The following is a 69134-nucleotide window of genomic DNA, read 5'->3' on the forward strand; positions in this document are numbered from 1 at the left end:
AAAATTTTCAAGTGTAGCGATATTTAAACTATGCATAAATTTTGTAACAAGTGTTAATGTGATTTCATGTCAACTTTACAAAAAAAGTGAATAAAGGTGGTGCAAAAACACTTAAATTTTAATGCATAATTTGTGAGAGTTGGTGTATGCAACGTTTTCCACCTGATGAGTGGGAATATGGGGGTAGTGCAGTTGAGAGACCTAGATATGGAAAGAAGGAACCCAAGGACAGTGTTGGCAGTTATACTAGGTGGAGGAGCTGGAACCCGTCTCTTCCCTCTCACTAAGCGACGAGCCAAACCTGCTGTAAGTTTCTTTTTCCTTTTATTTTACCATTCTTAGTTATGAACATAATGGTGCCTATAACTTGGTTTCCCTCTTAAATTTACTGTTTACTTTTTAATACCTTGGGCAGTAAGGAAATGAAAAATGTGTCTAGTGGGAGGGATACCATATCATGATCCATGCTATGTATAGTGCACTTCAACTGCATAACGTTATCCTGTTTCATATATGAATTTAGCCATATGAGATTTCCTATGGTAGGTTCCTATTGGAGGTGCATACAGGCTCATTGATGTACCAATGAGTAACTGCATCAACAGTGGTATCAACAAGGTGTACATCCTCACTCAGTTTAACTCAGCCTCTCTCAACAGGCACATTGCTCGCGCTTACAACTCTGGTAATGGAGTCACCTTTGGAGATGGCTACGTAGAGGTATCTCCCATCTTTTACTTGCTTGTATTTTTAGTCAGCTTATGCGTGTGTATGGCTTATAAACAATTATGCGTTTAGTTCTTAATAATCTTCAGAAAATAGGCTACTAAGTAGTAAAAGAAGAACTATACTCCTCTAGGTTATAAAAGAGTGCATGCTCTATTTCAGGTTCTTGCAGCAACCCAAACTCCAGGGGAGGCAGGTAAAAAGTGGTTTCAAGGTACTGCTGATGCAGTGAGGCAGTTTCACTGGCTCTTTGAGGTATTAAGTCACAGTGATTGAAGTTACTACAAAATCTATATGTATAGGATCTCTCTTTTATGATCTAAGTTATGTTATTTTACAAGTTTGGGCTGGGAAGTGGAGATTGGAGATAGATCAGCATTGAGGAAAGATACTTTCCTGTAATATATTGAGCCTATGACAAATTATTAAGTTTTCTATTTCAGATTACCAAAGTTCAATTTCATTTGATTTCTCAAATTTCCCAGACTTTGCGTGGTCAAATCTTAGATTTGCCACCAGCCCACTCCAGAGTCGTAGGAACCTTCTTTGGTTCACATTTTAAGGTGTTGACATGTGACATATACAAATCAATTAAGGAACATTAGATGTATTTTTTTAGGGGAAGAGGTTACAATGCGGAGGGCTAGTTTTCTAATTTGATAGTCAAATGATGATTTTCCAATACTCTGCTGTAAGGGTTAAAAATATTGAGATATATACAAACATGCAAAATTACACCAAATGATTTTCTCGAGACAATATGTATGTCCAGAAGTTTTCATAATACACTGATTTGTTAGCCAATTTACATTGAATATTGAGAATTCCATTTTTAATAACAAGGTTTAACTTATAGACTATTGTTATGCTTTATTTTCCTTTTGTTATTTCTTTCCTCATCATAGCAAAGGCCAAGAAGAATCTAAATGCTAGTTGGATGTTAAATGTGGTAATGTAGAATATGCTTCTATGTTGTAGGATCCAAGAAGTAAGGATATTGAGGATGTCTTGATTCTTTCTGGAGATCACCTCTACCGAATGGACTATATGGACTTTGTTCAAGTAAGGCACTGTGCCATCCAATCAAATAATTCTCTCCCCCTTTCAGTTTAGTTGATACATTCAAATTGTTGACTCTCAGATGTTTTGACTCATTTTCATATCCAGAATCATCGGGAGAGTGGTGCAGATATCACTCTTTCTTGTCTGCCAATGGATGACAGGTAGGTTGCTTGCCACTCATTGTAACTTTTTAATTATTTCAACATACAAAATGGTGCAAATACCCATACAATTCGATATGCATAATAACCAACATGTATAGCTTGAAATCACAATGTCTCATTACTCATTAGCATACAAACATACCCTTGGCACTTGAGAGATCTTTCGTGATTGCTAATATAATCAAATGATCAATGTATGCAAGCTAAATCTGAATAAGAAACATTATTTTAGCTCTGCAAGTACTAAAGCCCCCAAGGAAAAATCAACCTAAAACAATAGCTGACTCAACAATTTGGATATCTAAGCTTAAAAACGTTTATCATATATTACTGATTAAAACTCTATTGTGCAACCATGATAGCCGTGCCTCAGATTTTGGTCTGATGAGGATAGACAACAAGGGAAGGATCCTTTCATTTAGTGAAAAGCCCAAAGGAGAAGAGTTGAAAGCAATGGTAAGCCTCATGTTTATTACACTGTAACACTACAAAATGTTTCAAGAATTACATTCAGTGCTAATACTGCTTTATAATTTAGCAAGTAGATACAACCGTGTTGGGCCTTTCAAAGGATGAGGCTCAGAAGAAACCATACATTGCTTCCATGGGAGTGTACGTCTTCAAGAAGGAGATACTTCTTAATCTATTAAGGTACTGATTATTATCTAGCAAAATGTTAGGCTTTTTCCTGTGGTTCACTTCATCTATTAATATATTCTATACAAATACAGAAATATGCACCGAGAATAAATTGATCTTGTTCCAAAGCTTGTTTTTTAAGTGCTACAAATTAATTTAATTTAGATGGCGATTTCCAACGGCAAATGATTTTGGATCAGAGGTTATTCCTGCGTCGGCTAGAGAATTTTACATGAAGGTATGACTGGAAAAAAGCATTAAGGAGGAATCTTTTTTGCTTATGATTTACCTATGGTGTGACAATTTGTATGCAGGCTTATCTCTTCAATGATTACTGGGAAGACATAGGGACTATCAGATCCTTCTTCGAGGCAAATCTTGCCCTCACTGAGCATGTGAGTGTCAAATCACCTCATTAGTAATTAGTAGAAGGTCGTGCTAGAGGTAAACATAAGAAATGAATTTAATTATTAAGTTCAAAAACTTAGTCAACTATAAGCATGTATCATTTCATCTTTTTCATTTTAAGATCTAAAGTCTTATTTTCCCAGAAAAGCTTACTTCTTTAATTTTTTCAGCCACCAAGGTTTAGCTTTTACGATGCAGCAAAACCAATGTATACATCAAGGAGAAACTTACCACCATCAAAGATTGACAATAGCAAGGTCAGTTCTTCAAACTTGCTCCTGTGAGAAATTTTTTAAGTATTTCACACTAGAAGTACCAAAGCCTTATTGCTTTGGGAAGTGTGAACTTACCTCTTTTCTACTTTCAAATCTCAAACTACAACATTGTTACTTGTCCTTCTTTATGCAGATTGTTGATTCAATCATATCTCATGGAAGCTTCTTGAATAATTCCTTCATAGAGCATAGCGTTGTTGGAATCAGATCCAGAATAAACTCAAATGTTCATTTAAAGGTTTGCTGTACCAATTCTACCATCTAAGCATGTATATTATTATCAACAGTGCCATATTTACCTGATTTGTTGTGTACCATGTATCAAGTTAGGTTAAACATTTCAAAGTTTTTTGTTCAGCAGAAATATAATAATATTCTTGATAGAACATAAATTCGGTATGTTTCTTACGTGTGCCCCCGTCTAGTTCTATAACTTCTAGTGCATTACTCTTCCTATGCAGGATACAGTGATGCTTGGTGCTGATTACTATGAAACCGATGCAGAAGTGGTAGCACTCTTAGCTGAAGGAAGAGTTCCAATAGGAATAGGAGAAAATACAAAAATCAAGTATGAATTGCAATTCTCACTCTCCTAACCATTACTTTCTCTCACTTTGCTCACTTCTCACATTTCTACAGGGACTGTATTATTGACAAAAATGCTAGAATTGGAAAGAATGTTGTCATAGCAAATTCAGAGGTATGCTTTTAAAACTACACTGTAGCATTACAACAGGACTATGTGTGATACGCCTACCGATTGATACCCAGCTTTATTTGGAGTTATGATACTCCTAAATGTGTTTCTCAATTAATCACAAAAAACTGTATAACAACAAAACACCTCACTTAAATGTTCCCTAACGCCCACAATAAGTGTGAGGCAATCATTTTCCTTTTACTGGGATGTCATGAAAATTCAACAATATATTAAACCAAAAAAGAAATTATATAGACACCACAAGCGAAACAAACATTTTTCATATGATGAAATTAGTACTAAATCTTCTTTTTTAATGCATTACAGGGCATACAAGAGGCTGACAGATCTTCAGAAGGGTTTTACATCCGTTCTGGGGTTACCATTGTATTGAAAAACTCAGTAATTGAAGATGGATTCATCATATAATAAATTCGCCCGTGATTTGTTTGCCCCGTTTTACCATGAATTTGAGGATGGGAATGTTTTGATCTTTATGAATTATGTTTTTTTTTTTAAAGAAAAGCATTAAATGACAATGTGTTGCCGAAATGGATATTCCAAATTCAGCACAACTTCTCTGAGCTTGTACTTGTATATCATAATTATTAACTCAAGTACATTTTTTACGCAGTAAAACATCTACACCTTTTTATTTATACTTGAATTATCTGAAGTCTGAACCCAAAGGAAGGAAGTAATGAGCTTTGAGTTTCTAAATTTGAAGTCCGAATAGCTTCAAAGGATTAAACTTCAAGGACTCTTAATGAGTCGAACTCTATCCAGCCTATGTCTCACAGTTCGATTAGCCATACTATGAGGTAGATTCTACTTCCACTCTTTTTTTTTCTCTTAGCATCCCCTTATACGTTTATAATTTGGTTGAGTAAAAAAGGAAAAAGAAAGTTTTTTTTTTAAATGATAAGTTCGTCCACAATTACAACTTTTCTGGTTTCCCCCAAATGACTAATAACATTATACAAAACAAATGGGGTAATAGTGAAAGAAGAGATAAGAACATAGCAGAGAATGATAAAGTGGTCTCTTGTTCAGTTGTTCGAATGCTATCGCAGCGTCAGAGTAAAGAAAATATAAGTGAGTTCCATTTCAACAGTTTCTTCTATTGCTAAAGGGAAGAGTTTGTTTTCCCATTCTTTTCGCCTTAAGGACTTAGAAAAATCCTTCTTCCATAAATCACATTATAAAGTGTTCAATCTTCCTAGAATCAATTCCAGTTCTACATTAAAAGCCAAAATAACAAATAGTTGCTTCAACTTTTTCAATTTTTTACCATGAATTTGGGATCAGAATTGATTCTCCTAGTTATCCATACACACTATTAATGTCCTGTTTTTTTAGAGTTTAATGTTTACACACTAACGGTGTAAAATAATTTTATGTTATCATTTAATTACAAATCGTTGGTTGAATTATTTTAAGATAATTATTTTAAAAATCAACAAACTTATTATACATGATGAATTGTGATTGAATAACGGTAAACTTTTTACACTATCAGTGTATATTTTTTTTTATATATAAATAATATAACTCAATTTAAAAATAAAAATACGATCCTCCTTTCTCCATCTCTCCAAACTCTCACTAACAAACATATCTTAAAAATACTTGTAACAATTATCTTTTCTAAGAATGCAGCTGGAATTCCACGCACCCATTCCATCATGGTATAGTCCAGAATTTTTGCTTTTCTTTAGAAGCTGGTTGGTATTTTAATATTCTATCAGTGTCCACGTGATGAAGATCAAGTAGAATATAAAACGATTTTAACGATGAGGTAACTATGAAAATAGAGTCAATTTGAGGCACATTATATAATAGTCAATCAGATTAAAATATGTGAAAGTTTAGTCAAGGTTTATGGAATAAGCTCTTCACAGTTAAACATAACTCATTTTCATATCTCTGCAGAACAAATCGCTCATCTGGAACTATAATGCTGGTAACAGTACAATTGATGTCAGAAAAGGGTTTTCTACAAGTTCGCCCTGCTCGATGAAGATAATCTATTGCAGTCCTTGGTAGATCAAAGTTGTAAATGTGAGGCATTTCTGGAAGGTCAACTTCCCTAGCAGCTATATCTGTTGCTACAAGAAGATAGCCACCTCCTTTTCTAACCTCCTGAATCAAAGAGAAGACAAAATGTTGTTACCACCCATTTCCCCCTTAATTTAAACTTGCCATTTACTCACAATTAATGCTACAGTCTCCAAGCAAGCAAACTTCTGGCATACGGTGGTGTACTGGCTTAAGAATTTTGATGAGAAGGTTTAATTCCACGACAATAGCAGTCACATTAAGAATTAAAAATCTAGTATATTTTAGGCAAAGGACTGGGGTAACTCTTGAACTGCATTTTCCCACTGGTGATCAATGTCATCATCCTCAGCCAGTAATCATCAGAGCTCCCTTAAATTTTGGTTGACTGATTAATTTCCTAAGGCAGTGATGTCAATTTTGAAGAGTGCTACCAACACACATCCTAACACTGTTTTCAACATTCTTTTCTATTAGTTGAAACTTATGTGGGTCCCACTAGTTTGGAAATGAGACCCACCAAAAGGAGAATGAGAGACACTCAGACACATATTAGTAGGATCCACATGTATTCCATCGAATAGGAAAGGAGAATGTGTTGCTAGTATTTTGTGCCAAGGTTTTATTAAAATATTGACTGTGTTATCTGAACCAATATACTTGCTGGTTCCCAGTTAATCCAGAACCAACCAGTACAATTTGGTTAACAGAAAAAGAGTTTGACTTGTTAATCAAAACTTATTTCGAACCTAGCTACAAGTTATAGATTGAAGGATGACTGTTAAAATGAATTTAGATGCAGAATACAGTGGTCATAATGCATGGAGGACAGACAATTAGTGGGTTACCAAAGAAATCTCCTAATATCAATCCACTGAATGGCACTAACCAACAGTGAAGCTGCTCGTGAATTGAAATTCATTTTGTCTTCAAGGAGGAGAATATCTAAATCACCTTGGTATGATGTCTTCAAAAAGTCAATCAGAAGGGATGTTGATGGAGCCTTTCCAGCCTTTTTTGACTTCTCAGACTGCATAACAGAATATGTAACATTAGATGATAGATAGCATTTCGCATACATGCAATCAGGTCCTATGAATATGGATTTTAAGCAGTGTTACAGGAAAATGATCAATAAAAAATAAGGGTTTATATGACTATATCCTCTAAAATGCAAGTATTAACCTCTCATGAGAAAATCATAGTCATACTAAATCTATAGTTTGTTATCCATGTGCTTGTATTTTGTAAAAAATTAAGCAAAATTGTAATCAATGATCATCAACAATGCAATTAATCTCTAAAGTGCACCTTGTAATTTAGAGGATCTTGATCCAGGAAGCTATTCAACAGCTCAAGCACTAATGACAATTACAACTACTTAAGTATAGATTTCAAATGGTTATACAGGGAAAAGTGATAAAAAAGAAATAACTAATCTAACAGTACTGGCACAAAATAGCAATACAACATAGGAAAGATTCATCACCTTAAATATGCATTGGATAATAGTTATGCTAGACTAGATGGAATTATTTTATCAATCATCAGTTAATGATAACTATGCACTTTATAACTGTTTCTCATGCCAGGGACTACTGCTCTGAAAAATTATAAAGGAAAGTAAGTCATGTACTAATGTAAAATGTTTAAACTTTAAAGTTTTAAGTAAATTTCATCCACTCCCAGGGCATGACCTACTGATTGCATATTGCAATGATGCAAAATGCTTATTGCATAATCTAATTGAAGAAGAAGAAAATTCTTTGCATACCTGCTCAGCAACAAATATAATGCCAAACTCAGGCGCATCAGATTGTATCAAGGATAACAGGGTTTGTAATTTTCTTTTGGTATCAGATATCTGATTATTGAAATCGCATTAGAAATTAGTTAATACAAAAAGATGTAATTGAAGTTTAAACAATTCTATATATATCTTTCCAGGGTCTAAGGGTGGCAGGCAATATAAATTTTGACATGGTAATAAATTAGAAATACACAAGGTTTCTTCAATAATCAATATTGCTTACTATGAATCTATGCTATAGGCGAGATGGCATGGGCTCCACTGCACTGACATGAATATGGACCACATCTCTCTGGAAAACAAATGAAGAAGTAAGACAGAAAGTTTAAGGTACCTCAAAGACAAACATATAATCAGTTCAGCATACCTTTGCCCATTTCTGCTGCACAAAGTCATGAATAAATCGGTTGTGCTGTGGTATGGATGCACTGGCAAAGACTGTCTGACGGTTATGGCAAGATGAATATGAAGTCAAAATCTTTCAAAGAGAACTCACTTGCTTTGAAGAATTGAAAATGCAGTCAACCTAAACAGACAATAATATAAAAGTAATAAGAAAAAAATATTTATGAAGTTGCCTAGGGGCAAAAAGAAAATGAGAAGCTGGCAGGGCTTATATAATTCCAGGTCTTGTAATTTTCATATTTCACGATTTGTAATTTCCTAAAGGTATGAATGCTGCTTTCACTAATGGAAATGTGGAAATAAAAATAATGAAATCAATATTCTAAAAAAACACTTTTAAACTACCTTTGATATATTTCACCTGCCAGAGCCCTGAACTACATAACTTTTTCAAAGCAATTATAGCTGGATGGTGGTGCAGTAAAACAAGACAAATCTGGAAATTTGCTTTCACATTTTACCGAATAATGTATAAAGACTAACTGATTTAAATTTTAAAGATTAAAACTTTTACCTCATCAACAATCAGCACCCGCACAGTTTCAAGTGAAAAAAAATGTCTTTCAAGCATTTGGCATAAAATATGTTTAATTTGTCTTTAAAGTAAATTTTATCACATCACAATTTTTTTTTAAAGAGACATTAAATATAAATTAACTTTTAATGTTAAGTTTTTCAATACCCGTTCTTATAAAATATATATTAATTTATTATTATTATTATTGTATTCTCTAGTCTCTACTGGCCTTAAAAAATTCATGTTTTAAACTTTTAGTGTTATCATGCTCAAACCTATAAATTTTGTATTCTTCAATCTTCATTGAGTTGAGTTCAATGAACTAAATTCCTGGATCAGGGTCGACTAGTTATATTATGTTATATCTCGAGTCTTAAAAAATATAATCTAATCATATTCTAGTTATATTATGATCTAATCATATCTTATGATAAAATAAGACAATGCAGAATTATTATAAAGGTTGATCGATTAGATTCCATGAAAATCAAACCGTCTGAATGGGATCTTTCCTACGTTTTCACTTCGGGCCTTTCTCTTCTTTTCACATTTATTTGTCTTTGACCTTTTTAAACACTCACTAGCTCTCTCTCTCTCTCTACTTTTCTACGCTTCTTTTCTTTATTTTATTCTCTTCTGTTCTCCGCTACCTATGGCGAATTTCACCTCTTCCTCCTCCTCCTCTTGTTCTCCCTTACCTCTATCTCTAACTATGTCACACATTTCACCTCCGTCATCTTCTGCGGCTTTCGACGACAGTTCCGAGGACGCCTGCAGCATATGTCTAGAGCCATTCAGCACCCATGACCCTGCCACCGTATGATCCACCGTCACAATTTTATTACCTCAACTTGTTCTATTTTCACTTTCTGCATCTGGGTTTGTCCAAAAGTTACAGACTTGAATTAATGATCCCGTTCCCTGGGCTTATTGGTTCTGCATTTTTATTTTTCATCAGATGGAACTGAATCATAGGTTTGCTTCGTGCGATTTTTTTTTTTTGGGGGGGGGGGGGGGGGGGGGGGGGGAGTTTAAACATGTTCTGGTACTAGGTTTGTGTGTCTGATAGGTCACTAATCTGTAGGTTTAAAAGATTGATATGGTTGGGAATTTCATATATATATATATATATATATATATATATATATATATATATATATATACTTCATTTAACATTTTATATAGTGGCTCCTTTTTCTTTAATAAAATGTGTGTTTATTTTATTTTACTCTTTTGAGATACATATGTGATATGTGGATCTGTTTTGCCATGCCATGGTGCTTATTTACCCAGCATAAGGAATGATAAACGTTAAACAATGTGCATATTTGCAGTCTGTTATTTTCTCTTATTCTTGCACCAATTAGTTTAACATCCTGATCTAGTTGGGAGTTTGAGGATTAAGATTGTTGTTTAACCTTTGACTGAGTGTTTAACCTTTTTAAATCTAGGAATGCCTTTGGTTTTCATGTGTTGAACATCGTAAGCATCCATACCATGTCTAAGTCTAATAACGGTACCATGCTTGATGTGTGTATGAGTTGTGAGTTGCGAGCTGTAGAATGTCAAAAGGAAGCTTTTACAGTCTGTAGCCTGTAGGTAGTAGTATAAACATCCGAAGATAAACATTGACACGTTTCTTTTTCAACTCCAGATAACCAGTTGCAAACATGAATATCATCTGCACTGTATCCTTGAATGGTAAGCCAAATCGCTCAATGGATGATTTATGTTTGACCTGTTAACTTCTGTTTTTTTGAAGCCTTGGAAAGTGATGTGAATTGTTTGCTTTCATCTATAAATCTTTTATTCTCCCCTTAAGGTTGCAGAGAAGCAAAGAATGCCCAATATGTTGGCAGTTACTTATCTTGAAAGACCCTGCCAGGTATTTATCTTTGTTGGAAATCTCCATTCTTCTTTTTCTTGATACCTTTTCATAGTCTGCCTTGTAGTTTTAACTTTTAATCAACCGCCCATCTTTTTGTAGCCAAGAGCTTCTAAATGCAGTGGAAGCTGAAAAACGCTTAAGTTCAAGAACTGTATATTCACATGCATTCATGGATTCTCGTAGCCCCCTTCAACGGCTTAACAATGACCAAGTGAGTGATATACCTAAGAATTGAAAGTGTTATTCTGTTTTGTTTTGTTAATATTTATTTGTAGAGGTTATGCTGATGTGAATGTCATTTCATTGATTTGAGGAAGGAAAATATATGATCACTCTTTGATGTGAGGCAAACTATTTTGTCGCAGGATGATTCTTGTTCAGATGATTCTGATTTTGATGAACAACTTATGCAGCACCTAGTTTCTGCTGCAAGTAGAGCTCGCTATATCTGCAGAAGCAAAAGGCAGAGATCCCCCGGAGCAGGTCCTTCAGAGGTTCTTGTTTTTAACTCTTCTATACATGCTTCAGGGATGCAACCAACACTTACAACTTCACCGACTTCTGGTGTACCTTCTGCTGCTCACATTCAATCTCCAACATCCACCTTTTCCTGTGTTGGCATGGTTACAACAAATACTTCTTCCGAGAGTGACATGCCTTCCAAACCCAGGTATTAAGCAGTGCATTCGTTTGTTTACAAGGAAGCTTTTGCTGTCCCTAACCCTATTCACTTGTTGATTTCTCATTTATGTTCCTTGGCATGTTCAGAGTCATCTATAGCCAGCCATCACCTGAGAGTGCTAGGAGACTAAACACTTCTGAGATGTTCTCCTTCTCTGAGTCCTTCAAATCCAAACTTTCTGCTGCTTCAGCTAGGTAAACGTGTTTGCGCATATGAATTCTTGCATGCTAGAAGTTTAGAATCCCTTTGGTTATAATATATATGTCTATGAAATATTGTAATAGATGTAAGGAATCAATTTCAAAAAATACTCGTGGTCTTAAGGAGAAGTTGATTGCACGTAATGCTTCGGTGAAAGAGCTGAGTAAAGGTGTTCAGTGTGAGATGAATGCAGGCATAGCTTGCGTTGCAAGAATGATTGAACGCCTTGATCTTACCTCAAAATGGTCCTCATCTGCTCTCATCCCTGTTAAAGGGAAGTCTGTCCAAGAGAATGGAGTTTTGGTTGGCAATGTTACTTCAAATGCTTCCTCACTTGATTCTAGCTTGGTTGCTGTTGGAGTGGAAACTCCTCCTTCATGTGTTCAGGTTTACTTAATACATTTAATCCTTAGTTTTGTACTTTAAAAATTAATTAATTATATTTATATGCCATATTTTTGGGATAGTCCATTATCATGTACATAAGATAAGCAGTAAAAGAAAGAGACTAAAAATAAACAAAACAATTCAGTATGCATGTTTGATAGGAAGAAGTTGGGAATAAAAGGGAGGGATACCATTACCATAGAAATGAAATGAAGAGAAGTTGGGGATTTGTTTTTTTAATCTTAATGAATTTTTTGTTTATAAGTGGCTAATCAATCTATTTTCATGTGTTGCCTTTTTGATTCAGAGTGGACATGATGCGGCGAGGACTTAAGCTCGAATGGTGAAATCTTTCATGTTGTCTCACTAAGGCCTGCAATGCAAGAGACGACTTGATAATAACCAACGTGGCTGTTGGTATGCGTCCTGCATTTGGTCAATAAGTTGTAGAAAAATTTAATTTCAAATAATTAGTTTACTGAGCCAGTCCTTCATCTTCTGTTGAGATAATGCACCTATCTATAAGACTGCTTTCTTCTTGTGGGAGTGGATTCATTACATGTTCTTTTCCTGGCTGAGTTTTCTGGCTCTGTGGTGGAAACTTAGACTCCTTGCTTGCCATTTTTGCTTAATTAGAAACAGATTAAATTGATTGTGAAGAAAACTTTTGGGTGCTACAAGTATATGGTATGAGGATATATATATATATATGTCTAATAATTTGTTTTAGTTTTTATACGAGACTAAAAACTTTCTTTCATACTTCAACATTTACATTTTTGCAACTAATTTGGTTTACGTAAGATTAACAAATAATAACCATTTACAAGTCACCTAGTGGGATAAGGCGTTGTTGTTGTTGTACAAGTCACGTGGAGTAAACTAGTCTAACATCGAAGATAAACCAAATTAATTGCAGATATTGAAATATGTGTGTGTGTAATAGATTAGAGAAAAGCATAACGTGATGAAGCTCGATCTAGGGTCTTCCTAAACAGCAAATCATACCGCCAAGAGTGGGGAATGGATAGAATAATTGATTGACATTCATGACTAAGGCAAATCGCCATGACCCAAAACTTACGAATGCAATTGCAATCATTTAAACCGCTTTACCAGCGACACTGATGGATCAATCAAGTATACATGTAGATGTAGGAAGCGTGCAAGGTATAAGAGATGAGAATATCAGACTAACAAATTTCAATTGATTAAGATTAAAGTTAATTTAAATAGTTTTAATAATTTATACATAGATATTAAGTTAACGTTAATTTCTTATTAGATATATTGTATATATAAAATTTAAATAGATGGTCAAGATTAAAATTTTAATTTTATCTCATAAGAAGTCATTTATTTTTTAACTATGAAAAACAAGAGATATTATTCACTTTTGATTTACGCTTTTAATGGTTTCAATTTCAATGTGTGGTTTAAGTGTTGTTGAGGTTGAGGTGTCAACATAATAATTGTGTGGTTTAGGTGTTGTTTGGCTTTCGCCCCGGTTCTTTTTTGCCAAAAAAAATATCCAATCCTTTTGAAGTTACTTCATTCTTCAGTCTCACGTCAAAAGTTTCTGTTTTTTTTTTTAATGACATGATATGTAGAAATAGATGCTTTTGTGAAAGTGCTTTGATCTATATTTTTTTAACGCTCGAGTATAACTATACTATTTTTTTAGCAAAAGTTCAATAAAAAATGTTCTTTGCAAAGGTCATCAAACTGCCAATATCTTTAAGGCAACTGGCGCAGCTTACTATATTATGTCAAGAACAACCTTGACAAAAGTAGTCAAGTCCAAAAACTTTAAGGAAACAGGAAACAGTGAACAAAACATAAATATCTAGTCATAAGCATAACGTATGATTTTATTTTTTTGTTTCTTTGAATTATTGTCATGCTAGTAAACACATATTGGTTATGACTCGGTCACACACACAGCGAAACAAAAAGAAAATTCGAAAGAAATGATATAGAAAACAAGGATAATCTCATCAAAGCAGATAACAATAATTAATCACGCTTGTGCTTGTGCACGCGGTGAAGGGTTACAAACCTTGCTATAAAGACTAGCAAGTATATATTGGCGATCCCCAAAACTAGTTCACAAGATAGGGGTTATCCCCCACTTAATTTATATACATTAATTTGGTCGCTTCATTAGTCAACGCATATTGACCTATACATGCATGAATCCTTCAAACTATATAACCATAGATTATTGCCTAAAGACTAAAGAATTAGTCCCGTAAGTCATTAAACTTGGCAAAGTAATTAATCAATAGAACTTATGCAGTTTTGTGGGAAGATATATATATCTTCAACCATTTTTGGGTTTGAAAGAACTTGTTATAGGAACTTGAGAAACCGTTCTTGTATCTTGAGACTGCTTTCGATACTTTGCGTTTGAGCTTGATCTTCCTTTCCTGTGCTTCCTTCTAGGCTGTGTGGATTGGGGGATAAACACCCCCGTCCCTTTGCTTTGTCTTATCAAAGCCTGCTCATAGAGGAAAGCAGATTGTGGAGGATGATAGATTGATCCAGAAAAAGTCTGAAAATTAGATAAGAGTGCCATGAACATAATGAGTAAAACCTATGTTCAAAAATGTTATATAATTGTAATAAAAAAAGATTAAGTTCATGTCTCCATAAACTTCTTATAAAATAAAAAGAAACAACAATGGTAAAATGAATTGAGTTTCTCTTTTAAGCTAAAATTAAGTTATACATATTAATCTCTTCGAAAGTTAAGTTGACTTTTAGTATTATTTTTATAAAATATTTATCGAGAAGTTTATTGAAACAGAAGCTAAGTTGAAAGGAAGATGCATGTGGTGTGTAGGAGGAGATGCAAGTGGAAGTAGTGAAAAACCTGAAGAGAGTCAGGAGGACAAGTAGCAAGGGGGTCTTCATCTTCATCCATAATTAGGAGAGAAATTTGCTTGCTCAAGTCTGCAAAAAATAGGTCATTTTCCAGTTCCACAGCAACCTCCATAAGCACGAAAGCAGTTAAATGAAGTATCAAGAGTTGATACTCCCTCTTTGAACTTTGATGTGTCTTTTATTCTGTTGTCCTAAAAGTAAGGGGGTTTAATAGAGGAGAAAAGGGTAAGCATGAAATGTAAAGGATGGGATGGGCATGTGGGTTGGTGGGGTCATGGCCAATCTGGCTAAGGCCCACTAGAATCATGCAAGTCTATTGCCATTTTATCCGATTGATCTTAAAGGAGATGAGGAACAGCAGGAAACAACTATTGCCCAGATATCTAATCCAAAATATGTAGATTCATGATTTATACTTGGTTGTGAATGGTCCACCCTCATATCCTAAAAAGAAGTTATATTATTATGTTATGGCTCATCAGATTTATAATAGATCATAGCTCAGTAAACAATCAATTTTTGCCCCCCCAAAGGTTCTTATCTCTTTCGTATCCTTGTAGCGGTTGCTCTTGGTTAAGATTAAACCACCGAGACAGATCCTGCATGCAACCGTCAGTGGATCTTCATCTTGAACAACTTGCAATTGGACCCAAATAGTATCAAAAGTGTATTTGGTACCTTTTTTTTGGGAGTAATAGTTGGACAAGGATAATGGGGTAGGATTAATCGATTATACTACTATAAAGGGTCACCGTCAGAAGTCGCAACTTAAGCAGCGATATAATAGAGAGGACAAGGCAAGTCAATTTGTTCAGACAGTTGCCTTTTATCCAACCTCGGTTTAACTCTTAAAATTAGAGATTTATTTTTATAAATAAAAATTATTAATAAAAATAAAGAAATCAAATCTAACTTAAAAAAAGTGGAGGCAAGTTCACTTATTTTAAGAAATGAGCAAATAATCTGAACTTATCTTTGAGATGGGTTAATCATTCAATCCACCTAGATTTTTTTTAAAGAAAAAATACATGAGAATGTGCTTAGAATTAAATAAAAATGATGGCGTATGTAGTCAATGCAAGTTAATCTACTTAATTTGTCATACACAAAAAAGGGTTTCAATGGATTTGTTCATTATTTACCCACCCATTTTAAAGATAGGTTAACCTATTCTCCGAAGGTCAAATTAAAAAACAAAAAATCTAACAAATTGACTCATTTCAACTCATCTCAACTCATTTTGTGGGTGAGTTATACAAGAGAGATTATAATGGATTAATGAAACCAGTCAACTTGTTAAACGACTCAACTTAATAGATTAAAGTCATTTTAACATTCCTACTAATCTTACTAAGTCAATTGTTCTATAAAAAGAAACTTCATTTTTTATAACTTATATTCCTTTTTTTTCAGTCACATTAATTAATATTATTTTCTTTATTTTTCCTTCGGTCTCTCTCTTCCCACTTGGATACATCAAGTGATCAAGGGACGTTGGATGATCATTTTTGGTGTTTATAGTACTTAGCTTTTGAAAGTCTTAATCCAGAAAAATACTAAACACGCATCATCTCACGTCTGCATAATTTCTATCATCTGAAAGTTACTTATTCTATCTTATTTTTCGCCCAACTACCCCTGACCAATGGAAATGTGCTTCCTGATTATGTGGAAGAAGCATTATTCTTTGGACCATGTGAGTGTTGTTTTCATAATAGCTATAGTGTTTGTATTTTTATTTTTCGCGTACCCATAGTTTTAAATTACGTCTAAAGTTGCGTTGCACTTATAGAAATTATGAATAATTAAAAATTCAAAACAATCGAAATGATTATTGCCGCAATTCATATTAATTATTATACATTCGGCTCTTGACTTCAATATCTTCTTGCATGGAATCTGCTACCACAACCCGGCAAATGAATCTCTAGTTAATAATCTGACAATAAAACAATTGACATGTAATCATTAGCCATTGGAAAACAATTAACCAAACTATGAACGATTTGATCTTCCCAAATAGACAGATAAATCATTCCATGTGCTATAAATACTTCTCAAAGACTCAAACACAAGTTGAAATTTTTACTGCAATAAAGGTAGTAACTCCAATCGAGTTGCCACCTTTACTGCTACTTGTAACGCATGGCTTAGTAATTAATCTTTTCAAACACGAAATAAGCGAGATATGTGAATATATCCTGAATTTTAGCCTCCCATGGAGATATTCACCCTAAAATACAAGGGTACTAGTTTTATGGTTTCTATTTAGTAATATATAAGAACAAAAAAAAAATAAAGAAAACTAAAAATATAAGGATATGTTTGATTAGTATTTTCATTTTCTGAAAATTGTTTTCATCTTCAAAAGATTAGAATTCTGAAAACATATTTGGTTTAACTTTTTATTTTTTGTTTCATGAAATAAAAATACTGAAAGTTTATGATATATTGACTTCTTGTTTTTTTATATTTTTAGATTTGTTTAAAATTACATTCATTGTTACAGCAATTTCATTTTACTTAAAATGAGATTTTTGTTTTCAATTGAAAACAAAATTTTATTATTTTCATTTTTTGGGTGTTTCTTGTTTTCATTTTCACTGAAAATGTTGTCAGAAATTCAACTAAACAGATTCTCATCACCATTTTCTATTTTCAGTGAAAATGAAAACAGAAAACAACTAAACCAAACACCTCCAAAAAAACAAAAAAAAACAAACACAGCCTCAGGGCATCTTTTTTAGTCTCTTTAAGCTGGGCCATTCTAAAATTCTAATGCATCTCCTATTCATTCCAAAGCCTAAATAGGCGCCTTGACCTCACTTTAATAATAATAATAACAACTAGTAATCAGAATGTTCAAAATTCTCAACCATTCACTGCCAAATGATACTCACGTACACATTTCTCTACCACAATAAATTTACAGTCCATCTCCATCAAGATATTTTAAGTCCGGCTTCAGAATTTCAGAGATGAAATACGGGCACTTAGAAACAATTAAGCAACTTAATTGCATCAGATATCCATAGTCTAACTGTGCTCCATCAATCTAAGCGCATATGATAAAATGGAGTTGCCAAAATTCTACACCCTGTGGGGCAACAAATCCACAGCATCAAGTGTTACAGTTTTGCTCGACTATGAATAACTGACAGAGTAGAAACTGTAAAACCTTACCTGACCAATATTGGAAACAAGCTGTGATATCTAACATTAATTATGCTTATAGAGCCAAAAAAATTCAAGCAGCAAAACATGTTTGGATGTTGTAAGTTATGCTCCTCCAGCTGTATCCATATCTGTAACCCCGTCAACTCCCTTGAAAACAACACGTAATTTTCTCGAACAGGAGAACTTTTGGTCGTTCTTGATTGTTGTACCATTCACATGCACAACATCCTTGGGCAATCTACCCATGAGATTAAAAAGAGAGAGACTCAGGTTTGATCGAGTCATTTCTTCCAATACAGGGGGAGCTTGCATGTACAGATTCTTTCCTTGATGCGTAATACTAGCTTTTGATAATCGCAACTTAGGATGTTCTTCCAGAAGATCCATGAACTGTTAAACACAATTTGAAACGCATCAGAAAGGAATATGCTAAAGATGCATCAAGATATGATTTGCTTAAAAACAGAAATAACAGATCAGTTCACTCATTGAAAAATACATCATAAGCACACTAGCTCTTTACAGTACTAATTCCACTGATATGGAGTCAAGATGCAAAACATTTAATAGGTTACTAAAAGATTATTGAACCTTTCATAATGAATGTGTCATGAAATAAACAGGTCCTGCTGATAAAATAAATAAATAAATAAAAAGCCAGGTCCTGGCAGTAAAAGGAAGGACCGAAGGACTCTTCACACAGTGACCAATAAGGGAAAAAGGGGAAAAGGAAGGGTGAGAACAGGGGTTGAAAATAAACTAACAATGAAACCTTCTAGATTTGACAGAAATTTTAATCTCCCCAAAATACCATTAAATTCTCCACAAGAGCACAAAGTTAATGATAAGTTTTTAAAATGCAATAGAATAGCAGTAGACTATAAAACCAAATGAAGACTAGTGAGAGCTGAAGAAAGTTGTATGCAATAGGCATCCATGGCCATTTTCAAGGTCTGTATGGCTTTAAATTATAAAGAGCTAGCAACCAAAAGAGCTTAAATACAATTCCAATATTCTTTAATCATTATCAAGGAATATTTGGACCCTCAAAAGACAGAAGGAATTGGCATTTGCTGCATAGATAATCAGCAACTGATATATATATATATATATATATATATATATATATATATAGTACATAATTATATGCAAAAACAAAAATTGAGTAAATAATTGGAAAAATAAAACCTTTTGCAATGTGATTGAAGTATCCAATTCAATACGTATACCAGGACCACACACAAGACAGTCCTTGTCCCTTTCAAATCTTGCCACTTCAGTATGGAGGCCTTCTGATCCATTATACCTACAGGTATTAACCAATCAATAATATTTACGGCCAAAAGGCAAATAATAATAAGATAAAGGCCATACGTTAAATAGTTCGACAAAATTTTGCTGCACTCTGTTGCAATCTTTAATGTTTCTAGTGCACATGCAGCCGATATAATTGCATTCGTTGAAGCTATAGCTGGTATGATGTTCTTCACAACACCCTATTTAAATAATTAATTCTTAGTGAAAAAGGAAAAAACGAAAATACAGTTGACCCTCACAAGGGAATACACAATAAACAAGATAAACATCAAACAATTCATAGGAATTCATCATTTAGAGAAAACCAAAGAACAAGCTATACACCCCAAAAAAAAACTCAGAATTTTGCTATGGATTAACTATCATCCCTAATCATCTACCTGGGTAAGAGAATAAGTAACTCCAGGAATGCCAAAAAGCTCAGCCCTCTTGACAGCCTGTAAAACATAAATAGTTAAACTTGTAACTGATCGATGGGCTAAAATCTACATTACACTGTCTAGAAACTCACTATGAAATAGTGGTTACCTCGTCATAAACCCATTTCATATGCTCAGGGTTATCTGGATCAAAAGCCACTCCGCCATGAACCTATACATTAAATTTTGGTTGATATAATGGACATTACAAACTTAACAGAAAGAATGAACGGAGATTTACCTCATTCCACTTAATCAAGTGGGCATATTCAATACAGTGGGCAGCAGTTCTAGGGGTTTCAGCCAGGGTACACAAAGGAAACTTAACTTGAGGTGGAAAAAGCCAGACAGTACATTCAAAGCACGGTGTGATCCCTGGCAAGATAACCCTAGCATGGCCCTTGAAACCTTCAGTCCCACCATCCACCATAGGTTTGATTGTCTCTTCTCGAGGATTATCATCAGAATCATACTCTAGATTTATCCATAAAAAGACAAGAAACTGAAAATTAGCGCCAAATCTTTGGGACTGAATGTAGAGATGGAAATTCTACATATTAGGGGTCAGATAGTGCTAAAAACACCAATGGAGGATAACAGTTCAAGTAATGAAACAAGCATAGGGGATATATAATTATAAAACCAAGGTTGTAAAAAACAATCTGGGGCCACGTTTACGGCCACAACATCAAGGTTTTTGTGGTGTCTGCAATTGCAATGCAACAGCAATTGTGGCCTCATCAACCACATTTAAGCAAAATTTCCTATAACACTAAGGAATGCAATGACACCATGACCGCAGGCAGTTTAAAATGTTAAAAGGCAAAAATGACAAGGAGTATAAGTAAAAGGGATAGAAAAGAAAAGAGACCTAGAAAACTACAGGCAACAGTATTGATATAGCTCCGGGCCTCAATGGAATCAAGACCAAGGGCAATAATGCTAAAATCATTGTAAAATTCTATTTCCTTGTCCTCAATCCTGCAAAAGTGGGGCACAATTTCGACACCAGTAATTCTCTCCATGACACGCTTGGCAGCTACCTCGGCTTTGGGTTTGCCAACATCTTCAAGTCTACAAGCAAAGCAAATCAACAACAACAGCAACAAAAGAGAAGTGTAGAAACGCAATAAAGAAATGTATGAAGTTAACCTGAACAAGAATTGGCGGTTGAGATTAGTAACCTCTATGCGATCCATATCAATGACCTCAAGGTTTCGGAAACCAGAGAGGGCTAAATCCTTCAACAACTCACAACCTAAGCCACCGGCCCCTACCACCAACACTTTGGCGAAGGCCTGAAGGTCATCTCGCAACTGCGACAGAGAAAAGGTATTATATATATATATATATATATATATATATATATATATATATATATATATATATATATATATATATATATATATATATATATATATATATATATATATATATATATATATATATATATATAGAGAGAGAGAGAGAGAGAGAGAGAGAGAGAGAGAGAGTAGTAGCACTGTAACAGGAATAGTAATAGTTATAGAAGAAGAAGAAAGAGTAATAATACCTCAGCGCCTGGTTCGAACCTGGGACCGACGAGATTGCCAGGGCGGAGAAGGAGCTTGTCGAGGTCCCTGGATCGACCTGAGGTATCCGCCATTGGAGCTAAAGATGCTTCCCTTCCCTCGCTGCCTTCACCGCCACTCGCGCCTCTGATTTTCTGTCTACTGTCTACTCCCTATTGCACACTTTTTCCTTTTTTCTTTTTTAGCTTTAATTTTAAGCTAATCTTTTATTCTATTGGATGCGTAGTAGTAGATCATGACTTTTATTTATTTCGATCAAATTACTTTTAAACTCATTAAAATAATTAAGATATATGTGTTTGATTTAAAAGTTAACATTTGTTATTCCAATAATAAAATACAGTACAATATAAAATTTTCTTGATTACAATTGTTGGTATTCACTGTTAAAATTTAGTTAAAAGTTAAAAAAAAACATAAAAAAAATTGGAAAAATGAGAGATGAAAACAAAAAGTTGAGAAATTTATATATTTAGAAGCGTGTGATAAAACTAATTAATAACTATTCAATATATATAAAATAATGTGAAAAAAATTATGTACAGTAATTGAAATTTTTAATAAAATGTATATACACATTTAAATTTTTTATTACTATATAAAGTATAAAGTATATTTTTCGAACAGCAAGATTTTCAGATTCAACAGATCTTGGAAGTGGCTACGTGCAACAAAAGAAAGAGTTTTACTTATTCTTTATCGGCTAAATGACCTGTTTCATCCTTTATTTTATAAAGAAAAGTAGTATGAATTCCTCATTTTGGGGCTTTAAGCAACCAGAAATTGCCATAAAATAGTATTTAAGGCCCAGATCTGAACCAATTCACAAGACAGCATAAACCGAGATTTGAAAAACACAACAAGTGGTCGACGGAGAAACGAGGAAGAAACACAACAAATGGTCGAGGAACTCGAGTTCGTGATCCAAGACGAGGGCCATTTTGCGTTCCTCCTCGAAAGAGGGCTGTGCGATGGGACTCTTCGCGGAGGATCTGAGTCGGAGGTACTTCCATCAATTGATTTTGTCGTCGAGTACTGCCACTCGCGCGACGTCTTCCAGCGCGACCTCAAGCCGGAGATCTCCTCCTCGACGAGAACGGCGATTTGAGTGCGGTTAGGCATCAGAATTCAAAACAGACCCGATGGGATTCTCTACACGCTTTGCGAAACTCCATGGAGGCGGCGTGGTTTGTCCTCCACTGAGACGAGGAGAGAGAGGATGAGCATAAACAAGTTTCAGACAAATTTTGATTTCTGTTGTGATTCTAATTAGGCATGACATTACCATCAATTATACAAAAATGAACCGAAACCCAACGAAAAGAGCCCTAGCTCTAAAGAGCAATTCATGCCTTCTCAAGGAGCACATTTACTCTAGTCGAAGAACAAGAAAGATATCAGATAGAAACTCCTTCGAGATTCCTTTGGTTAAGCTACCAATAACATTATTGAATGGCATTTGTATAAAATATTGAAAACTACAAATTTGATTAATTGTAAAATAGTACCAAGAATGTTTATATAAAATAATTCAACTTGCTTATAAATGGTGTGGAAGCCGAAGAAAGAAAAAATGATGTGGAAGAGCTTCCGCCACAAATATAATTAACTCATAATAAATTAATGGCACTTCAGCATTTAATGGTGACAATTAACAGAAAGGACTTAAAAAAGGTGACGGTTTTGATCAATTTTTTTTTAAAAAAAAAACTAAAAGTAAAAGATCGAAAAAGTTCAGGAAGAAAAAATATACTTACGTTTTTTTTTTTTTACAAGTTTCATCATCATTAACTAAAATTGATTAATTTTTTGTTTAAAAATGAAAGATTGAAAAAGTTCAGGAAGTAAAAATATATTTATTTTTTTTTACAAGTTTCATCACATCTTATGATGGTATTAACAAGTTGCTTTTTTATATGCAAATATGTTTTGCAGTAAAAAAAAACTATATAAAGTATATTTCGTGACAATAAAAATGGATAATTCATTGGAATGAAGAAAATCAATTACGAAAAGGTTTAAAAAACATAATTTTTTATGTACTATTAATATAATTATTATTTTTTCACATTTTACATTATCAATCAATAAAAAAATACTGTTTGTAATTTAATAACAGCATAATAGCAATTTTTATCATAATAACAGGATGTTATTGGATGAAATAGTAAAATTCATTTCTATTTTCGGTACATATTTCAAGGTAAAAGATTGTAAATTCCTTAAAATCAACAGCAACAAAATCAGAAGAAAATTTTGGTAACTCTTAATTTATAAGTCATGCTCTATCAAATCAGAATTTTTAAGCTAACAACTTTTTCAAAATATATTATAAAAAAATCTTAATCAAGTATTATTAATAACTTACTCTTAATCAAATAAATTAATTGATTAACTTACAAACTGCTTCATTCTGCAGTAAAAAAAAATTGCGTCGTTCTCTTTCTAAAATTGGAATTTAATCAGAGTTAGTGTGAATAGTATTCACCAAAAAAAAAAAGATTTATTGTGCATAATTTTATATCAAACAACTACATTAACATATGCAATGTGAGCCGGAAAGGTCAATAGGCATTGGGAGCTCCGAAAACTATGATTTATTAAAATTAAGGGTATAAAAAAAATTAGAGGAAATTAAGGGTATCAATTAAAAAGTGAATATATATTTAATAAAAGTTACATTTTTAAAAATTCACGGGAACAAGATTGAACTTAGCATTTTCCTTAACTAATCTTTGATTTTGTATAAAAAAATGTGTTCATATTACCTTACAAAAGAATTTGATAATTACAGTTGTTCCTTCCCTCATCTAGTCACAAGATAACCAAAAGTGAGAAACTAATGGTTTCTTGCTGCAAGCAGCTTTATATTTCAAAACGAAGTCCATGTTATTGTCCCCAGAACGTTGAGTCTCTTCTGAAGACACATAGTTCTCACAGTCACTGGTGATTGGCAGCAATAAAATATGATGATACCTTTGTCCCTGTCAGCAGATCTCTGATGTAAAATGTCTCCTGTTGTTCTGTGTAACACTTTTCTAGGAAAGATTTGGTGTATTCCTGCCCAAAAAGCTCCATGAATGATGAATCCAGACAACACAATTAGAAGAATTTCTCAGTAAATCATACTGATGCATGTTACAAGTTCCCTCTGTGAGCAGTTTCATGTTTAAGCAACAGTGCATAAAGCAGCTCATTCCATGTATCAGGTACACCAGGCAGACACCAATGGCTGCAATCTTGGCGACGATGATGCACAGGGCCCGCACTACGACCGAGATAATAGATAGACGAGTGCCCATCTTTTCTATGAGCAGTCATCTGGGTTACATTCAACACAACGAACTTCTTTGTTTCAGAAATATTTGCGTGTGCAGCAGATAAGACAACATTGGCTATTTTGAATTGCGACCAGTTGTCATTAGGCACCAATGAAGAGCCAAGCTCTGGTAGTGTTTCCAAATGACAGTTTCCACCGTTTTTCCAATCCCCACCTCTGAAACATATCACACCAATTTAGTTTCTAAAGATACGTAAGCTTGTGGAATGCTTTGTACATCATGTAGTATTGAACAAGATACATGCGAAATATAATTATGGACAAGACCAATGTAGTGGTGCTTCATTGTAAAGTGAGATTAAAGAACAAGTCATATAATTAAAGTGCAGGGAACTCATCATTTGAACTGTCAAACCAACCTGAAGTGTACTGGGGCTAAAGTACGAAAGAAAACCCGCGTCTTGATAGGATTTACCGTATTTTGTATCCAGTTCAACACTGTTTGAATGGACTGTTTGTAAGCATCTTCTACCTGCATTTCCAACTTAACTTCCATTCCTTCTTGGAAATAACAACCCCTGAACAAATATAAACTAAAAGTTTAATCCTTTTTCAAGACCAAAAATTACAGATAAATGACACATACAGTTTAAGAGTGATGCAACCAATATATTACAGTTTTGTATCACTGAAATACTATAGTTAAGAAAGCACACGGTTAGTTTTAATGCCATGGTTTGGTTTGACTCAAATCTGATAAAATATAGACTTAATATCTTACAACAAGATCAGCAGAAAATCAGATTTCTTGGGGATCATAATCCAATTAACAGAACTTTGAATTCAGCACAAAGGGAAGGGTAAGCTGTTGAAAAACAATAGCACAAATGGAAAATAACAAACATAATAGCTTGAAGAAAGGACGGAAAGGAAAAAAGGGAGAGCAAACACAAAACAGAAAAAAAAATAAAAAAAAATCCTCCTATAACCATCAGTTTTAAACTACCATATTCCCAAAATCAATTAATCATCATCCTAATTTCAATTCCCTTTGTCACCATTCTGCAACTGTCTAATTACCACTAAGAGATCATAGATAAGAATTACCACTGGGAAAAGCTGACACCTGATACAGCTAAATTTTTAAATTTCATCCTGTTTGAACTTTTTTTCTATTTGTTTTTTCACATTTTCAAGCTAACCCAGTGACAGGAAATGTTTAAGCAATAAAATTATGGGGAGGATTGAAATACCCTCTTATTGTTTTTTCATAATTCCACCAGTGCCCTGTGTTAAGAACCAGGATATCTGCATCTCTCCACTTCTCAGAGTTCCAATCCATTGTATCCACTTTCAGAGTTGTCCTAATATTTTCAGGAGCTCCAGTAGGAGGCCGGCTCTGCAATACAAGAAATGGAGCTCTATAGTATTCCACTGAACAATTAAAATCCTTGAATTTGAACACCAAGAACCCCTTGTGCTTTGTAATTGGGCATCCGTTCACTTCGTAGATTGATTGCTTGTTAGGAACTCCAGAAGAGAGCATGCATAAGAGTGATTCCCATTGGTTTCTCCCAATTGAGTCCCCAGCAAACACTATGCGTTTGTTTCGTAGTTTTTCCAACATCAATGTTGCATTGAATCTGTTTTTATTAGAGACAAACGAAAGGAGCAACTGAGCTAGTTTACTTCATTTACTTTGCATTTAATCAGAAAAAACAATAGTGCAAATCAAAATAAATGAATACATAGCTACTGAATCTCATCCATGCAACACCATGATTAGTATTTAGTACCAATAACCCCAAAATAGTTCGTTGAGACAAAGTTAGTCTCAAAACACTGCAATTTAGGCTACTGAGTATAAATGAACTTGTTGAAATTCACCAACATTACACACACACACAAACTGGCAGCATTAAAAAAACAAAGGAATTTAATGACGATGGATTGACAGTCTAAAGGCATTTTACATTGACATCCAATCATAGATGGTCATATATGATATATGGTTAGATTATTGACAAAAAGGTTTTGTAATATAGTTGATTTTGTCATCCATTCATAGTTTATATATGGTAAGATTGTTGACTTAGCAATAGAATGGATTGACAGTGTTTTTTTTTTACATTGACAATGTATAAAGATTAAACTTTGAAGAAAAATTAAACACAGCATGTATAAAGGGCACGTAAGGAATATAGTTCAAGACTCCGACTAAAGGCCAACAAAGGAAACGAGGGTTGTGGTTTACTTCCAAACGAAGGAAAAGACAAACCAAAAAAAAAGTAGAAAAAATGAAAATGATGTGGAAAAGGAAAACAAAAGACAATAATAAGTACAAAAGGAATCGAGCATTTCATCATGCTTATCAATATAGACATCCATGAAAGACTAAAGTTTCGGAGTGGAAATTGCGTACAAAAAAAAAATGTTTTCATTTTTACAGAGCTGCATGTCCTAATAGCTGAAATTTACAAAGGAGGGTAATGAGACAACGGATAGCCCAATTGCTACCAAATGTTTGGTCGCTGTCATTCTGTCAAGATGACGGATTAGATGGTTAAAGGCATTCAAAGTCACACACCACGAGTATTCTTTTTTATCTTTTATCATTCCAATTTTCCAAATACTAAAAGTTAAGCATGAACATTGTTTGCCGGCAGCGTGATACCCGATGGTTTTGTTCCTTAAAAATTCAGCTGAAATTATTAGACCAGCATTTGAATTTACCATCTCCATCCTCATTTTCTCAGAAACCAAACGATTAGTGAAAAAAGAACATTAACAACGTAATCAACTTGAAAAGTATTAAAACGAAAGCAATGGAAAACAAACATCAAACGTGTACCTGGGCAAGTTGCAACCTTTGGGCTGCCACCTCCACTTGGTGTAAAACAAATCACGTCGTCCATTCTCAGAACACCGAAAACCTTCATCCAGAAAGCTGCAATCTTTTGATTGATACAAAGGGTAACTCTCATCCCAAACCCATTCCCCATCAAAGAAATCACACCCACCACCCTTTTCTCCAAGAAACTCAACTCTGGGTGGTTCTGTAGACCCTTTTATCCACAACCAAGCAAACCTCTGTGGTTGCTCCAAGAACCCGATTCTTGAAGCAAAGTATCCGTTATCCGAATAGAAGAAGCAGCAAATCACAAAGACAGTTACAACAACAAACCCAAGAACACCCAGAGACGGCTCAAACAACCTTAAGCGCTTAGCCCTCCTAATAGCTTCAAAAACTGGAATGGCTTCAGCTTCATGTTGTGATGAGTTCTTAGGAGAAGACATTAAAATATTCAAATTTAAGATTCTGAGTGTGGCTTTAACGGTCGCAGTGGTGGACACTTATAACGAGACGGAAACTTAAAAGCGCATAGCAGAAGAAGGGTGGCATGCAAGCAAGATGGCATTCATGCCACGCACCACAAATAAACAGAGGAAGCATGTTTTGTTAACTTTGCTTGGTAGGTCAGTTTGGTAAATACCATCAATGAGGAAAAAGGATGGGTGTAGAAGAAGCAAAGGAGCATTTCATTCAATTTATTTTCAACACCACACACTGAGATTTGGTGACGTATTCATTGATTAACACAATCAGGGTCTGCTCTACTGCTTCTAGCAACTGAGGACTTTGCTTCCAAAATCTCTCACCACTATCCTTGAAATTAAAAGGAAAATAGGGTAATGGTAGACAAGACACGGTCCCACGGTCGTTTGAACGTTGAAGAGAGGGTAAAAAACAACTGGCTTCATATTGGACCGTGAACACACGCGCGCAAAAAATGTATAACGTGGCTTCGTTTTAACGGCCGTAATATCCTAGGATTTAATTTGAAAGAAATGCTATCAACAAGCTTTTAAGGTTAGAATTATTGATTATTGATTTCATCTCTGTAGTTGTGTTTATTTTAGATTTTAGTCTTTATACACATCGGATGTTCGCAGATTATATTAGATAAATTTTAAAGAAAAAAAATTGTCTAATTAAATTGTTTTAATTTTTTCATTTGTTATTTAATCAGTTTAGTTTAAAATTTAAATTTAAAGTAATTTAAAACTATTTAGATTGATTTTTTTCTAGCCTTACTCTTTTATTTATAAAAATTGTACACTAAATGGTAAAATATAGCTAATAATAAGTATACATTTTCAAATACTTTTTTAAAGCAAATACTATATACTGTTAAAAATAAATCTACACAAAATAATAATTATATGTATACCTTTAGAAACTATTGTCAACAAATATCGTGCAATCAACCAAATATAACACAAATTCAGGTTTTAGACTGGTTAGATAATTCAGGTTTATGAAATAAATAGACTTTTTTGTAAGGTTCATATTTAGTCTATAAAAATTTGTAGTAGATAAACAGATCGGTCCATAAATCAAAATATTAATTTGAAAAAAAATATAAAAGAATATTTTTTAAAAAAGTGAATAAAGTATAAAATTAAAAGAAAAAAAAATTAACTTCAATTTTTAAGCCAAAACTTATTACACTAAAATATATCAATATTTTAAACATAACAAATTAACAATAATTACATAAAATTAAATATCAAAATCTTAACATAATAAATTAACAATCCTTACAAATTTAACTTAAGTGAATTAAATAAACAATCATAAGTTTATAAATAAAATTTGTTAGATATGTGAGCTTAAGAAATTGAACTTAAAAACTTGATATATTTATACAAATTTAAAAAAGAAAAAATTCGTTATCCATCCAATCTACAAGCTTATCGGGTCAGTCCACATCCATACTCCCACCCCAATAACACTCGGTGGGAAGATAGCAGCTTCCCCCTATTATAGGTAAATGTAGGAAAGATGACACATTATAAAGGTAAGGGTAACATCTTACTCCCCCAATAGAAGGTGGCCCAAAGAAGTTAATGTCCTTGTGTGGTCGCTCAAAAGAAGCAAACAAGAGTCATTGTGCGCTATGCATGTATAAGAGGCTTTAACCCATCTCTTCACATGTTCATGCTAAGGTAAGGGTAACATCTTACTCCCATGACCTATCCTTCTCATAAGTGTGGGGGCAATATGGTCTACATAGGAATATAATTCCTCTTATGCAAAAATGGCACAATGGTACAAACTCCCCCCTTAGGAGTGTGAAGAGAAAACAGATGGTGTGAATAGTCCCCGCCAATAAAAAATCGTTGGCCCAATTAATTAATAATCTGAATAATGAGCCGAGTCATAACCATAGCCATCGAAGCCAAGCCAGCTGAAATGTAAAACGGTGGGATTGAAGCCTCGACTCTTCAACAGTTGGAGTTGCAGGTAATGGTATTGTCAAGTTTGTGCGTTACTGTGTGTCCTCTGAATTTTTTTAGTCACTGTGTGTCTGCGTAAATTTCAAAACCTTGTATCTCGCTTCAATCAAACTATGTGTTTTTGAAACATTGCAGTGCAGGTAAGCAATTGAATTGAATTGGTTAGTGGAAGAAATTGGCAATATCTATCGACTCGTTTGCGTGTGCCATCAAGAAGGAATTAACTTCGCAATTCAGTGCTTATGAGATGAGCATTTTTAAATTAATCTCTCAACTCTTGCTGTGGATAGGGATTGGTGTTTGTTCTTGTTCGTGTTAATGAGAGATGGCATGAATTACCGTATATTACTGGACTCTGCAAAAAGTTGTATATTGGCTTCTTCTGTTCCCAGAAGGCAACAATTCTTGATAAGGTGTGTGGGAGGCTCCATTGATCATAGACATAGAGACATGCAAGCCCTAAGGTCTCTTGAGGTTGACTCTCAGACTGTTATTCGAGCAATTACTCCTGCCCTTGATCCTACCAGACACAAAGGCCAGGCAGGTATAACATAATTGCAACTCTCTATGATCCTTTTATTTAAGAAAAGAAGAAACCTCTAATGTTTCCTTCACTTATGTTTCAAATCAGGAAATATAGCTGTTATTGGAGGTTGCCGTGAATACACAGGTGCTCCATATTTTGCTGCAATTTCAGCCTTAAAAATTGTTAGTACCTGCACTCCTTTCATATTTAGCCTTTTCCCCTTCATTCTGAATTCTCCACATGAAACCAAGAAAAAAAAAACTGTTTTTGTCAATTCAGATTATACTATTATTGTTGTTCACTTTCAAAAACAAAATTATCCTACCATTTTCCCACCTATGCAGGGTGCAGATCTGTCCCATGTTTTTTGTACAAAAGATGCTGCTCCGGTCATCAAAAGCTACAGTCCTGAGTTGATTGTGCACCCTGTTTTGGAAGAATCTTATAATGTCGGGTACGACTTCCAGTCTTCCAGTTAATCGTCATCTATTGGTATGAACATTTCAAAACCAAGTCCATGTTTTTTAGTGAAAGACTAATTTCAGGGAGGAACACAAGAGTTCCATAGCAAGCAAGGTTCTTGCTGAAGTTGATAAGTGGTTGGAGAGATTTGACTGTCTTGTTGTTGGCCCAGGCCTTGGCAGAGACCCATTTCTTCTAGTATGCTTTCTCCTTAATGTTTCACTGTGTACCATTTTTATTACACACATGGATATATTTTGCCTATCTTTACCATATCGTGCTTACTCAGGGGTTTTGAGTTTTATCTTAAATCCTTAACTTTTCTCAAATGCATTTATTCTCTTAGTTATATTTCTTCTGACCATACAAGATTTGACCTTAGATTGGGGCTTGGCTATTAAAATACAGTTTACACCATTCCCTCATATGTGCAACGTGTTAATGTGTATGCTGGTAAACCGCATCCATTTTTTTTTTCGTTAAGCATGTATCTATTCCATTTATGTAATGTTAAATTCAACCATAAATTATTCTATAAAAAAAAAAACTTATGGTATAGTGATGACTAGAAGACTGACAAAAAAACTCATTATAAGGAAACTAACTGTTGGAGAAGAACCCAAGATTTTTTTTCATACATATGAAAGTTCATTTGGCTTAAAATGTGATAAAACAATTCTTGAAACTTAATTCTAATTTGTACTGTAGTTTTTATAATAAAGTTCTTCCCCTTAACTTGTGCTGTATAGACAATTCATTTTTCTCACTTCAGTTCTATGACATTGTTTTATATGTTTTTATGACTTTCTTTCTGCCAATGTCCACCATCTTTATCTCTAACATTTGCAAAATATTGTCAGGACTGTGTGAGTGAAATCATGAGACATGCAAGACGATCAAATATCCCAATAGTTATAGACGGGGTATGTATATTGAGTTTTAGACATCTGGCACAAGGTCTGATTAACATATGCATATTCTTTCATTTTTTTCACTCTTGTTCTGATCAGATTTTGGATGTTGTTTCAGGATGGACTTTTTCTTGTTACAAATAATCTTGAACTTGTTAGCGGCTATGCCTTAGCTGTTCTAACACCAAATGTCAATGAATATAAGCGTCTAGTTCAGAAAGTACTAAGTTCTGAAGTAAATGACATAGATGCTCCTCAACAACTGCTATCTCTTGCCAAACAGTAAGTTCCCCATTTTAAGTTACCAGTTTTTTTGTCAATGCTTTCAGGCAATTGATCTTTTGTGTATTCTGAGGTTTATGAAATATGTATCTAGACAGACAGTTTGAGCATGTAAATTCTGTACCTCCATACATGTACTAGAGAAGTAAACAAGTATCTGTTGTTTGTCTTCATTCTGTGCTTTGAAATTTACTTGCTCAACTCTTAAGTGCTGTGTAAAAGCAGATTTTAATCAGATTATGTAAAAACAATTTATAATCCTTTTGATGTTTTCTAAAAGAAAATTAGCATCTTTTAGCAATAAAAGAAATTAGATAATGGTATAATGCTAAGTAGTTTGCTTTTATAATCCATTTTAATGACAATTTTGGACTGTTCATGGGCAGGATTGGTGGTGTTACTATCCTAAGCAAAGGAAATTCTGATCTCATAAGCGATGGTGACACAGGCAGGTCTTTCACAAATATATAAGTCTTGTTTGTTCCTTTTTTTTTTGTTTTTTTTTTTGGAGGGGGTGTTAAGATGAACTTAGCTTCTTGTTCATCCTTCTTTTGCTTGAAGAACACTACATTGTAATTGCAATAAAGAACTCTGTCATCTAAATTTATCTATTTTGGTTTAATTGTTGGGTATCTTCTACGGCTGAATTGGTTAGGCCTTTAAGTTTTGGAACAGACAGAAACGATCTACTAAGCATGACCAAAAATTTAGTGATGGTGCTATAGGCTCCAGTACATTGTACCAGCATAAACAATATTATAATAGAGATTTGCAAATGTTAGGAAATCGTTTGATTGTGGTCATATATCACTTATGCAGTCAAATCAGTGAGTGTCTATGGTTCTCCCAGACGTTGTGGTGGCCAAGGTGATATCCTTTCTGGAAGGCAAGTCTTTTTTTTTTGTGTGTAGGTGTGCATTTGAAATTTCCTGCTAGCATATTTTATGCTATATGTTTAGAGGATTCCTCTCTAAGGGCAACATATAATTATGCAAAGAGATTGTTTCTCTATTTGAGCTCATGACCAACCAGTCACTAAGGCGCAACATGAAATGTTCTTAAGTATGCTTATCTTAATTGGTGCAGTGTAGCTGTCTTCTTGTCATGGGCACGTCAACATATTTTGGCTGCTGATTCAAATTCGAATCTCAGGTTCTGTCACAACTTTCCAGATTCAACGATAAATATTTTTCTGTTCCATGTTCAATTATGCAGGCCCATTTTTTAACACCGGTTATGTACTTAAAATACATAATTAAATTTTTGTTTCAGTTGTAAAAATCCAATAGTTTTGGGATGCATAGCTGGGTCTGCTATATTGAGGAAGGCGGCATCACTTGCTTTCTCGAATAAGAAAAGATCCACAGTCACTGGTGACATCATTGAATGCTTGGGCAGAAGGTAGCGTATGTTGGAATTAATTGTTTGTATGATTGTGACCAGCTTATTTTTAAGCTTTTGCATTCTTTGTTGCAGTTTGGAAGACATTTCTCCTGCATGTTAATTCCATGTGAGCCTTTGGTCTACAGATACGTACAGTTGGCAACCAAATCTGCATATCCTACGAGAATCTTTTTTTTTGTTGTTGTTTTCCTTCTTTATTGAGTTTTCTCCTTTCTTGTGTTCATTTCTCCCCGTTTGGTCTGCATAGTCTACTCTGAACATGTAAAATCTGTTTGTTGTGCCATGATAAACTCTATTAAAGTATAAGTGTGCGGAACAGAATTTTTCCGAAAATAGCTTCAGTTAAAATTTTACGTTAAAGGTGCATAATGCATCAAGTTATTAAATACCAATATATTGGTAATTTGGTATGTGTTTTTTTTTTTATAATACAAAAGTAAATTGTGCATGATTTTCTATAATATTGGTACACTATTTTTGTAAAAGTAAATTGTACATCTTAATTACAAGCAGAAAAATGTTAGTTTAATGTTTATTACCAGCGAAGCAACAAAAACCACTCGATACATATCTGATATCTCAGAAAATATTGTCTATCATATTGTACTATATAATATCAAACATTCATGTAGCAAAATCAATATAAGTATAACATGACATTCGGTTTGGTTTGGCTCACTTTTTACAATAGTAACCAAAAACCAAAGCAAATTGTAAACAAATATACAGTTTTTTTTGGGTTTCTGATTTTCAATTTTTAATTTGATTGTTTGTTTTTTTTTTTATCGATTTGGTGGTTTACAGTGATTTGATTTGGAACATCCATACACTTCAAACAAATTATTCATAAATACATGAATATTTAAATTATGGTCAGCCCAACTTTATTTAACTTAATAAGTAGTACTTTAAAGTTCAACTTAAAAACTTAGGATTTTAAAAATAAAACAGAATTTAGTCGTTTTAGCTTAAAAAAAATTAAGCTTAAAATTTCCTTTCACTGTTTCATATTGATTGACTTGCATCATTTATTCAGGATGAGAGGGAAAGTAAAATTGGAAAATACAAATTTTTTTCTTAAAAAAAGCTTCAGTTAACTTTTTGCTTACAAAATCTGTTTTCCACCTTTTTCTTTTATTAAAATTTAAGTTTTCTTACAAAATCCGGCATTACCTTCCTCAGAACTTTTCTTCAAATTACGGGGAGCACAGAGGGTCTGAGTAAGGCAATGCCGGATTCAAATGCTGAAAAAATACAGCACCTTCTAAGAACCCATCAAGTGAGCCTGCCAAAGGAGAAGATGGGAGAGAGAAGTGTGCGACGACTACTACCAGGACAAAATAGATAAATAACTTAGTCTCGTTTATTGTTTTATTCCATTTGTAAAAATTAGACCAAATATAGAATGTAACTTTAATATCATGCTTTGTGCCATTCTCACCTGCCTACCAAACCTACTTAATTTTCATGTTATGTAGCAGACAAGACGAATCTCTTAACGTGCAAGATGATAGCGTAAGTGAAGGATAGTTAAGTCCAATTTTGATAAACTTAAGAAATAAGAGATAAAATAAAAAATCCCTTCATAATTTTCATGTTATACCATGTTTTTTTTTTTTTCAAAATATGCTGACTATGGAATTGATTTATGGAAACTGAGTTTTTGTTTGAATCTCAGATAAGTGAGGAATAAGTTGATGAATTGGTTGAGAGTTCGTCATGACAAAGTTCATTATTTTGTGCGTGCTATGGAATTGATTTTTATCAGCCTATTTGTTTGTTGATTTGAAAATTTTAATATAGAGTGAGAGTAGAGAATCCAAAACCAGACTTTATTAGATTGAAAAGCGTAACTGTACATTGATAGAAACAGCAAATTCTCTATCTAATGAACAAAGTTACACCCCTAATATTTCCCAATTCCAGTGATCACTCCCCATGCCATTTAATTACATTGGCCCTCATGGATGCCTTTTACAGTCTCCTCCACTAATCATCATATGGCATCTCACCAGCAGAAAGGAAAATCTATTGTCTGGCTACGACAACTGCTGGCCCTTCCACCTGATATATCATCCCACCAATTTGATAGTCAGTAAAAGTAATTGGAAATCAAGTTCAATAATGGAGAGCTGACTACACTAGATTATGCATGCAAGAAATGTTGGAAACCAACTGGTATTAAAATTAACCAGAAATTAATTAAATTAAATAGACAATAGCAGGGCTTCCTATATGTAAATAAAGGACATTAACTGAGCACGAGGATGAATCCCTGAGATTATTACCCAAATGAAATTTAATTACAATCTTGGTGGCATCCTATTTGACTCTAGTTTTAAGATCTAGCAGTACCTTCAAAAGATATTCTATAGGACAACTACCATTTAGATCAGTGAAATTTTGTTCAAATGAGTTCTCAGGTTACTGGAAGAGACTTTGAGAATTTATCAACACTCGTTCCTAACTTAATCTTCCCCAATTTGCAATACTGGTAGTTCACTAGTTCTAAGCTTTCAGAACAAACCATGACATCACAAGATGGGAATCCTAGGTTACATCTTGTTTTGTTGTAATGACCTATAGAAGCATGGAGCACTGAATCAGTAACTGTTTTATATATTAAATTTCATTGTTACCTTGAAAGTCGCTCCCCAGATTTCCTCCTCATTAGCAGGAACTGCAGTAATCTTATTTTTAGGATTCTCATAGCACATCAATCCTCCAACAGCTGTAGAGTAGAAACATCCTGTCCAATTAGAGAGCAAAAATGTCAACAATGATTTAGGAGAAAAGAAACAAAACTGAGACGATGTTATTGTAAAATCTTATTCTGCCCTATACAACCCGCAGCACATATTATATGGTTCATTTCCCCCTCTTGTATTCTAAACCTTGTCATACTATTTCCATCTTGGAAAGTTAAATGATCCGGTCTGAATCACTATAAGCACTATTGGGAATTGTAATATAATAAACACATGATATAGAAGTTAACCCACCTTGAGGGAAAGAAGCAAGTGACTTGCCACAAGCACCTTTAAGCAATTCTGCATCATCGGCAAATGCTACGTAGCCATCAGCAGTAATTCCCCAATATAGAGGTACCTTACCATATTGATCCTGTCAAAAGTAATACAAAGCAAAATGAGCAAGAAATGAAAGCTTATGGTGGTGGATCATGACAATTAGTAGGTTGGACTACGATGACTTACAGAGGCCACAAAGAGGGTAGAAGTAGATTTGTCAAAAACTATGAAAGCAAAGCTCCCACTGAGATGGCCAACAACGTGATTAGCAGGGTAGGGTGCTCTGTCACGCAATGCTTTGTAAGCCTCAATGACCAACAATACTTCATTGGTTGACTTGGCCAATCCATATTGTTGTCTCAAGTTGCCCAAATTGTCAAGGGCTCCCTCAAACAAGCAGAATACCTCATCCTTCACAGCAAAGGATCTGCCATTATACACTCAATATTTAGACAACAAGGTTATGAATTTAACAAGATTGCACACTGCATTCTAGCTATAAGGACATCATAGATATTCACTACTGTGTTAGACATCCATGGTTACTCTACCAGTACCACTAAGAACAACCGCTACGTCAGATAAAGCCTGTCTCATGGACCATGGTAATGACTATCTTCTCATGCTTTAATTACAATGTTTATAAAACTAAACCGTATGTTAAATTGGTGAGACTGCATGACACAGTTTAAGGACAAAATCTTCAATCAAAATCAAAGTTTCATTTGATATTTCGTACAAATTGATTATTAATGTGTAGATTGCTGAGATAAATATCTAATTTTGATTAGAAAACTCTATCAAAACATTGTTCGGTCTAATTCAAAATCACTCGTTAAGCTGACTACGTTAATATATCCAGGCGCTAAAACATTGTTCTGTCTTCTGTGCATTCACCAAAAGAAAATATCCTACTTGTTTAAATTACGTTGGGCCATCGAGGAATCATCGAGCCCAAATGACACTAGGCCATATAACATGTATTGGGCTCATCTGAACTGCTCGATGTAACATCGCATCATATAAAATCATTAGATCCATTGACCAATAATTATTAGACCCGACCTTCATTGGGTCAAAGAAGAACAATTTTAGAGGATTCTCTCGACGATAAAAACAAAAACAAAAAACTTCAGAGAGGCTTATTGAGCCAGGTTCACTAGATCGAAAACTATCGGTATAATATAGTTAAAAAGAGGAAGATTTGTATTTCGAAGTACAAAATTGTGTTATTTATAACTTCTTTTAAAGTCTCCTTTGATTTTCACAATAAATAGTTAGCTTAGTAAATTTCATTCATTGTCAAATAAGTCACTGAACTCACTCAATGCATGATCAGCAATGGTTTAAATAACTTTTAAAGTACTTTTAAAAATTGACTCTAAAAATGAGTTGATCTAAATAAACTCAATTAAATCTTAAGTGGCCTTTGTTTTTATTTATTTATTTAGTGTACTTTTATTATAATTATAAGATATTATCTTAATGTTATATTTTTTATCAAGAGATATTATAAAAAATTGTGAAAATCAAATTTTGTTATTTACGTTATTTTTAAAAATATTAATTCTGAATAAAAACAAAACAGAGAAAAAAAAACACTTGAGTTTGAGTTTTGTAACCCAGGCCAACCAAATCACTTGATTTATATATTTCTTAAAATTATTATGATATAAATCAACATAGATTTAATATTATAAAACTTTACTATAAAACTACTTTATAACTATTTTTTCAAAAAATATTAAAGAACTTAACCTGTGCTAAATACATTACTCAAATCAGCCTAATCACCACCAGGATTGAATAGATTTTCTCTGAATCTTCTTAAAGTTCGTAAAATTGGTATGTTGGATTTTGTTTCCTTAAAAAAATTATTTCGGTTTTTTTAGTGAGAATAAATAAAGTAATTATACTTATTGATAAAAAAGATAATTAGTATTTTCATAGTATATATACATATTTTTAGTTATACTTTAGTTTTATCAATCAATTTACATTACTAAAAAAAAAAAGCGGACAACATTACAGCCTTGGGTCATGAAGGACCTGAAGCATCATTTATGCCATAATATGGTCCCTTTTGTAAAATTAGCCACACAAGAAGCTCCTTCCTCTTCCTCGCTAAGAATATTCCTATAACGACAACCAGCAACCGTCCGATCGGATCGATTGAATCTCAACCATCACACGGTCACGGTAATTCCATTTTCTCCTTTTACTTTTTTATTCTAAAAAATTCTAATTAATATTCATTTACTTTTTTAAGTTGAGTGATTAGTGATTAGTGATTAGCAAGCACTAAAAATTTAGACGGACTCCTGAGGAGTGAGGATGATAAGGACTTCGTTTTGGTGTAATAATTTACCTGGGCTGAAACGGCGACTCGTTCTGGTGGGTATAAGCGAGCTGGACATGCTCTCCGACCTCCACCGACACTGCGGAGGGGTTCTTCTCCTCGAACCACTTCCGCAGCGCCGCCGCCGTCATCTTCGGCGACGGTGTACGGCTGCCGGCGGCAACGAGCTCCTCCGGCGGCGACACTATGGAGCTGCTGAACACACCCAACATTTTTCACGCTAATTTCTTTATTTTCCTTTTCTACGCATTCACCAGAATCTTCTCAAGGAATGGGATATGAAGCTGGACCCTGGATTGCCTTTTATAGAGGGATGCAACCAGGGCAATCTAGTCATTTCACTCGTAATATTTGGAAATTTATGAGTATCTAATCTAATGATAATAATTCTGGAATTTAGACAGCTGACACGTGGGATCCACATCGGGCGACATTTTTTTAAAAATATTTTCTTTCTGATTAAAAAACTAAAAAAGAAAACCTTTTTTTATTATGATGAAAAAAATTATATTATTTATGATTTTTTTACTCTTTCTTATAATTTTCATGATAGATGTTTTTTTTACTTTCTTAACTAATTTTGTAATAATACTGATTAGTAATATTTATTAATTGATTAATGAAATCGGACAACGTCAATAGAGAGACCCACTAGCTTCATTGATTCATTTTTAATACTTTCTGCAACTTAAATATAAACAAAAATAATTAACTTTATTTTTAATTAAAAAAATTAGTTAGTTGATTTCAATTATAAGAAGAAAAAATATTTTTTTCTATAAGAAAATTTTAACTAATTTTATCTTATTTAATGTTATTATTTTTAAAATATTTATATTTAATTGAACTACTAATTTCAATAATTATTTATTATGCCTGATATCAACTTTAATAAAGAGTAAACAAAATTGTTTTTAAATTGTAGTTGATGTAATTAAATGTGTTTAATTATTTTTTTTTAATTAGTGTGATATTTTTTTATATTTAAGATCAAAGAAAGTGTCATTTAATTTTACTAAACACATTTAAAAATATTTTTTTTGTAAGATATCATTCATTAAAAATTGATGTAAAGAATAAAAATCAGTCATTAAAACTAGAATTATAATTAATTTAATAATATTTTTGGAATAGTATCATTAAATATGATCAAAGTAGTTAATTTTTTTTTATATTTGAGTCTAAATTTAATTTTTTTACCTATATTAAAGTTTAAAAGTATTTTTTTTATTATTATTATTATTATATGTTTCACAACTTACTCAAAGAGCTTGTACACTCTTTGACCTGCTTCTAGGCTATTAATTTTGTTTGACACGGCTTATTTTAGTAAGCGTTTAGCTTATAATTTTTGTTATAAATTACTTTAAGTAATTTATTAAAAAAAGTTTGTTCTTAAGATTTATTAAAAGAAAGTTAGCTTATAAATTATTAGTTTTATTTTTTTATTTTCATCCTCATAATTATATATATATATATATATATATATATATATATACACCGAAATATTGTCACTAAGGCGACCAAATGAAATTTTTATATATTATTCTTACACAATGATATTCTAAAAAAAAACACACACACAAACACACGCACATATCTCCCTTCTTTTTTTATATACGAACTACACATAATGCTATTAAAAATACCAAAGCACGAGGCGTTTAAGGAAGATGAGTATAATATGAGAAACAAACAGAACTTCAATGCAATTATTGCTGACTTTTAAGAGAGGCTTGCATCCCCAATTTCAAAGCATGACAACAAAATTATCACCACAAAACATCTCACATGATGTGTCCGGTGTCTTATGGGAGAGGTATCAAAAACAAGTTAAACTACAAATTACAACATGTTAGTGAAGAAATGGAGAACAAACGACGAGGTAAATAGCAAAGGAATAAATGAAAAAAAAAATTGTTTAAAAAAATGGTGAACAAAAAACTTAAAATTAAAGTTTGTCCTATTCCATGATAGAATAAAAACGCAAATTAAATATTACTAGTCAATTTAAATAAAATATTATACATATATATATACATACGTGTCAAGTCACTTTGTAATCTAAATATTAACTCAGACTTATTTTCACTTAACACTATAGGTTAAGATTTCTTTTGGTAGTCACTAGGCTAAGAATTGGATATTAATAAGAAAAATATTAAAAAGACGATTAGAAACATTTTGATTTGAAGTATTGAAAGTCGAGCAAGATTGAAAAGGACAAGATCAGTTCATATCACACCCTAATTCTTTGCATGATTTATCTCTTTTACTTTCTTTTCACCTTTGTAGATTAAATAAGGTTTTGAGAAAAAAATGAAGATTATAAGATGAATTTGTACTTCTCTAAAACATTTCATAAACAGCCATACAAGGTTTGTGTAAAATTGCATTTTTTTCTCCAAATAACAATTTACTTTTTTTCAATAAAAAACTTTCATTTTTAATTGACAATTTACAGAATAACAAAAGTTTTTATTTATCAACAAAGCTAACGGTTAATTATTAGTGTTTTTTTTTTTGTTAGATAGTACCAGATCTGCTATTGACAAAAGTTCTTCTTATATTGGGTATTCTTTTTGGGTTGAACTTGCACTAATATATAAAATATTGTGAAAGAAAATTAAGATGAGTAGTAATGATTTGCTATGTTTATCCCTAACATTTTGAAAAAATTAATTTTTAGTTATTGAAATCTCGTTAAATAAGTAAAAATAATGAATTCAAATTTTTGTTAAAAGATTAAAAATTAAAATTTTTAAAAGTTTAAAAATCTTAACTAGTCAAATAAAAGTTTAAAGATTAAAAATCAAATTTGAAAAAAATTTAAGGATTAAAAACTTACTTAATTCTAAGAAAAATTGATTTTTTTAATTATTGATTAGGAATTAGGATGAATTTTTATTCCCATTTGATGTTTTTTATATTTATATATATATATATATATATATATATATATATATATATAGAGAGAGAGAGAGAGAGAGAGAGAGAGAGAGAGAGAGAGAGAGATTAAACTCAAATTGATTTTGTTAACTTAATATATTGTTCATAGTTTTATTAATTTTCTTCTCTCTCTTTTCGTTGTTGTCATGTAGGAAAAGAAAAAACGGTTCAAAATTATTAACGATCGATCAAAACCATGGGTGAACCTATGGGTTTCGATCCATGGGTTGTCAGCAACTTGAAACTAAATTAACAAGGAGAACATGATGCTTGTTAATTCTTAGGTATCAACACAACTCTTCTGTCGGTTTATACTAGACTAGCAACTAACAATAATCTAATTTTATCATATTTTAACACATAAGTTGATGGGACAGCAACAAGAAGAATCTCTCTCTCTCTCAAACTTTAGAGGGAATAAAAACTTAATTAACTTTAAATAAAATTTGAATTAGCTATAGTAGTTGTTAAAAGCCTTTAATTTAATAGCACTCCTTTGTGTAATACATGAAAAATAAATTATCAAATGAAAAAAAGAATAATATTAAAAATGAAAATGATTGTTCATAATATATTAAAAATTACAAATAAATTATAAAAATGAAATATATGTAATTACCTTATCTATATAAAATAATAAAACATAGTTAATTGAATTATGCACTTAAAAATAATCTAATTATTTAAATTTAAAATATTTTTTAATACTTTAATTATGTTATTTAACATTTCCCTTTGTGGTTTCAGTTATATAATCTAAATACTAATTATGCCAATTAAAGCGAACATAATTCATTATTTCGTACTTGTTTCTAGTCTACCTGGTCATCTGAAAAATAAAGTTTGTTTTTCTTCTCAAGGAAACTCACGCAATTGAGTCATTTATGTTTTTTCTTAAATATATTTATGTTCTCTAATAAATTATTGAATTTTATTTTGAATTCTTGATAATTTTATTAGTTTTTGAATTTTTTATATATTAAAACTTTTATTTTGAGTCATTTTAGTTTATAAGATGACATGTCATCACTTAATTGATAAAAAAATTTAAAACAAAATTTTTAATATATCAGAATTTTAAAATAAAAAAAAATTATTAAGTACCTAAAATAAAATTTTGATCATTTATAATCCACATTCAATATATTCAAATTTTTTTCTTATAAATGTTAGTAACATTCTCCTTTAAGACTTTCTTCCCAATACTTTATATGTTATTGGTTAAATTTATTGATATATAATCTTTAAATTTGATGAATTATATATCGAAATTAAGAGAAGAAAATTATTAAAGAATGAACCAAACTCACCTAAATTAATAATTTTCAATTTTAGTTAATCACACAAAGAATATAAAAAAAAGTATTAGGAACAATATTAATAACATTTTTTTTTCCAAAACATAATACTGGCTATCAATATGACTTCAGTTAAAAAAATTATGGTTACTTTCCACAGTTTATGAGATCAAGTGCAAGTTCTTTTTTGAAACAGTAAATAAGTCGATTAAAAAATTAAAATGATCCTCTATTTTTTAAAACAAATTATTGTTCTCATTTTTAAATTAAAATTCATGGCCTACAATGCAAGCATTATTATATTTAATGCAACAGAAACCTACGAGTAACATATTGGGTCCACCAGCTACCCCCCCCCCCCCCCCACACACACACATATATATATATATTGATTGCTAAAGAGGCGTAAGAAAATATTGGATGAAATGAAATAGTATAATAACGTTGGTTTGAATCAATATTTAGTTATTTGCCTCCTCAACTGGGGATGATTGAAAATTACATTTCCATTAATTTCTTTAGAGATAATACATTTCCATTAAAAATAAGTAAAAAGAAGTTAATATTTAAATATAGGGTTGATTAAGTGTTCCTTTAGTTTGATATCAATTCTCCAAATCATAGTATATGTTTTAATGTAAAATTTATAATTGAAATTAATTTAAATAAATATGCTAATGACGTTTAATGGTTTAAAATTAGTTTTATTAAAAAAAATCAAAGAGAGAGAGGCATCTGATAGATTCATACGACGCGTGTTTGGAAACCCTGTGTTGAAGGAGGAGGGGGTATATGATGAAGGTGCATTGTGAGTGACGTAGTTGAGTAATCGTGGAAAAGGAACGATTCTAGAGTCCTCTTAAAATTAAGTAAGATAATATAACTCGAATAAAAAACTAAGAAACTGACGTGGAGGTTATTCTTTTTGGATAAACACACCTCATTTTAAATCTAACAATTCTTCTTCATCACTTCTAGTAAAGGAGACGCCCACGGTTTTCTCAGATGCCCCACAGATTAAAGGTTACGGAATTTAATTGTTGAAATTTTTCTTTAGCATGTGTCAAGCTTTTATTTATATATATATAATGCATTTTAATCCAGAAATTCTTCTTTACAATTTAATTCTTTAGCACATAAGGTTAAATTGAAAGTGTCAGTCACATTAGGGGAAAAACGTCTCTATATATCTCACATCAACTTTTTTAATCTTCTTATAAAGTCTATAAATTATTTTATATAGTTTATTGATATTGTATTAGATTTAATCTTTATGCCATGACTTTTTTTTTTAATCTTTATAGAAAATTAAAATTCATCAAACAAATAAAGTAAAATTTACTATTATAACATTTTATATTAATTTAAAATTATTTATTACGTTATTTATATAGATTAAAATTCACATAATATAACTTTTTAAAATATACTAAAATATTGATTGATTATTTTATTATTATTGTTTAATTTTAATAAAATTTTACATTAAAAAAATCATATTTTATGTCATGTTATAAAATTATATAATCTAAATCGATGTCATTTGATTCCTTCTCAATAAAAAATATATAAAGTCATTAAATATAATATAATATCATCACATTACAATATTAGTAATTATTTAATTACTGAAATAAATATAAATACATATGCAGTAGAAATAGGACAATCATTTTAAAACATCTGATATAAATAGGTGTATCATATCAATACCACAGTAAATATTTTAATGTGTCTGGAATTCCTATTGGTGTACATTTCACGTTGGATCTTTTCATGTGTCTGGAATTCCTATTGGTGTACATTTCACGTTGGATCTTTACCAATAGACAATAGTTATTGTGACGATGATTTCAAAGGAATGAAGAGTCGAACAAACACACTGTGGTGGTTGGTGGTGGGCTACAATTGCACAAAGCAACTAAAAATAACCAAACAAATAAAATTGGAATGAACATCAGACAATGACAAACGGATTCCTATTTCCTTCTGTTCCACCAACCTAATTGTCATTTTTATTATAACGCACCACAACCACTAGCTCTAGTCCTAGTTTTTATTTTAAAAACAAAAAACCAATGCGGAGCTTCATCTCATTTTATTGAGGCAGGGTCGTAGCCACATATATTTTGACAAATTGATCACAACTTAGAAATTTATTTTTAAAAGGGGTCTGTTTTAAAAGTTTTTTTTGAAGTGAGTCATTTTTTGAAGACATTTTGCCAATTATGTTGGCGAGTTTGACACATGGTGGGTGGTGGAAAATTTGTCAGTGGAGTTGGCGAGACATGGACCACGTGGCGTATTCCGCCATTTGTAATGACAAAATGTTTTCTTGTACAGAAAATTTTTTGAACTTGAAACATATATAACTTTTGATAAAAATGTTCGTTTGAAGCTCATAATACGTCAAAATGCTCGAGATTGAATCACGTGGCCCATGTTTCGCCAACTCCAAAAAGTGACTCCTCCTAATTTTTTTTTGAAACAAACCCCTTTTAAAAATAAGTTTCTAAAAGGAACCCGCTTTTGTCAATTTGCCCGTATATTTCTTGCTCTTCCATTGACCATGGATTATGTATCGATTGCTCATTGTAAGATCAATGCCATTAGCTAGTCTGAAAAACACCTCTAGGATGGGACAAGATACACAATTTCCACTTTCGGAACTTCTTGACATGTGCAAGTGTTCAAATATTTTACTCAAATATATAACTTTGACAAATAAAAACCACTCAAATTTAAGTGATCGAGGTGACCTGAATGGATTTCGGTATATATAATGGCGATAATAAAAAAATTGAATCTATCACCCTCGTAATGGCTTCGACTTGCCACAGATTGCACCTGCTTATAAGTTGAAAGGGTTATATAAAATTATTTATATTTTAACTTACGTAAATGCTTCAGAATAAAAAATCTGTACAAGAAATCAAGTTAAATCATGGGTAAGGCTAATCTAGCTATATTGAGTGCCTCTTAATTGGTTCTACGTCATGGAACACTCAATTCACGTCCACACAGAAGCTAAGGTTCTGCGTTCTTCTTCAAATTGACATGATGCACAATAGACCTCCACTTCAATATTGGTTTTAAAACCAACATGTGCTTACATCACAATAAAAATACAATATTCTATATATGAAAAATACACACCCACGCAAAAATGTTCATATCGAGAGAAAAAATATTTATATTTGTTTTAAAAGGCATGAGAGCAGATATCATGTGAACAACAAATTATAGACTATAATTCATAATTGTTATTTTATCTTTGCTATAACTAAAGGCACGGAATTAGAATACAGGAATACAAGTCAATAAAAGATACTCAGTTGATGTAACTGAAATTGAGTTCAAAGTACTTTATTTCCAAATCCTCTAAAATGGGCATCACTATGAAAGACACACGATGAATTTGTAAACATGGAATTGTATTAATTAGAGAGGAAAATTGAAAGTGAGATGTGCGAATAGAGTAGTTGAGTGGAGGGGACCAAAATTGAGATTTGTTGCCGTCCTTCCAGGCTGTATGGAAGAAAATCTCCATCACTCCTCATTGTCTCTTTTCAGTTTTCCCCTCCCCTTTCGTTCTCCCTGTCCAAGTAAATTAAGTGGACTTTTCTAGACTCTTTATAGATTTATCATGGAAAGCAATCTTTCACTTTCACATTAAAAATATCTAAATTCTGTGTTTTTTTTATTTATAAAAAAAATCGATTAAGAGTTAAATTCTTATCAACGTACTCAAAAGAAGAGTTCAACTATAGTGCGAGAGTTTATATAATTAGAAGACAACGCCAAATTTCATTTACGTAAGATGCCTTCGTACTCTTACCAACCCAGATAGGAACTATTTATCTTTTTTCTTTTCTAGAGAGTTACTAATAGTAATCATCTACAGTTTATAACTTTTTGTCTTCTGAAAATTGCTCGTGACGTATATGCTCCCAGAAAAACTAGCAACTATATATTTGCATAAGTCTACTTTTTTTATATTATTAATCAGGAGATTTCTAAACTTTTTGAATGCTGTTTCAAAATTATTTTGCCTGTTTATGTGTAGTAATACCTGTTTATGAGTTCAGTAATGCCTGTTTCTGTGTTCAGGTGGTGATTTATGACTAGTCTCTCGCTCGTGTCTGCTAGTAGCTCTGAGCGATGATAACGACGGAGGATATCATTATGCCCATAAAAAATATCGATACTCAAATTAGCATTATGATTAATTAACACGAGTGTGACTATAGCTGGATTAAAGTTTGAAATTTTTTTCTTTAAATTTCAATGTATAATAACAAATTTTAATGCATCAAATTAAAAAAGAAAATCAATATTGCTTCCACAATAAAAAAAATACTTTTGGCTCCTTTTAACTTTAATCAAACATGCACACAGAACAAATGAATTAGAGCACAAGATGGTGGCTTGTGATATTAATGGAAGTCACGGACGTAGTTAGAACAAATGATTACGAAATGAGAGATAAAATATGTTTTTCATTGTCATAAAATTAAATAGATGAATAAATCAAATAAAAAATAGAAAAATAAACTAAAACCTAAGAGGTAAAGTAAGATCTTCTCTCATAAAAATGTATTTATAGTTTCGTATAAAAACAAATTAAGATAAAATTAGAAGAATGATATAATATGTTTTAAAATTTAAAAGTATTTTTTTCTTATAATTAAAATCATAAACGGTTTAGCGGGCTGTTAATTAAGACGAAAGTCAAGTTTGTTTAATAATTTTTTATTTTTATTTTTATGAGTAAATAAAACTTATTCACGGCACGTTTGAATGTGGTTCAACTATCATTATAAAGTTCTAGCATATATGGGTGAGACTTTTTGAACTTTCAGACAGCTCCTGCTTCATAAATCTAAAGTTTAATTAAGACGTACAGTTTATAATTAAACTTTGTCTTCGAAAAAATGATTTTGAAGAGGAAATAAATACATCATATTATAAAATTCGCGTTGTAAGAAAAAGGAACAAGTTTTTAGTTAAATAATTAAATTAAATAGTTAATCATATTGTGAATTGGTAAGCAGGATTTGGTAAAAATTGGTTTGTTTTGTACTCCAGATGAATTAAGTTGCCATCTAATTTCGTAACTTGGGGATTCAACTTCATTAATTAATTTCATTTTTGACTCAGCATAGAAAGGAACTCCAGCTCTTTCTTCTTGTACTCTAATGACCCACAAATATGCTCATTTATTGGAAGCTTGGGATTGAGATGACAACAATATCCCATTGATGAAAAAAACTTGTTGGTTTAACTGAGATATCTATTATGAGTCTATTATATGCTTGGCTTGTTTAATTCGTACATCCAGATTAATATAGTACAATGGTAAAGTAAGAACTAGACATGCAAGTTCAAGATGAGTGGAAAACTAACATAGAAAATAGTTAAACTGATTTCTTTTTTAAACAGCATATATGAATGTCTGCTGTTGAACTTAAAGATATATATCATATCTTGAGCATAAACACATATTACTTTATTGATCTCTTCATCACTTTAATCAGCTTTTTAAAAATTAAGATATATGCAAAGTTGAACGTCGCTAGTACTTTGCCTTGTGATTATACATGAAACCACTAATACATGCTTCACTTCTGTCTTTGCGCTTGAAATGATGAATGGCATTAATCTTCTGCAGTTGTCTGCATTTATAGTCTTGAAAGTGTTCATAATTGTCATGTAGAAGATTTTTTTTTTTTATATTTATTTAAAATGATGCTGTGTGTGTAGGATATACATGAATATGGGCCCAGTAAGGATGAGAAGCCTAGCTAAAGAGGTCTCAATAAGAAAAGGCATAAAAGATGAAAGGAATAAAAAACTAGATAGGAAGACCTAACTTCGTCCATAGGTTTCGGATTCTTTGAACTTTGAAGGATCCGTGTCACATCAAATTATAGAATTATTTGATTTCTCTCCAAAAGGTTGTGGAGGTATGATTAGTAGCTGTTCATTTATCGGAAATCTTGCAAGATCAAAATTCACCATGTGTTGCTATCGCTATCACGGAATATTTATCCGCGAACAGTCAAACTTTTTTTATTCAATTTAATCACAAGATTCACTATATCACAATTCACAATATGAAAGATAAAATCACAAGTCTTAATGTTGAAGGATTAAGCATTTGTTTAGGGACACATTTGGTTGCAGAAGTATAAGTTTTAAAAATAACGTTATATTTGAAGCAAGAAATTGTTACTTGGTAAGTATAATATCATTTATTTAAGGTTATGGTCCAACATGCACTGAAGTTACCCCCAAAAAAAAAATTAATTAATTAGCTAAAAAAAGGCAGAATTTCCAATCAGTTTTGAGGATATTTCTTTTCTGAAATCATGCAAAGTAAAAAAGTTATACTTGAGCAAGACATTTGAGGTATTAAAATTGTGAATAAAAAAATGTGATTAAGAGATAAAAATTTTAAAAATAATCCGTCAACGTTTTTTTATGGAGATTATAATTATCGCAAATCCAATGAATAATTTATACCTATAATATAATAAAGAAATATAGGAAAAAAGTGTTTCAGCAACATTACTCAAATAAAAAATGATCTGAAATCCATGTCTTCAACCAATGCCCATGTTGACTTCATTGTAATCTATGATTTTCAGATGTGGGAGGGGTTAGTGAAACATGTCCCAGTCGCACAAAGCTCTGATTCTCATCCAAAAAATGGTGAAAGTGCCTCCAATAAAAACACTCTTGTTGTTCAACACCGCAAGCTATCAAGGCCTTCACCACACTTCCCACTCTATCTCCTTCATCCTAAATCATCTCCTTTCCTCTGGCATGCTACCCCAAGCCCAATCTCTGATCCTGCGTCTAATCTCTGGTCGAATCCCCTCCTCCTTAATGCTTCAACTAACACAAGCCCATTTCACCTCTTGTTCAACCTACACTCCTCTCTATGACGCAATTGTCAATGCCTATGTTCATTCTCATTCAACCGACCAAGCCCTCACTTTTCTACACCACATGATTCACGAGGGCCATGCTCCTTTATCAAACACCTTCAATAATCTTTTGTGCTTACTCATTAGGTCTAATTATTTCGATAAAGCTTGGTGGATATTCAATGTATTGAAGAGTAAAGTTGTTCTGAATGCCTACAGTTTTGGGATTATGATCACGGGTTGTTGTGAAGCTGGTTACTTTGTGAGAGTGTTTCGACTTTTGGCCGTGTTGGAAGAGTTTGGTTTGTCTCCGAATGTTGTTATATACACTACTTTGATTGATGGGTGTTGCAAGAATGGAGATGTTATGCTGGCAAAGAATTTGTTTTGCAAGATGGATAGGTTGGGTTTGGTTCCCAACCAGCATACTTATAGTGTGTTAATGAATGGGTTTTTCAAGCAAGGACTTCAAAGGGAAGGGTTTCAAATGTATGAAAATATGAATCGAAGTGGAATTGTTCCTAATGCTTATGCTTACAATTGTTTGATTAGTGAATATTGTAACGACGGGATGGTGGATAAAGCTTTTAAGGTGTTCGCTGAAATGCGTGAGAAAGGTATTGCATGTGGGGTTATGACTTATAACATTTTAATAGGTGGGCTGTGATAGCATCAGTAGCAGGAAGAAGGAGGAAGACTCTTCCTATGCATGCATGGCTATTAGTTAGTTACCGAGGCCATTAGTTAGTTACAAGCTGTGTTAGTTGCAACGACATTTGAACTACTGCAACAAGTTAGTTACGGGTTGTAGTAGCTTGAACCCAATTGTATATAAAGATACCCCAGCAGGAATAAAATGCAGAGAAGAATTATGAAATACTTGTTTCGTGTAGTTAGCATAGCATAAGAGTAGTTTCGATTCCTAACAGGCTGTGTCGAGGGAAGAAGTTTGGCGAAGCAGTGAAGTTGGTTCATAAAGTCAACAAAGTTGGCCTTAGTCCTAACATAGTTACGTACAACATACTGATCAATGGGTTTTGCGATGTTGGAAAAATGGACACTGCTGTTAGATTATTCAATCAGTTGAAGTCAAGTGGACTATCACCAACATTAGTGACTTATAATACTTTGATTGCAGGGTATTCTAAGGTTGAGAATTTAGCAGGAGCTCTTGACTTGGTCAAGGAAATGGAAGAGAGATGCATTGCTCGTTCCAAAGTGACATATACGATTCTAATTGATGCCTTTGCAAGACTAAATTATACGGACAAAGCTTGCGAGATGCATTCTTTAATGGAGAAGTCTGGTTTGGTTCCAGATGTTTACACATACAGTGTCCTAATTCATGGGTAATGTGTGAATGGTAACATGAAAGAAGCGTCAAAACCCTTCAAATCATTGGGTGAGATGCACCTCCAACCAAACAGTGTCATATATAATACCATGATTCACGGTTACTGCAAAGAAGGAAGCTCTTATAGGGCTCTTAGGCTGCTCAATGAAATGGTTCACAGTGGAATGGTTCCAAATGTGGCCAGTTTTTGTTCAACCATGGGGCTTCTTTGCCGAGATGAAAAGTGGAAGGAAGCTGAACTTCTCTTGGGACAGATGATAAATTCAGGACTAAAGCCATCAGTTTCTTTGTACAAAATGGTTCACAAAGTCAAGGGCGATGTTTAGAATATTGAACTCGGAATTAAAATATTTTGTTTCTCTTGATTCAATTTCTTATCAATAGAAGATTATAATCATTAGTCAAGCTTGTTCAAAAAATTATGCTGATTTTTTGTCTCTCAGGTTAATCTATATTCTAAATGCATAATAATTGATGCATTCTAGATACAAATGAATGCTTGATTTGTGTGGACAGTTTGCTCTGTGTTCAAGAGTCATAAATATGGTCATTAAGATTAATATCTACACATTGCAAGTGATATGCTATAAAATTGGAACTTCACACGCTGAACTGCATAGAGCAATCCTCTAGCTCATGCTCACAATGGCTTCGTCATCTTGTTCTGCTGCCACCATCCACTTCATCCTCCTCTCAATATCCCTCTTCTCAGTTTCCTCTGTTGTTATTGGGGGGCATCAGTTGGAGAACAATCTTTTGCTCATAGATATGGCTTCCTCAAAATTAAGCTTCAGCTCCTCGCTTTTGCTCCGCAACGCAACATGTTCACTTTGAGTCTTTTATTAGACCCTGAGATTAAGACTGTTCAATAATGCTCCTTCCATCTATCTTTCACCCCATACATCTCGTGTAAAATAAATCAAGTCCCGTGCACAGGGACACTACGTATCTAATAAAACTGTTTATGTGATAATCTTTTTAGGCTCATCAATCTTTTGTTGTTTTTATTTTATTTTAATTGTTTAGTTAAAGCATCAACCTATACTTCTAAACAACTCTATAGGAAGGCCAGGTCATACCATGAAAACCCAATATCTCGGGATAAAATGTAATGAAAGCATGTCAAAAAAATTTCCATGTGCTCAACTTTATCACCTCTTTGAAGTTGAACGGTAACTTTTGACCAAAAAAATAGAAAACAATAACTAAAATTATTTTTTATGCCATAGAATATCTTTTTATTTGGTTTCAGGTTAAAAAAATTAATTAGGTTGAAAGTTTATAATTTGAAAATAATAAAAAAAGTATAATTAAATTACAGTGTAATAAAAAAAATGTTAAATTAATTTTATTAAAAATATAATTTCCCTTTCTTCTCATTTTCCACTCAATCAAACAAGAGCTGAGAAAGTTTATATTTTTCTTCTGTTATACCCAAAAAAATGCAATCAAAATCTTTTCATTTTTAATTTTTTTCTTTCACATTCTTTTTTCTACTTTTCTTTTGTCAACAAAAAAAATAACATGTGTCATATAAAAATTAATAAACTATAATCTCATTCTACTTAATAATTTCCCCAACCAAATAAGTAATCATAAGTACTTTATTTTTCAGCTGATAAAGTATATACAAGTTTTTCTAGTAAAAATAAAAAAAATTAATGTGAATCATAATACTCTTTTTCATTCCTATTCCTTTCCCTTAACTTCATTGTACTTTTCTTTATCAAGCTAAATATAATTTTATCTCATGTGAAAATAGTAAGAATCATAATAATTTCAAGCCACCTAATAATTCTGCCCACCACAGGAACCCAAGGTAATAACACCTAATAATTTCTCACATTGCGTCATCATTCATGATGTACTTTGTTTTTCAGCCAGTGAAGTAACTTCGAGTTTTTGTATTAAATAAAAAAAAAGGAAATAAAGGAGAATTTATGTGAACCATATCATTTTCTTTTTGACGTACATAATGATTGATATCCTTTCACTACTGTCCAAATTCCACTATTAGATGCTCTTTTTATCGAATGGGAGAGAAAACGAATCTAACGACGATATTTTTCCGATTTTGCAATTTAACCATAAAATAAATAAATATAGGGGATAAGTATTCCATTCCAATGTCAAAAAATACAGTGGCGCAAAAATGCCATCAAATCATAAGATCATAATATCTCATCACGATCTTTTAAATATACAACCAGTCGTGCGGGATAAAAAAAAACTACCCGAAATCAAGTTGTTACAAAATTGAGAAGCTTCAAAAACATAAATTAAACAAAGAAAACTTAGTAATTGAGATTTGAGAAGCTTCAGAAACATAAACCAAGCAAGAAAACTTAGTACTTAGTACTAGAAAGCCCATCCTTAATTCTTAAAGCAAAGCGATGGGTTAAATATTCAAATCGAGTCTGCAGTGATGGAACTAGCAAATTTAAAATCGGAACACTTGGTATTTTTGGCGACAAGGGAGGAACTAAATCCCACCATGGAAGTGGCTAAATCAAACTGCACTACGACATCCTCCAATTGATACCCTCCAATCACAATGGAATTTCTCGGGTTCACACCTCCATCCAAGAACCCCAAGCACACTACTTCATCGCTCACTCTCACCATGGAGTTCCTTCCATGTATGGTCCACTTCACCATCTCACTCTGCAGCACCAACTCAATAACCGGCACACTGGGCCCCGCTTGCTCGCCCCTGGAACTAAAACAAAGCTCGAAGGGTGCCACCGAGGCCACTCTGGTCATGTTCATAGCCACAGCGGCGTCTTCAAAAGATGTCTTGAAAGAGTTATAGATCGAACTCTGCATGGTGGTGTAGGGCAGAATTGTGCTTAAAAGAGTTAAAGCCCCTACACTACCATCTTGTTCATTGGACGACTCTGATGATGAAGTGTCCAAAGACAACCTATTGCCGTTGATTTTGACGGAGCTAACATTGATGATGTATTCCTGCCTGGGGAAGCTGGTGATAAGGGGTGTGAAGGTGAGAGATTTGAGAACCTCGGACTCGTAGGTGGCCACGTTGCCCAAGAGGACAACCCCTTTGGACGAGGAGAGACAGAGGGTGAGTTTACGGTGCGTGCTGAAGTTGTCGAAAACCTGCGAAGGAAACGAACTGCGGGACCTACCGAGACCAAGCATGCCTCTGGCACCCCTGGCAAGGCCGTTCAAGAGCGTGGTCGGGGAACACGTGAAGAGACTCTGGTGTTCCACAAGTTGTCCTCCTTCTTCTTCTTGGGGTGATTGAAGGGCCATGAGGTCTTCGACGAGTTCTCCTTCGGAGGCGACGGTTCCGGTGATGCTATTTTCGGGGAAAACTTGGCATGGGTGGTACTGGTGGACTTCGTCCACGGGGCTGGAGAGAAAGGAGTTGGTGGATTTGTGGGTTTTGGCCGTGAAGCATTGGAGGGAACGGTGGGGGGTGGTTAGGGAAGACGATGAAGGCGTGTTACGTGATGCGCAGTGAAGCCAGAGAAAAGGACCTCCTAAATCAAGCACCAGTTTGGTGGGCAGCAAAGGGGTGCCATAGGAAAGTGTGGTTATGTATTGGAGGGTTGAAGCGTCTTTAGTGACTGGGATTAGGAACCAAACTGGGGAGAGAGAGTGGGAGAGTGTGCTCATGAGGCAGAGGAGGAAGCTGATGATCATAGCAAAGGAATAAGCCATTGTTGCAAGAGAGGAGTCCATAATGCCCTGCTTCAACTTTTTTTTTTTTTTTTTATAACTTTAATATTATGAGGGACTATAACTTAATTATTTGGTTGAACGTATACATGTTTTTATATTTTTCTTTGATTTTTATCAATAGTTTTCAATTCAATAAATATAATTCATGTATTATTTTTTATTTAGCAGTAAGAAATTTCTTTTTTATACGGGTATGCACGTCCCTATCCGGTATACTAGGATATTTTGGATACTTTTATTACATTAGACGTGTGTTCGAGTTCGTACAGCGTTTTCCACAAAATACAGTACAAGTTAACATCTAATCTTTTCTATTTACAGGCAGCCGCTTCCCAAGTTATTCAGTTTAGGTAAGGACCGAGTAAAATATTCTTCTCTTCCACCAAATTATTTCGTTATCGTTAAAGCCCATTTTTAATCTCTTTTATATGCAGCAGAAAAATAAAACAAAGGACTGAAAACAGAAAAGAGAATTCAGTGTCTCAAGAACAAGACTCCTAGGGCATCAGCTAACAACTTTGGTTTGAGAATAGCTGGGCAATTCTCCGTTACGTGTTGTGTTTCATTATAATCATGCGTCGCAATAAGAATTTAGCTTGATGGGCATCGATGAGTAGTGTTTTAATTTATTAATAAAATTTGTTTGATTTGAGATTTTCATTTTTATTAATAATATAAAATATTACCTTCAAATTTTAATTTACATTTTCATATTTTATATATTATTATTATTATTACTTTTAATTTTTATATAAAATTTAAAATGAAGTACAAATAATGTAATAATTTTTAATTATTAGTAATAAATGTATGCTAATTTTTTTATATATTTTATGTATGTAATAATTTAAATTTTTTCACTAAATTATACATATTTTTCCTTGCCACCCAAGCGAAATTTCTGGCTCCATGCCCTTATACCATCTCACTCAAAACGTTAGTGGCTTAAAACTGACCAAGCCAAACTTGCTTAATTCAACAAGTTGGTGGCTCAAAAGTCAAAACTAAATTATCATGGCAAACGTAAAAGTAGGATGACCACATTATTCTATCTCTATTTTACCGAACAATTAATGAATATTCCATTTCTTATTATTTCTATTTTTTTCTAATTTCCATTCCATAGAAAGATTAAACTTAGTCCAAAAAGAAAGAAAGGATTAAACTTTTGGTCCCATAATTTTTTGTTTGATATACAAAAACAACAATAAAATTTGAACTAAGGCCAACCTAAGTCAATAAAGTTAGCCTCATAAAATGGAGCAAACATAACAGACTTTAACTATCATAAACTTTCCTTAAAATAACATATTTTGTAGGAATTAAATATTTAAAAACGTATTTTATTTGTAAAAATATTTTGTTAAATTTCATAAATATAAAAATAGGGAAAAAAGACTAGGCAAATATTTTTAAAAAAATATTAAACCATAAAAAAGTAAAAATATAAAGAATTTTTACATATTAAATGTATCCTTAACTTTTAACTAAAGCAAAACACAAGTGGTTGCATCCAAAACACATGCGTCGGGGACCCAAACAAGAATGGGCCGTTGACCCCAGTTAATTTCCCTGCCCCTACAGTCATACTCGACTCCTTGGTCCTTGTGCATTCAACTTTGGCTCCCATTGTAACTATAGAAATACCGTGAATTTATTTAATGTTCTGTGTATTTTCTCACTGATGATGGAGACAAAAGATAAAAATAATGATAAGTGCAAACTAAGTTCACTTAACATAATTAGCATATTGTAAAAACTAATCATTTTTACATTGTTGTGTTGTATGTATGTCAATTTGTTTTGTTGAAAACATTTTTATGATAAATTGATGGTTCTAACTTCTCATCTAAAAACTGCCAGAGGATGAAGTACTTTAGCTTATGCATTAAGCTGGTTAGCTAAGGTGACAATTGACCTATAAGCTTTATAGTGAGAAAAATTAAGAACTATTTTAATTTCTAAGTAACTTTTATTATTGATTTATTATAGTATGGGTAAACAATGAGAAATATAAAAGTAGGATGGAACAAAAATGAAAATGCTTACTGACTAGTGCTTATAATGAAATAAATACACAACAAACTTAGAATGTTTGGTTTATCCCAACACACCGAGAGTGAAATGAGCATATATTCCATACGATTACAATGGCAAATAAAATTTATTCATCAGTCATCACCAAATGAACCAAACTTTGCTGAAATGATCGAAAGTGAAAAGTCAAACAAGTCTGAAGTGGGAACAGCTAGCCATGTGGAGTAAAAGGGAGGAGCTAAAACCAAGTTTTGAGGAAACAAGATCAAACTCCAAAAGATTGTCCTCCATCTGATACCCACCAATCACAATCGAAGTTGCAATGGGACTTCCTGGCTCCAAACCTCCATCCACAAATCCAAGGCACAGCACATTCTTAGAAACCTTGACCATTGAATTGGCACCATAGATTCTCCATTGAACTCCCCCCTTGAGAACCAGATCAATTGTCGGCACATTGGGTCCAGTAACGGTCTTGCCAATGGTTCTTGAATCAAAGCACGCCCCAAATGGTGCCACCGAAGTCACTCTCTTTATTTTCCTAAGCGCTGCTTGCTTTACAAAGTCATTCACAAGTGGCTGGTATATTGAAGTGTGGAATTTGGTGTAAGGAACTACGGTACTAAGTTTGCAGCCCCCATTTCCCTGTCTGTCAATAGAAAGCAGGGAGGTGTTAACGTTAACAATTTTACCGTCAAGCTTGATTGACTTCACGTCAATAAAGTACTCGCTGGAAGGATCAGCATCAAAGATTGGACCTGTGCTTTGGGGGTTGGTGAGAATTGGAGTGTAGGAAAGAAATTTGGAAGCATCATGAGGTGGCAAATAGTAAGGCCCACCACCAACAAAGAGATCACCAAGCTTATTATACTTTGAAGTTGAAGGTAAACAAAGTGCAAACTTAGGTTCAAGGTTGTATTTGGCTGCGAGTTGTGTTGGTAAGGAAATAGCAGTCCTTGCAAGGCCTAAAACTCCTTTCTTGCCCTTAGCCAGGCCCTGGAGAAAGCCCTCAACCCCAAATTTATCTGGGTACACACATGTAGAAACGAAGCGTGGCACGTGCAAAGTGGAAGGTGCTCGTGCACCGCTTGTTGAGTGCAGCGAGGACAAGATGTCTTCACCCACGTCTCCACTCACGAAGAACTCGCCGAAGGGGTTGAATGGATCTACACCACACGTGTTGTTGGTGCATCCTGTTTTAAGAGGGTGGTTGGTGCATGTAATGCAAGCCGTGCCCTTGGCTTTCTTGCATTTCTTAGTCCCACATCGGACAGGGTAGTAGGTTGAGGAGTTGTAGTCGTTGCCGCACTCGAACCATAGGAAGCGTTCTCTGATGTCGATGACTAGATCTAGTGTGAGTGGAGGGGTACCCATGTCGATGGAAGTTGAGTACTGAAGGGTGGTTGGGTCTTTCTCGATGGGGAGGATGAAGGCACGGGGTTTCAATGCAGAAACTGATGAACAAGACCATAAGACTGAAAGGAGAGGCGCTGAGAAGAGGAAGAAATGGATTATTATGGAACCAGGACAAGTAACCATTGTGATTTGTGAAAGAAATTAAGATCTTGTATTGCTCATTCTTCTCACTTCTCACTTCTCACTTATATAGAATATGGATGCAGAGTATATCTAATCTTCATTACTAAACCATGTGACCCTACAATATATTATATTTATTTGCACTCTTTCCCATCACAGATTCATAGGTACCGAGGGTGTGTTCCTTTTTTTAATATAATTAGAATTCCAATATGCGGATAGTATAATAAAATTTTAATTGAGATATATTGATGGTGTCAACAAAATTAAACTGTCATTCAAAGACAAATAGTTATATAATTAAAAAAACTCTTATTTTATAATAATTACTTTATATAAATTGATTTCTTTTGTGCGTGAACCTATCTTTTATAGGAGATTATCTTGTTCAACCAATGTATACTTAGTATAGACAGACAAAATTATTTATCTTAATATTCAACACATTATATGCTTTTATCCGTATCTCTCTCTGTATTATTCATATTTTCAATTCCACAATACTTTTCTTTAATTTTTCTCTTTGTTATCGAAATTGTTGTACAATATTATTATTCTTTTTCTCTATGTATCGCAGATAACCGGAACTAAACTGTTGTTCTTTCGCCGGTGCTGCGGCATCTTGAGCTTGAGAACGACCACTGTGAAGTAAAAGGATGGGGAATTAATTAAATTAAAAGACCAGTTAAGATTCCTCATTCCTTTGTCTATAAAGTCCCTTTCTCTTGTTTAAAATCTTGCGAGTTTATTAAAAAAAAAAACTTATGAGTTGAATATGAATTACTCATGAAATTATAAAAAAAAAACCTATACCATTTAAAATTACTGTAGAAAAAAATCTTAGGTCAATCTCTCCTCCAATAAAGTGGTGTATTGTCAATATTCTTCTTCCAAAATATGTAGTCGGTCAAGAAAAGATAATAATACTCACAACACAAACTTCAAAGAAATTAATTGGTTAAAAAGATGACAACTAGTTCCTCCTTAAGAGTTGACCTTGACTTTTTAAATTGACGAGCTATTTATAAACGCGACTCATTGCTAGTTCCTCCTTAAGGAACATATCCACGTTAATTTTTGGCTTAATTGATGTTTTAGAATTTGGGGATATATATAATTCTTCTTAGTTGAATGAAATTTAAAATTTTTTTTTTTTTAATTTTTGAACTTTGATAAATTATTTTTAGTCTTAGACATAATAAATAAATTGATACTTTATTATGATTTTTTAATACTTTATGTTAGTTTTAAAATATAAATTTAAGCACCTAAAAAATAAAAATTAATTTATAATAGTTAAAAATTATCATAAAGTGATAATTTATTATGTTAGAGACTGAAAAAATAATTTATCAAAATCCAAAAGTTAAAAAAATATTTTTAAAATTTAGAAACTAAAAAATAACCTCTAAAACATGAATTAAGCCTTAATTTTTTCATTACACAAGACTATTTTATCTTCTTTTCATCTCTTCTTTAATTGCCCTCGCCATTTTTGGCGAATTATATAAGGTTGTTTTTTGCCTTGGTGAATGTATAATCTTTCCAGCTTTTGGTGGTGGCGTATGTTGGGAGTTTCTAATGTAATTAGGATCTTGACCCTGAGATCGATCCAATATAAAATGTGACGGCTAAGATTATTAATTTGTAATTCACAAGTAGACAGTAGCCAGTAGAGTGTAACCATGTAATGCGTGATATAGACGTCAAAGCCAATAATATGCTATAGTGGGCAAAAAGTAAGAATATGTTCGGGTAAGTAAGTTTATCAAGAAGATTTTTAAGATAAAATAAAAAATAAAAAACTTATAAGTTTAAATTACTTTACACAAGACGAATTTATAAAACATCTTTCATCTTTTAAAGGAATTATATGGCAACTATGAAGTAATACTCTCACAATAATTATGTGGAGTCTTGAAGGAAACACGTGTGTGCCGAGTTATTCGAGTTGTGGATCTCAAACAATATAAATAATTAAAGTCATTGTATATGATGATTTTTAAATAATTTATGATAAATATAATTGATATATTTAAACATATTTACTTATAATAAATTTTAATTAATATAAAATAAGATAAAATACTAATTTAATAATAAAAGTTTAATTCGTCCCATTTTTAGTCCTAACTGAGTCCGAAGTTGGATGAGGGCATTTGGAAGGCCTCTGCTTCCTGCACGCCCCCCTTTCCCAAATTTCTGAACCCTAACACCTCCCTTCCTTCAATTAGAGAAGCCGCTGCACCCCACGCGACTGACTGACACCCCCTTCCCTTAGTCACACCATAGGACTAACATTTTTTCGGAAGACTATTGGTAGTGTTATGGAAAACATTTTCCAGAAAATATATTAACCATTCCAGAATGGGCATTTCAGATGTTTTATTTTCCAAATAAATTACTTTTCAGAAAATTTATTCGGAACCCTATTAGTAGAGTTATGAAAGAGCTTTTCGGAACAACCATTCCAGATCATTTTCTTCCCAAAACTTCCTTTCCGGATAATGATTTCTCGAAGCGTATATAAACAACTATGAAAGAGTTGTCTGGAAAGTTATATTATGCATTTCGAAATAAACATTCTAGATTACTTTCTTAAAAAACTCACTTTTTGGAATAGGTTCTCTGAAAGTCTAGTATGAAAGTTACCAAGTGACTATTCTAGAATGTGTTGAGAGATTTCAGAATGCCGATTCTAGATAATTATTATTATTATTATTATGGAAATGCTTTTCCGTAATTGTGGTACAAGTGTGCTGGAATGTCTTTCCAAAAGAGTTAGCCACAATTGCTTTCCGAAATGAGTTCCCCAAACAAAAAATGAACCAAGCAGAAGAGCCAAAACAACCACTTACCTACAGTGTCTACCTCCACCCAACCTTCTAAAGAGCTACGCACAGAATGCAGATGCTACCTTGACCCGACCTCAATGGAGCTACGCAACATGAACCAAAACAACCAATGTTTGTGACATTCGACAGATATAACGACATTTAAACCCTCTGCTTTTTGGACAAAGGTTGAAGAATGGAAAGTTAAAAACATCAGAAGGATAGTTTAGGGATATTAAAAATTTGGGAAGGGCAGGAAGCAGGCATGGGCATGCAGGAAGTAGAGGCCCAATTGATATATATATATAGGTGAATAGCCCAATCGATATTGGCAACGAGAGGGTTAGAGATTTAAATCCTCCACTTGTATCACGTACCTCCCATAAACATTTGAAAAGACTAAAATATCCACCATCTCCTTCAAACTAATTGCAATCTTAAGACCCACCATGGCACCTCCCTCCAAGCATACTCACATTTCGACAAGAGCTCCTTCACCCATGACGATTGTGACCTCGTCCTCCACCATGCAAACCCTTGCACCCTTTTCACAATGTTGTGCCACCACCTTTCCTCTCCCTCCTTTGCGTGTCCTCATCTATGAGTTTTGACTTTCTGGTGTGGGAAAAGATATTTGTTGTGAAACAATAAATTTGGAATGATCATTCTTGGAAGTAAATTTTTGAAACACTTATTTATGTTTCGGAATAACTATTGTGAAATGTAATTTTTACCTTTTCAAAAGGTAAAATTATCTTCTAGAATGACCATTTTAGAATAAGAGTTTCTAATAAAAAAAAAACTATTTTTTGTCCAGATATAAAAGATGAGACAATCTGAATATAAGTGAGGAGGTGTTGAATTCAAATAACAAAGGCTTTTCGCATCAGCCCATCCTGCCCCGTTACCATCGTAGCCCAATGTATATATCAAAATATTTTGATTTCGAAGATGAAAGAAAAAAAAAACGAAAACAATAATTAGTTTGTGTTTGACAATTGACACTGCAAATATTTCGCTGCAATCAAATTCTACGGTTCGTTGGTGAGTTCTTCTCCCTTCTCTTCTCGCTAAACTTTTTATCGCATTCTTCGGCTGTTATCGTAATTGTCGTCGTTCATCAGATTTTTTTTTTCTTGACCGTTTCTGCAATCAGTTTCTGCTTTGCGATCGATTTTCATTACTTATTTATTAATGGTCAGCGTTCATGTAAGTATTGAATTCGCGTTTATTGTTTGAAAGGGGGATCGAGAATGACCAGCTCAGCGGTTACGGAACAATTTGACAAATGCATGAAGAAGCAAGTAGAAGCAATTGCACGAGTTTTGCATTTATTTCAATCCTACAAAGAGGACAATATTCCGTGCAAAATCGACGAGGTGCAATTCTCACTTCGATTTTGTACATTCTGTTTTTGTTAAGGCTTTTATTCCGTTATTGGTTTGCACTATGCAGGGTCTCTATTTGGGTTCGATTGCCACTGCAGCTAACAAGCCTGCTTTGAAAGACTGTAATATTACTCACATTTTGACTGTGGCTGGTAGAATACCACCTGCACATCCTAACGATTTTGTCTATAAAATTATAGACGGTATGGTAATTTTCATAGAAATCAAACTTTTATTTGCTTTTCATGTCGATCTATAAATGTGTGTGACTGATGATCAATAAACGGGTTTTGACATTGATATACGGCTATTCTGATTGGGTTTTGGGGAGCATCTGATTTTATAGCTATCAAAAGGGGCTTCATGACTTGTAATTGAGCTCACTATAAATGGGATTAAACTCGTGGCTGGAATTGAAGATGTATACTTTGTGCGCTTTAGGATAACAGTTGTGTTTGCGATCTTAAATAGTCCATGTTTTGGTCTTAACAGTTTGACATTCAGTTGCTGTCAAATTATTTAGGGATGTGGACTTTAGGGGGCAATAATTGGTTTCTTGTATCTTAGAAATTGTGTTTTTGAACAAGATGGCTTCATATGAGAAATGTTACATCACGTTGCTTGCAACAATGCTTCATATGTTTTTTTTAATATATATTTTGCTAAAACTACTGAATGAAGTGACAGCATGATGCTTATTGTCCTTGAACATCTAGTTCTGCATCCATACTAAAGATACGGTTTTGTTGGAAAATTGAGGCAGTTGTTGACAGAGATGATGAAGACTTAAAACAATACTTCAATGAGTGTTTTGATTTTATTGATGAAGCCAAAAGACTCGGTGGAGGTGTTTTGGTTCATTGTTTTGCTGGAAGATCAAGGAGGTAACTTCCATTCCTTTCTCCATTGTTTGGTTGTTTACATGTGATCACCTCTTGTTCTTGATAATTTCATGCATTTTTGTGCTCTGGTTTAAATTATCTGGAGTATTGTTTCTCAAGAAAGAAAAAAAAAAAAAAACTAGAAGCAACTTGTAGTTCATCATCCAACAACCTTTAGATGCTGGCTCCTATACCAGTAATAAAAGGTGTTAGAATGCAAAAGGCTCATACCCAGTGAGGGCTTTTGATGGGTTGGGAAGAGGGTAGATGTACACAGCCTTACATCCCACAAATGGAGAAACTAATTCTAGGACTTGAGCCAGTGATCACTAGGTCATCAGGAAGCAATCTTACTGTAAGGTTGCTCCAAGGCTCACCCTTTTTCTATACTGGTAATAACGTAGAAAATGGCATGCACATGAGTCAAAGTAGCAAGTTTTACATGAAAAGTCTAGTAAACACCTGTGAAACTCATAATTTTGTAACAAAGATTGTACTAGGCATGACAATAATCTTCATTTTTTGCCTTGTGAAATATCTTTACATATCTAGTTATATGAAAATATTTCTTGAAACCTGTTGTCACGAAGTTTGAATAAGTATATGTGTGTTGCTATCTGGAACTTAAGTATATGACTGTTGTGCTAAATGTGAAATTGTTTTCATATAGAAATTTGTAAATCTGTTGTAGCCTTGAAAACTATAGGTATCATTTACTTGTTTTCTCTGCTTCATTATTCTTTTCTTTTTTTTGGAATCTGCTTTTGTGTGGATCTTTCCAGTTTCATGTATTGAAAATTTCAAAGAATAATGAAAGTGCATGCTTCAAGATTATTTGACATCCTCCCAGTGAAATAGAAGTTCAAAACTCAATATAGCATGAGTTGAATCAAATTTTTATTTTTCTGGCTTCCATTTGTGAAATGCTATCAAATTTTTAAACAGGTATGAAGCTAAACCTTAAATTTGTTAACATATGAAAAGTAGAGAATTAAGGACGTGCTTGAATTTCAAGAGTGATGAATTACCTCTTTTACTTTGTTCCGTAACTTCAGTTCTGCATGAAACTCAAGTCAGCATTTTACTACTTTTTTAAAGCCCGTATCTGAACTTCTTAAAAAAGATCTTGGCATTTTTATTGCTCTTTTGGTTATTTCCCTTTTCATATGATGAACTGGGCAAAATTGGTCCTAATAATGTTACACCTTCCAGTGTGACTATAGTTGTGGCATATCTGATGAAGACTCGAGGAATGAGTTTTTTTGAAGCTCTGAAACATGTGAAGAGTATACGACCAGCAGCAGGTCCCAATCAGGGTTTCATTTGTCAGCTGGAGGACTTTGAAAAGTCTCTTCAAGGTGCCAATAAATTGCATTAGTCTTATTTACAATTGCAACCTAGCTTGGTGCATTATTATAAACGCATATCATAAGTCATCTACATAAAAATGGTATATATTTACGTCTTAAATATATTTTGAACTGATACACCTCTGAAACCATCAAGATACACATTTACAATTGTAAACTTACACGTGAAAGATCTTTTCTGTAAGGAAGTGAAATTTGTAATGATTGCTTAAACTAAAAGAGTTTACTTGTACACTATGTTAATCTAGTAGAATGTGCTTCATGAAGAAAGTAAAGAGGTTTTCTTCAATTATAGATTATTGTTATTAATTGCCAAGCATTTCGCATACCAGAACACAATCACATATATACTTCAATCAACGATGAACCGATGATACCTCATAATACGTTTATGGTTTATGCAAATCCTTATCTGTCGCGAAACTTTGATTTCACCGCGTTGTCTTTCTTTTTTGGTTTTTCGGATTCTAAATTTTACTACACGACGGTGGCTTTAGGAATAAAAACAAAGAGATGGCTGCAAATATGACTAAACTTATTTTGAGCATCCTTTCTCTTTGAAAGGATAAGAACCAACAATTTTTTAAGAAAAAGAATTTTTAAAAGTAGTTTGTTTCAATGAAAATTCCAAAGAATTTTTTTAAAATAAACGTTAAAAATTTTCACTTTTATTTCTCTCTTTTTTTCAATTTTTAAACTCTAAGAACACATTAATCAAGAAATCATAACATTAAATAACTTTTAAGCTTAAAAATTGTAAAATAGTTTAAATTCAAAGTAATTATTTAAAAAATATTTTTTAACTTTACATATAAAGTAGATTTTAAGCTATAGTTTTTTTTTAAAAAAAAAATACTATAAAGTTTTGCTTGATCTAAATTTTTCTTTAGTTTAAAATTTATTTTAAAACTAAAGCTTCAAATAAGAATTTTAAAAATAATTATAAATTCTCATTTATTTCTTTTAGCTTAAAATATATAGCATGAGATAGGGTAGGAAAAGAAAAGGAAGAGAGAGAAGAGAACGAAGAGAGAAAGAGTAGGAAAGAGAATAGAAGCCATTTATTTAGAAAACTCGTTTACATGAAAACTGTTAATAACTGTTAAGCTTCGATCAAGGATGGATTCATAAATCTATTAAAGGGATGACCGATAACTTTTTTTTTCTTCCAATTATAAATATCCAACTTTTAAAAAATAATTATTTAAAATAATGTATTCTAATTTTACAGGTAATATTAAAAATTATCTCAAATAATAAAAATAAGAAAATATATTTTAAAAAACTATCATTAAAAAATTCTAATTTGATTACTTGAAAATTAAGAAAATATACAACAGTCGAAATCACTAATTTTAAAATAAGAAACTAAAGTCAAATTTGATCAAATCATGAGGACCTAAATTGAAAATTATCCTAAAATTTAATAATTTTTATCCTCGATGAATTTAAAAATATTTTAATGGAGAATGTTATCTGTTTGGTTTTCTAAATTTTTGTTAATATTTTTATTGATTTTTATATTTCTTTGTTTTTATTTTTTGGGCAACAAAGGAATGAGGATAAAACTATGAAGGATTAAGAAAAGAAAGACAAAAAGGGCAATCCAAAAGTAAACTTTTAAGAAATTTGGACTTGTTTCTCTTTTCTTTTCTTTTTTTTAGGGGAATGATTCTTAGACACCAAAGGCTTATACATCTTGAGAGAAATGAGAAGAGAAGAAAGATAAATAAGGTGATATAATGTGAAAAAAATGAAAGATATTGATAAAAAATATTTGTAAATATTGATACTATTATTTTTGTTTAAACGATAATTATTTTTTATTGGACTTGTCTCTTTAGTTGTAGTTATTTGGCCCAAAGGGAAAAAAAATAATGATTGATTTTCTATTGTATTAATTTTGGTAGTTGTCATCAAAGGTCTTGTTCTCTTTATGGTTATTGTGAACGACAATCAATTATAACAAATAACAACTAAGGATGCGTTTGGATAGAGAATTTTAATTGAGAAAAATAATTTATTAGAGAATTTAAATTTTTGTAATTTAAAATTCATTGTTTGGATGCTTTTTATGAAGAATTTGAAATTTTAAAACAGAATTTTAAACAATTAAAATTCTGGAATTTCAATTTCCTTCTAGTAGGTGAGAAATTGAAATTATCTTCTTACAATCTTCTTCAAGCAATAGAGTCTCAACTCCTAGAATATAGATCGGATGTGAACATATAAAACACGTATAACTAACACACCAATCATATTTTCTCTTTTGTTCATTCATTTTTTTTCATCCTCATAATTTTAATTTTTTTTATCTAAACATAAAATTTTGAAAATAAAAGAATTTTAATTAAAGTATTTATAATTTTTAGAATTTTAAATTTATCAGAATTTTAAATTTCTCCATTAAAACGCACTCTAATAAACTTGTGGAAGCCTCATTATCACATTATTATTCATTTCAAATCCCTTAAAATAAACACTACCATAAATGAACGTTTTAAGACTTAAACCTCTCCCCCTCAAAAAAAGAAATGCTTCTGCAGTCGCTCTCGGAGTGGGCAACCACAATGTCGACGAAGAACGTTGTTCTGGCAGATCTACTACGCTGCTCCTTCTGCTACATCCACAACTGCTACAGACCACCCATACTCCAGGTAGGGGAAATCTTTTTTTTATTTTATTTTAAATATAGTGACATTTATAATCCTAACACCGTCATATCAATTGATCGTAAATGATTAAATTGATCTATTTTTAAAAAAAAATTGAAGATGAAATTAAATCTTTTAAAAATTTAAAAATTTAAAGATTAAAATGTTTTTTCTAAAATAACTTGAAATTAAATTGATAATTAAGTCCTTTTATGTGTAACTTTTTTTTGCTTGAAAATCTACTAATTTTTTTTTTGTTAATGAATCTAAAATTTTAATTTTAGTTAAATAAATATTTATTCAAGATATTGGCCCAGACTTATTACGCTTTAAACATATTGACCCAAATTTTTTGTTAATGAAATGTCTCTTCCTCTGCATATCACGGGCGATAGTATAAGCATATAACACATTTAATCTTGACTTTTAAAGAGTAATTTTATATTGTTTGATTGTTATGTTAGGAAAAATTTGCTAAAAAAAAATTGAAGCTGCAAAATTTAGTTGATAGTTGGAAGTTAAAATATTAATTTATTAAATTAGAAGTATTTAATAAAATTAACTGTAATTAAAAAATATAAAATGAAAAAAAATATCATAATTTATTTTTAAAAATAATAAATAAACAAATCATGGATAAAAATGAAATAAAATATAAAAAATTAAAAATTAACATATAAAAAAGTCAAAATTATTGAGAAATTATTTTAAAAAAACTTATTTATGAAGTATTTTTTAGTTAATACAAAAATTAAAAATTAACATAAATATCTTTTCAAACATATATTACATGTTACTAAATTATTAAAGAAATTAAACTATTACAATTATAATATGAAACTCTACTACTGTTTGGAATTTGGATGGGGTGACAATATTGTTAAACAATATAAAAAATTATGTCACCGATCTTTCATAATTAACCTCTTAATGTGAAGGGAAATACTTTTCACATTAATTTTTTACACATTGTCTATACTTTTTATGAAAAAAATATAATAAAAAATTAAAAATTATTAATTTTATATTTTAAAGTTTGAATCATTGTATTAGTCTTCTACAAGTTTTGGTCGTCGAAAGGTTTCTAAAAAATGTAAACTGTATTAGTTGTTTAAATTTTTTATTTAAACTCTCAAGTCTCAATATTAAGAAGAGACGTAGGCCACACAATTGGACCTATTTAAGGTGTTTTTTTTTTTCTTGATACCTATTTTTTTACTTACAAAACACAATTAAATATTTTACTTAAAGAAAACTAAACCCCGTGGACTTTTGTTTAGAATCAGTTCCCTGGACATGGACATTTGAGAATTGGTAATTTTCCAAAGAGTCATCAAAGTTAATCTG

At 32.6% G+C, this 69134-nt stretch overlaps 10 protein-coding genes and 2 pseudogenes across 22 annotated transcripts in view; 5 read left to right on the forward strand and 7 right to left on the reverse strand.

Annotated features, from left to right (window-relative positions):
* The window catches only part of LOC100792088 (glucose-1-phosphate adenylyltransferase large subunit 3, chloroplastic/amyloplastic), a 5738-nt gene extending 1125 nt beyond the window's left edge, over nt 1–4613 (forward strand). Inside the window, exons 2-15 of the mRNA XM_003549920.5 lie at nt 193–306; nt 547–720; nt 889–981; nt 1705–1788; nt 1894–1949; nt 2315–2408; nt 2491–2603; nt 2757–2829; nt 2906–2986; nt 3170–3256; nt 3408–3512; nt 3736–3842; nt 3914–3974; nt 4302–4613. Coding sequence (XP_003549968.1) covers nt 193–306; nt 547–720; nt 889–981; nt 1705–1788; nt 1894–1949; nt 2315–2408; nt 2491–2603; nt 2757–2829; nt 2906–2986; nt 3170–3256; nt 3408–3512; nt 3736–3842; nt 3914–3974; nt 4302–4403 — 1344 coding nt within the window. The 3' untranslated portion in view covers nt 4404–4613. The remainder of the gene's footprint in view (nt 1–192; nt 307–546; nt 721–888; nt 982–1704; nt 1789–1893; nt 1950–2314; nt 2409–2490; nt 2604–2756; nt 2830–2905; nt 2987–3169; nt 3257–3407; nt 3513–3735; nt 3843–3913; nt 3975–4301) is intronic.
* Nucleotides 4614–5841: 1228 nt separating this feature from the next.
* Nucleotides 5842–8818, reverse strand: LOC100775209 (DEAD-box ATP-dependent RNA helicase 58, chloroplastic-like; annotated as a pseudogene).
* Nucleotides 8819–9277: 459 nt separating this feature from the next.
* LOC100775754 (E3 ubiquitin-protein ligase RHF1A) lies at nt 9278–12651 on the forward strand. The gene is made up of 8 exons (XM_003550456.5): nt 9278–9581; nt 10419–10465; nt 10587–10649; nt 10752–10863; nt 11018–11322; nt 11421–11528; nt 11619–11922; nt 12230–12651. Exons 1-8 carry the CDS (start codon nt 9417–9419, stop codon nt 12254–12256), a joined length of 1131 nt encoding a protein of 376 aa, XP_003550504.1. The 5' UTR covers nt 9278–9416; the 3' UTR covers nt 12257–12651.
* A 1262-nt stretch (nt 12652–13913) lies between these two features.
* On the reverse strand, nt 13914–15502 carry LOC100800379 (uncharacterized). The gene is made up of 2 exons (XM_003549935.5): nt 14798–15502; nt 13914–14476 (listed from the first exon to the last, which is right to left on the reverse strand). The coding sequence occupies exons 1-2, from the start codon at nt 14918–14920 to the stop codon at nt 14246–14248; spliced, it is 354 nt and encodes a 117-aa protein (XP_003549983.1). The 5' UTR covers nt 14921–15502; the 3' UTR covers nt 13914–14245.
* A 2349-nt stretch (nt 15503–17851) lies between these two features.
* Nucleotides 17852–22899, reverse strand: LOC100803924 (NEDD8-activating enzyme E1 catalytic subunit). Of its 4 annotated transcripts, none has more exons than XR_418960.4 (10): nt 21274–22802; nt 20874–21037; nt 20593–20795; nt 19963–20195; nt 19831–19893; nt 19683–19739; nt 19360–19481; nt 19174–19291; nt 17992–18375; nt 17852–17905 (listed from the first exon to the last, which is right to left on the reverse strand). XR_418960.4 is itself a non-coding variant. In XM_041011267.1 (10 exons), the coding sequence occupies exons 2-10, from the start codon at nt 21364–21366 to the stop codon at nt 18088–18090; spliced, it is 1341 nt and encodes a 446-aa protein (XP_040867201.1). In that variant the 5' UTR covers nt 21367–22491; nt 22578–22899; the 3' UTR covers nt 17852–18087. The 4 variants fall into 4 exon arrangements, 2 of the variants coding, with proteins under 2 accessions (XP_040867201.1, XP_003549989.1); XR_005889388.1 differs by having other exon boundaries at nt 20593–21037; nt 21274–22491; nt 22578–22760; XM_041011267.1 differs by having other exon boundaries at nt 17852–18375; nt 21274–22491; nt 22578–22899.
* A 1263-nt stretch (nt 22900–24162) lies between these two features.
* On the reverse strand, nt 24163–28364 carry LOC100776300 (protein trichome birefringence-like 11). The gene is made up of 4 exons (XM_003550457.5): nt 27424–28364; nt 25826–26215; nt 24992–25150; nt 24163–24788 (listed from the first exon to the last, which is right to left on the reverse strand). The coding sequence occupies exons 1-4, from the start codon at nt 27867–27869 to the stop codon at nt 24431–24433; spliced, it is 1353 nt and encodes a 450-aa protein (XP_003550505.1). The 5' UTR covers nt 27870–28364; the 3' UTR covers nt 24163–24430.
* A 1281-nt stretch (nt 28365–29645) lies between these two features.
* LOC100808704 (ATP-dependent (S)-NAD(P)H-hydrate dehydratase) lies at nt 29646–33866 on the forward strand. 9 transcript variants are annotated; one of them, NM_001367285.1, is made up of 13 exons: nt 29812–29880; nt 30009–30013; nt 30164–30417; nt 30505–30581; nt 30744–30853; nt 30945–31059; nt 31722–31784; nt 31891–32054; nt 32441–32502; nt 32874–32940; nt 33141–33206; nt 33327–33455; nt 33531–33866. In NM_001367285.1, the coding sequence occupies exons 3-13, from the start codon at nt 30192–30194 to the stop codon at nt 33556–33558; spliced, it is 1107 nt and encodes a 368-aa protein (NP_001354214.1). In that variant the 5' UTR covers nt 29812–29880; nt 30009–30013; nt 30164–30191; the 3' UTR covers nt 33559–33866. The 9 variants fall into 9 exon arrangements, with proteins under 9 accessions (XP_040866847.1, XP_040866845.1, XP_040866843.1 ...); XM_041010911.1 differs by having other exon boundaries at nt 29647–29880; nt 30505–30853; nt 33531–33861; XM_006600148.4 differs by lacking the exon at nt 30009–30013 and having other exon boundaries at nt 29682–29880; nt 33531–33861.
* Nucleotides 33867–35269: 1403 nt separating this feature from the next.
* On the reverse strand, nt 35270–39127 carry LOC100811383 (stem-specific protein TSJT1). Its single transcript, XM_003549954.4, has 5 exons — nt 38856–39127; nt 36674–36914; nt 36461–36581; nt 36098–36207; nt 35270–35522 (listed from the first exon to the last, which is right to left on the reverse strand). Exons 1-5 carry the CDS (start codon nt 39056–39058, stop codon nt 35487–35489), a joined length of 711 nt encoding a protein of 236 aa, XP_003550002.1. The 5' UTR covers nt 39059–39127; the 3' UTR covers nt 35270–35486.
* A 10587-nt stretch (nt 39128–49714) lies between these two features.
* LOC100776836 (pentatricopeptide repeat-containing protein At4g11690-like) lies at nt 49715–52351 on the forward strand (annotated as a pseudogene).
* A 1121-nt stretch (nt 52352–53472) lies between these two features.
* On the reverse strand, nt 53473–55363 carry LOC100814607 (probable aspartic proteinase GIP2). The gene has a single exon (XM_003549960.5). The coding sequence runs from the start codon at nt 55082–55084 to the stop codon at nt 53786–53788; it is 1299 nt and encodes a 432-aa protein (XP_003550008.4). The 5' UTR covers nt 55085–55363; the 3' UTR covers nt 53473–53785.
* A 1866-nt stretch (nt 55364–57229) lies between these two features.
* Nucleotides 57230–58697, reverse strand: LOC100818868 (aspartyl protease-like protein). Its single transcript, NM_001254288.3, has one exon. It carries the CDS (start codon nt 58658–58660, stop codon nt 57308–57310), a length of 1353 nt encoding a protein of 450 aa, NP_001241217.1. The 5' UTR covers nt 58661–58697; the 3' UTR covers nt 57230–57307.
* Nucleotides 58698–62502: 3805 nt separating this feature from the next.
* Nucleotides 62503–65370, forward strand: LOC100306342 (uncharacterized). 2 transcript variants are annotated; one of them, NM_001250379.2, is made up of 5 exons: nt 62503–62538; nt 62737–62873; nt 62950–63085; nt 63646–63766; nt 64976–65370. In NM_001250379.2, exons 2-5 carry the CDS (start codon nt 62748–62750, stop codon nt 65139–65141), a joined length of 549 nt encoding a protein of 182 aa, NP_001237308.1. In that variant the 5' UTR covers nt 62503–62538; nt 62737–62747; the 3' UTR covers nt 65142–65370. The 2 variants fall into 2 exon arrangements, with proteins under 2 accessions (NP_001237308.1, NP_001387914.1); NM_001400985.1 differs by having other exon boundaries at nt 62981–63085.
* The last annotated feature ends 3764 nt before the right edge of the window (nt 65371–69134 follow it).

The sequence above is a fragment of the Glycine max genome, chromosome 17, assembly GCF_000004515.6.
Source record: "Glycine max cultivar Williams 82 chromosome 17, Glycine_max_v4.0, whole genome shotgun sequence".
Classification (NCBI taxonomy): Eukaryota; Viridiplantae; Streptophyta; class Magnoliopsida; order Fabales; family Fabaceae; genus Glycine; species Glycine max.

Coding starts and splice junctions, on each gene's coding strand:
- LOC100306342 (NM_001250379.2), top strand. CDS start 62,748: ATGACCAGCTCAGCGGTTACGGAACAATTTGACAAATGCATGAAGAAG. Junction 62,874..62,949: donor TTCCGTGCAAAATCGACGAG/GTGCAATTCTCA, acceptor TGCACTATGCAG/GGTCTCTATTTGGGTTCGAT. Junction 63,086..63,645: donor TGTCTATAAAATTATAGACG/GTATGGTAATTT, acceptor AAATTGAGGCAG/TTGTTGACAGAGATGATGAA.
- LOC100811383 (XM_003549954.4), bottom strand. CDS start 39,058: ATGTTGGGTGTGTTCAGCAGCTCCATAGTGTCGCCGCCGGAGGAGCTC. Junction 36,582..36,673: donor CTACCCTCTTTGTGGCCTCT/GTAAGTCATCGT, acceptor TACTTTTGACAG/GATCAATATGGTAAGGTACC. Junction 35,523..36,097: donor TCTGGGGAGCGACTTTCAAG/GTAACAATGAAA, acceptor ATGATATATCAG/GTGGAAGGGCCAGCAGTTGT.
- LOC100803924 (XM_041011267.1), bottom strand. CDS start 21,366: ATGGCGGATACCTCAGGTCGATCCAGGGACCTCGACAAGCTCCTTCTC. Junction 21,038..21,273: donor GGTTCGAACCAGGCGCTGAG/GTATTATTACTC, acceptor TCTCTGTCGCAG/TTGCGAGATGACCTTCAGGC. Junction 19,482..19,682: donor TTACTTATTCTCTTACCCAG/GTAGATGATTAG, acceptor TTATTTAAATAG/GGTGTTGTGAAGAACATCAT.
- LOC100775754 (XM_003550456.5), top strand. CDS start 9,417: ATGGCGAATTTCACCTCTTCCTCCTCCTCCTCTTGTTCTCCCTTACCT. Junction 9,582..10,418: donor GCACCCATGACCCTGCCACC/GTATGATCCACC, acceptor TTTCAACTCCAG/ATAACCAGTTGCAAACATGA. Junction 11,323..11,420: donor GACATGCCTTCCAAACCCAG/GTATTAAGCAGT, acceptor TGGCATGTTCAG/AGTCATCTATAGCCAGCCAT.
- LOC100800379 (XM_003549935.5), bottom strand. CDS start 14,920: ATGGAGGTTGCTGTGGAACTGGAAAATGACCTATTTTTTGCAGACTTG. Junction 14,477..14,797: donor GTCCTCCTGACTCTCTTCAG/GTTTTTCACTAC, acceptor TCTAATTTTCAG/ACTTTTTCTGGATCAATCTA.
- LOC100814607 (XM_003549960.5), bottom strand. CDS start 55,084: ATGGACTCCTCTCTTGCAACAATGGCTTATTCCTTTGCTATGATCATC.
- LOC100808704 (XM_041010913.1), top strand. CDS start 30,192: ATGAGAGATGGCATGAATTACCGTATATTACTGGACTCTGCAAAAAGT. Junction 31,060..31,721: donor GCAGAGACCCATTTCTTCTA/GTATGCTTTCTC, acceptor AAATATTGTCAG/GACTGTGTGAGTGAAATCAT. Junction 32,055..32,440: donor CTGCTATCTCTTGCCAAACA/GTAAGTTCCCCA, acceptor GTTCATGGGCAG/GATTGGTGGTGTTACTATCC.
- LOC100818868 (NM_001254288.3), bottom strand. CDS start 58,660: ATGGTTACTTGTCCTGGTTCCATAATAATCCATTTCTTCCTCTTCTCA.
- LOC100776300 (XM_003550457.5), bottom strand. CDS start 27,869: ATGTCTTCTCCTAAGAACTCATCACAACATGAAGCTGAAGCCATTCCA. Junction 26,216..27,423: donor AAAGGTTGCAACTTGCCCAG/GTACACGTTTGA, acceptor TAATAAAAACAG/ATTCAATGCAACATTGATGT. Junction 25,151..25,825: donor TATGAAAAAACAATAAGAGG/GTATTTCAATCC, acceptor ATATTTGTTCAG/GGGTTGTTATTTCCAAGAAG.